At 36.2% G+C, this 72,089-nt stretch overlaps 2 protein-coding genes across 6 annotated transcripts; both read right to left on the bottom strand.

Moving 5' to 3' along the window:
* Window positions 1-8,672: 8,672 nt before the first annotated feature.
* Window positions 8,673-33,536, bottom strand: LOC120599668 (interstitial collagenase). Of its 5 annotated transcripts, none has more exons than XM_039858754.1 (11): window positions 17,618-17,894; window positions 16,611-16,855; window positions 16,368-16,516; window positions 16,105-16,230; window positions 14,448-14,612; window positions 14,123-14,261; window positions 13,430-13,563; window positions 11,055-11,211; window positions 10,275-10,378; window positions 9,051-9,144; window positions 8,673-8,914 (listed from the first exon to the last, which is right to left on the bottom strand). In XM_039858754.1, the coding sequence occupies exons 1-11, from the start codon at window positions 17,723-17,725 to the stop codon at window positions 8,899-8,901; spliced, it is 1,437 nt and encodes a 478-aa protein (XP_039714688.1). In that variant the 5' UTR covers window positions 17,726-17,894; the 3' UTR covers window positions 8,673-8,898. The 5 variants fall into 5 exon arrangements, with proteins under 5 accessions (XP_039714688.1, XP_039714689.1, XP_039714692.1 ...); XM_039858755.1 differs by having other exon boundaries at window positions 9,047-9,144; XM_039858757.1 differs by lacking the exons at window positions 10,275-10,378; window positions 11,055-11,211; window positions 13,430-13,563; ... (4 more) ...; window positions 16,611-16,855; window positions 17,618-17,894 and adding exons at window positions 26,379-26,482; window positions 27,634-27,796; window positions 28,759-28,892; ... (4 more) ...; window positions 32,722-32,966; window positions 33,375-33,536 and having other exon boundaries at window positions 8,727-8,914.
* An 18,818-nt stretch (window positions 33,537-52,354) lies between these two features.
* On the bottom strand, window positions 52,355-60,317 carry LOC120599686 (stromelysin-1-like). The gene is made up of 10 exons (XM_039858778.1): window positions 60,037-60,317; window positions 59,016-59,260; window positions 58,773-58,921; window positions 58,510-58,635; window positions 56,854-57,018; window positions 56,529-56,667; window positions 55,499-55,632; window positions 54,936-55,095; window positions 53,705-53,808; window positions 52,355-52,667 (listed from the first exon to the last, which is right to left on the bottom strand). The coding sequence occupies exons 1-10, from the start codon at window positions 60,133-60,135 to the stop codon at window positions 52,567-52,569; spliced, it is 1,422 nt and encodes a 473-aa protein (XP_039714712.1). The 5' UTR covers window positions 60,136-60,317; the 3' UTR covers window positions 52,355-52,566.
* Between the last annotated feature and the right edge of the window lie 11,772 nt (window positions 60,318-72,089).

Consider the following 72,089-nt stretch of genomic DNA (forward strand, 5'->3'; position numbering starts at 1 on the left):
TGGGATATCACATGAGTGCAAGCTGAAAAAGAGAAGTGAATTAATTTCTCAGGAAAAACAAAATCCCCCTTTTCACACAGGATCCCTGATACCTACAGAGTCATGAGACATCAGGAAAGGAGGTATTTTCTAGGACAGGTGGAATACAGGCCACGATTTCCCAGCCCAGGAGCTCTCTTCTCACTAAGGAGTACACTCCCTGGCAAGGGAGGTGGCTGTCACCCGGTTCTGGTGCTTCCAGCCAGGGATCTCCAGCCTCACTCAGCAGCCGCAGTGGTAAGAAAGGAAACCCCTGGTGAACTCAGGAAACCATGATTGTTGTTTAATAAAGAGATCTAGGGGCTATGCAGTGTAGTGCTTGGCAATGACTATTTTATGCTGCTCAATACTTTACTCAAACAGCTTCCCTGGTGATTGTTGCAGCTAGAATTGTTTGAAATAACTGGGGCAAAACCCAAGTTAAGTACCAAAACATTTGAACCCAAGGAATCACGGTGATCTCTCAGTAAAATTACAATTCTCAGATGTTATAAAATATATGGACAAAATAATGTTGGTTAATAGAGACTTCGAATTTTTGTTTGTATAAACAAAGTAAGTAAACATAGACTTTCCTCACTAATTTAATAAAACATGTTTATGAAGGGTCTATCATATGAGAAACATTACGCTATGTGCTGGGGTTCCAAAAATAATCAAACTCTGATTGTATCCACAAAAGATGTAGTATATCACATGAAATGATTGCAATCAAAGGTGTGTTACCACGGTCCTTAAAATTCTATAGAAGGTTTGAGTATGATTTTTGTATGCTATAAGGGAAATAGTTTCTAGAAAGCTACAAATTACTACAATTTTTATAGAGGAATTAGGTTTTAGGTGGGCACACACACCAAAATTATTTATAGGACATAGAAAAAGAAATATTCAACATATAACAGTGCTTTCCAGGCAATTTCCCTGGTGTGTTAATTAGCTATTGCTGCATAACAAATTGCCACAGACTTAGTTGCTTGAAATAATACCATTTGAGGTATCCAGTAATGACTTTGGGTCTGAGGAGAGTTGTGTATGTGTGAGGAATGAAGCGGTTCCTTTATCTCATCTGTTTAGAAAACCAACACTCCCTCTGTGCTTCTCCTTTACACTCACACTACTACCTCACTCACAACACTTCTGTCACCAGATGTGTAGGGTTTTTTTCCACACCAAGCAATCTTTGGTGACACCACCTGGGTGTTCTACAATTTAACTCAATTCTGACACAACCTATTCAGGGGAAGAGAACATAATGTATATATTTTCTATTAATCATACCATCCAAGCAGTATGTGAAAAAGCACAGGATTAGTTAGAGGACCTGTGTTTGATTTCTAGCTTTAACATTTATAAACTCTGTAAATATGGAGAAGTTTCTTAACCTACATGATACTCAGTTGTTAAAAAAGAAGAAACAATATTTAGACCATCTAATAATTATAAATATGCTGTTATAGACATGTGTTTTGTACATCATACTAATACAATAGTGACTAATATTATTTCTATGACATTAAAAATTTTCCCTGTAGTCAGGTGTTATATGGTAATAAAAGGTAAACAGATATTCATGGAAATGTAGCTCCTTTTCTTGATTCATGGTTAATATCTTCTTGCTCTAAAGAAGGAACATAAACAAAGTTACTAAAAATATGTCTACACGACACAACCCCTAAGTGATTGACACTCCAAATTGCTTCATGTAGATGCTGAATAGCTTCATAATCGTGGGCTCATAGGATGTTGAATGAGAGGCAGCATTTTAGTTAAGATTTTGGGATGAGGCAGATAGAGATTTGAAATCTGACTTTACTCCTTACTAGGTGTCTAGACTCAGTTCGGTCCCTTGACTAGAAAATTGGAATAACAACAATAATAGCACCCTGAAGTGGTTATCAGGAGAATTAAGCAAAATAATGTATATTATATACATGTACTTCAATATTTGTTACATAGTGTTTCATGAGTGCAGATTCTTTTTAGAGTTAAGATACCTTAAAAAATACCTAATTAAACCCTCTTACATTGGAAATGAGGAAACTGAGACCTTTAAATGTTGTTGTTTTATTTCTTAGTAAAACAATTGTGACTGATTCAAAGGACAAAGTTAAATCATTTTAAGAGGAAATTGCCAAAGGAAATGAGTCTTGAGAAAATTATTGCTGTGCAATGAGAAAGCAAATAAACACCAAATATTTTCTGCTGAATCCCCATAATAAACAAGCTGAATCATCTCCTTTAAAGATTTGGAGGCATTGCCTCATGGTGTGTTCAATACACAGTTTGGTGGGTGCAAGCCTCTTGCCCGCACCCAATGATATGCACATCCTGGTGCAGAGGTTCAATACCTTTGAAGGTTGCCTGTCTACTGTGGAGAGGGGTAGCTCAAATGTCCTGTTCTCTGCCAGTCATTCCGGTGGATGGTGAAAAGGGGAATCAGCAGCTCCTGTGCCTAGCTTGCACTTGCACCTCCAAATTGCTGGAAAGGAGCCCCAGGGAGAATCTGCACTTGCCTCCCAATTACCGTTGTGCACAAAAGAGTGTGACCTTAAATAGTAAATTTATTTACTTACTTATTTATTTATTTTGAGTTTTTAATTTTTTAATTTTATTTTTTAAATTTATTACTTTTTTATGATGACATTGGATAATGAAATCCAGTAAGTTTCAGGTATACAATTTAACAGTAAGGCATATATATATATATATTGCATTGTGTGTTCACTTCTCATAGATTTCTTTCTGTCACCGCATATTTGACCCCCTTTAATCTCGAATACCTCCCTCTTTCCCCCTCCCTTCACCCTCTGGTAACCACTAGTCTATTGTCCATGTCCAAAAGTCTCTGCTTGTCCTGTTTATTTGTTGCTTTTAGGTTCATATCCCACATATAAGTGATATCATGTGGTTTTCAACTTTTTCTGCCTGGCTTATTTCGCTTAGCTTGATTATCTCAAGATCCATTCATGTTGTCGTAAATGGCAGTATTTCATCTCTTCTTATGGCTGAGTAATGGTCCATTGTATACATGTACCATAGCTTCTTTAGCCAATCATCTATCATAAGACACTTTGGTTGCTTCCATGTCCTGGCCACTGTGAATAATGCTGCTATGAACTTCGGTGTGCAAATATCTTTTTGGACATGAGTTTTCAAATCTTTGTGGATAAATACCCAGTAAAGGGATTGCTGGATCATATGGTAGATCAATTCTTAGTTTTCCACAGTGGCTGTACCAATTTGCAGTCCTACCAACAGTGTATGAGGGGTCCTTTTAAATTTCAAAAGCTTTGGAGGCATTAGGCTAAATGTAATAAATCAGACAGAGAAAGACAAATACTGTATGATCTCTTATATGTAAAATCTAAAACAAATAAACAACCCCCCACCAAACAAAAAAACAAGCTCATAGATAGAACAGATTGGTAGTTGCCAAAGGTGGGGGTAGAGAGTGTGAAAAATAGGTGAATTGTTTTTTGTTTGTTTGTTTATTTGTTTGTTTTTAGTTTAAATAAGATAAATAAAGGCATTATTGGAACAATTGATAAAATCTGAATCAGGTATATAGATTAAGTCATAGAATTTTATTAATGTCGATTTCCTAATTTTGATCATTATTCTATGGATAGGTAAAAGAATCTCCTTGTTTTAGGAAATACACGCTGAAGTATTTAGGAGTAAAAAGGGCATAAACAAACACACAAAGAAAACATATGGCAGGATGAGAGAGTGCATGAGAAAGGAGCTGCACTTTTCCCTGCTTTTGAACAGAGCTCTGCAGTTGCACTTGGCATTGGGCAATGCACATCATGTTGCTAGTCCTATTGCTAGATCACTGTTGGGAATGGAGGAAATGGTTGACTTTTGATTTCCACTAAATCTCCTTTTAATAGTCTAGTGTAACCAATATTTAGGGTAGATAGCTCATGGAGGTACATGATAAATGATCACAGATTAAACCAGGTGGTTCCACAAATTGTTGCAGCAGTATCTGGAAGACTGATAGTAAAGCTTGTCCAGTAAGTGCAATGGCCAATGGGACCACTATACTTTTATAGATTTGGCTAAACCCTTCCTTTTTTTTTTTAATCCCAATTTCAGAGTACAGCCAAGCAGAAATTTTTACTCTCCTGGAATGAAAACCAAGGATATTTGCCTTTACCAGTATATTATCATAATCTAGTGAGGTGAGACTAGGATTTGATAATCATAAAAACAAGTTATTGAAGTACATTAATGATATCACGATACCTATGATATCATGATGATATCATAGACATCTCAGAGGAAAAAGCTCAGAAGGAATTAAGGATCATATATTCACTTGTATGACAAACAGAGGTTGACTGATAAACAGAACAAAAATTCATGGTTCATTCCAATGTATAATTTGTTGGGATTACGTGAGTTTGAACAACTGGAGACAAACCCCAAACTCAAAATTGTATTATCTCTCATAGATCTTGCCAAAAAGCAGGAAGCTCAGAGGCTGGCAGAGTCATTGAGATTTTGGCAATATCATGTTCCTCAGCTAGGATTCCTGAGGCCCTTATTTATAGAGCCAGCAGAAAGAAATTTAAAATTGAGTGTGGTGCTGGGTAGAAACAAACATTAAAATGCTTGCAGAGCACAGTAGCATAGACCTATGTCTGCATAATAGAGCTTGGAATCTATCCAGAATGTTTGTTAATAAGAATGTCTGAAGTACTAGACTCGTAACTCTAAAATCAAGCATAGACTCAGAACTGTTTGTAAACAACCCAACATGTGTTGAGAATAGTTGGAAAGTCCAAACTATTTACTGAACAAACTTTTATACCACAAACTATGAGGATGCAGAATAGGTGATGGCAGCAGTCTCCAGTTTTCCTCACCGAGGAACTGGAGATAAGCCTCCAGTAATGCAGCTGAGAAAAGAGTCTCTGCTCTGTCCTTCTTAGGCCCACTGCCATGTGTTCGCCCTGACTCCCACCCTACACCACCTTGTTCTGCATTAAAAAGTCGTCTTCTTCATTCAAAGCCCTTATTACCACAGCAGGTTTTCTTGCTCTGCTTTCTAAGTGTCAGAACAAGCTTAGCAATGTTTGTGTCTGCTTTTTCTGGTCAAGTTCTCTTGTGGGATCAGCACTTTTCTGAGTCCTAAGTTTTTAGGAGAGGAGTGTTAAAGCTCTCTTGGCAGGATTTCTACTAAAAATTGATTCCCCTTCATGTTGTCCTGTGACCCCTTGAACAACCTTGACGCCTCCAGCCAGCACTGCAGCAATAGCTCTGATGTTACCCTTTGACCACACAGTGAGAGCCCAGGCTCATGTAGGTTCCCATACAGTGTATGTGTATTATTTCATTTGACCATCTCAGAGGTGAACTGACTTCCCCAGGAGTAGCAACTGACAAAACCATCACTTGAATGCAGTTTGTCACCTCCTTCAGGAAGCCACCTTTGATTTCCTTTCCCTAAAACATTCTCTACCTCTCCCAAAGCTGCATTCATTCTCTTCCCTCTTGCTGTAATTATAATTGCCAATCCACTATTGAAATGATCTGTTTTTCTGATTGTTTCCCAACTGAAATCACCATCGATATTGTCCATGCTTAGTAAAGAACTTAACCATGGTAATAATAAGAAGAAGAACATTTATTGCTCCACTACAGCTGGTTGTTCTCCAAATTAAATTTGCTGCAACAGAGTTTGTGAAAAGTAGGGGAGTCTTTCATTTTAAGAAGAGCTGAATAGAAAGTGAGAAAGTGGAAAATTTTTCTCATACTCTTCAGTTTGAAATATATAGAGTTGATTGTTCTACCTTGAGGAAAGAATGAAAAGAGGGAATATATAAAATCGAGTCATTTTAACCAAGCTGCTAAAATCATGAACATTATGAAGCTTGAGGCATGAGGAAAGACTCCATTCTTGTTCAGATTAGCCTGAGAACTTAAACTTTTTTGAACTTTTCAGTCCTGCATTAATGCCTGGATAACCATCTGGATCTCCAGGTAGCCATCTAATTATCCCCTGGACTCATGAATTCAGGCCACCTGATTACCTCAGAAGGACGCACATGTACATCCTTTACCCAGATCACTAAGACATGACCGGACCTCCCACATCCATCATCTCAACTGTCTGAAATCTGACTGATAACCATCCTGGACCAATCTAGGGCTAAAAATGCAGGTCTGATAATTCTCAAGAATGTACTTTTTACTACAAGAACTTTTAACTTTCTTTCTCCTTTGGAATACTTCTGGGTTTTCCTTAGCTGTGTTCCCAGTTTGCAAACTCCAAGACCTTTGAATAAATCTCCATTATTTATTTCTAGCAAAGCCTCTAGACTCTTCTTGATTTCCTTCAACAACCTCTATTTTGTATATTTGATGACTTTCTCTAGTGAAGATCACAGTTTCTCCTGAGCTGCCGTCTCTTGTAACTACAGCTCTAACTACTGCTAAAGCTGTTTAGTGCCAGTTCCCTCTCCTTGCTGCTTCAGGCCTTATGGTGCTAGTTCCTCCATGCTTCTTCATCGTGATTTGTTGGTTTTCTCTAACCCAGCCCAGACTTTTATAGATTGTCTTTTCCTGAAATCCTCCTCACTTACCCATGGGCGTGCCATGTTTCCTGCCAGAACCTTGATTCTTGTAAGGATTCTTATAAAAGAGTTTCGATATAGTTTTATACCTTTTTTATACCTTTCATGTGAAATCCAGAGAAAGATAATATTGTTAGCTCCTGAACCTTACTCATTCTAAATCAGAGCCCTTATTCCAATCCATCCCTTTCCCCTTATTTTTAGCTTAAAAAGATCTCAGGAAACTGTTCTATTTGGCTCGTCCTTGTCATATAACCCCAACGATTAGCTGTGACCAAGTGCCGGAGTACCATGGTAGGTAGACTGCCCTAGAACGATGTGGCTGCAGTGGGGAGAGGAGAGGTTCCCTAAATGAAGCAGGTACTTTTCCTAGCAGGAACTGCTAGAGCCAACTGTGCACTTCAGTGTATTGGGGAACTCCAGAAAGATATCCCACTTTATTGTCCTCTTTGTTGCTGCCTGATTTTCTGCCATTCCAATAATAACTTTGCCAGCACAAAGTGTAAACTAGAAAGATTTATCAGTTTTTTATTTACACCTGATTATGAATAAGTTAAACTTATTAATGCAACAATGTGGAGGTCCTGAGACCACTTAGTAGGTAAGAGGAGGGATTTGACAAGGGCTGAGCATTCTCAAAAGGGGGTGAGAATACTGATGAAGTCAGTTTTTACTGGGGGTATTTTGCAAGCTTGTTCCCTTAAGAATGACTAGAGTGGAATGTCTCCCCTACCACTGGTTTTCAGAGTGTGTGGAATGAGCGAGCCTTCAGAGAGTCTCTGGAAGTAGAGTAATGCCGCCCAGTGAGTCTGTCTTGCCCAAGTCTGCCTGTCTCAGCCCAGGAAGATTGGCCAAGGGGCTCACACGTCTTTCTAATCTCCTGAGTTGATAATAGTTGGCCCACTCAACACCTCACTACCTCAAAGACAACCAGCTAAGCCTGATGGTCAGGAACACTTCAGAAGGTTTCATGGACTTTGTTCATCTGAATGAGTCTGAATCATCAGCAAGAATCTTGACAGATGCTCATAAAACTATGAGATGTGATGGCTCCCTCCTGCAGGGTCTAAGGCATGGTTCAAAATAAAAATAAGTGATATAAATTCAATAGCCTGGGTTCCCCCTCAATCCATGTGACATACATTCCTTTGAACTTCTTATATATCTTTTTATCTTCCCACATAATTGCTTTGTAAATTTGCCTGTTTCATTTTAAACTGGAGGTATACTCTTTGAAAATGTGGCTGTTATAATAAAGCATAATATTGTTATAATAAAGCATGGCAGTTGGTACAATCACTTTGGAAAAGTGTCCGGTAGTATCTATTAAAGCTGAACATGTGCATACCCTAAGATCCAGCATTTCCTTTACAGAAATGACTAAAGTTGTTCAAAAACCATTCAAAAACCAATGTCCATGGGAGCTCTGTACACAATGGACTCCAACTGGAAACAACCTAAATGCCCTTCAAGAGTGGATTGAATAAATAAAATTTCGTATATTCACCCCATGGAAAACTATACAAAGTGAGAATAAACAAAAAATTATATACAAATGTAGATTAAACTCACAACCTTGAGTGTCCCCTCAGCCTGGAGGATTTTACTTTGCTTTCTAGCTTGATGGCAACATATGTAGGAAGTCAAGATCCCAGGGGACATCTGTGGTATGATAAGGGAGGCCAGTCCCTCACCTGCAAGAGAGTACCGTTTGGTCTCTTTGGCAGGTGAGGAAAAATAGGGACTTATCCTCCCTAGGGTAAAATGGGGATGACACAGATGAGAATTAAGCCCAGCATGAACTGATGATTTGCCAGGCTCCTAAGCTCCAATATTCTAGAATTCTATTTTCCAATTTTATCCAGAACCAGTCCTACAGAACAACTGTTGACTAAGTTGTTTCTTTCTTAGATGTGTAAGAAACATTTACAATATCTGAGAGGTAAAAATAAAGATCTTGTTGGTTAATAGAAGAGGAGAAGGTATATGACAGCCTTGTGTCCCATCCATGGAGTATGTGTTCTTACTACACTTACTAACAGAACATCTGTTAAATGCTCAGTCTACAGCATGGTCATTGTATTAAAATAAATTATTCTAAAAAGTAAGAAACAGGCCCCAAATGAAAATCTTTATTAAATGGTAAATGAGACACCCTTGGAGACAGTCTCTACCTATTGCACGTGGCTATTTCCTATTTCTACTCAATGTAATCCAACAACATTTGAAGCAGTCCAGATAAATGCTGCATGACATGTAAAGATGTCTGCAAGGGTCATCTTCTTTGGCCACTGGACATGAGGAAAAAATCATTTTGTAATATTATTATATAAAATTAATATATAAAATAATAATAATAATTTTGTAATAATCATGTAATTATTAGATTCATTTAAAAGGGATCTTTCTTCTCCATATCTCACCTACCATAGCCAGTAGTTACTCTTCAATATACGTGTCACCATCCTGACATTAGGGTCAAACTCAAACTTTGATGATCCACTGAAGAAATAGAAAAATCCTGTAAATATAGATGAGGAAGACAATGAAGCATTCTTCAAGAAAATCAATTTTGCAACATGCATAACTCAGAATAAGAGTAAATTAATAATGAATAGCAATTATTAAGTGGTGACTTTGTGCCAAGCACTGTGCTAAGTTCTTTACACGTTTTATTTCATCTATGCTTACAAAAAAGCATATGGTGTTACTAATGAGGGAAAACCTGAAAATTAGGGTGATATTGCAATTTTTCCAAGGTACTATGTCTAACAAAAGATGGAGGATACACTCCATCTCATTTGTCTGACTCCAAAGCCAGTGCTCTAAAACATTAAATTGTTTTAGATTTATAAAATCTAATTGATAAAATTCTATGATGTTTTAAAACCTTAATGTATTCTTAACTTTCTTCTCAATTCATTCTTCTCCCAGTAGATCCTAAATACCAGCTTGGGAGGAAATTGAATCCAAGAGAATTAGGCCGATGATAAAATGCACTAAAGGCCACTTCCTGCTTTGCATACATTAAGGTCAAATTATTTTAGTCATAAGATCATCGTCTCATGAGCATTTATGATTCCCAAGCCCTGGCAGTTCTCTCCAACATTCATTCAGAACAAGAACACGTTTTACTTTCCTATCTGGAAATTCACTACCAGGAATCAAATTCTGTCTATTTTGAGCATATAGGAGGACTGCTGTTTATTTACAAATGAATTATGTAATACAGACAATTGCAGATTGCAACAGAAGACCAGACAAAGTCTCTTTGGATGGGAAAGGAGAGAATGGACAACAGGATAGAGGAAATATAGAGACAGAGGAAAATGACAACCAGCCATTAAACCAGTAAACCTGGCTCATACTTGGTTGTATTTTATGCTAACGTAGTGACCTGAAAGTTAATGGCTATGGTGTGAGGAAGTATCCTTTGATTTCATGTGTAGGTGTGAAACAGAGACTTGGAAATAATTTAAGAAAAACAATATTTAAACCAAATTTGCATAAATTAGAAAGTTAAAAATTTCAGGAATTTGGAGTTAAAAGGATATAAGATCGAAAGCCTTGAACATTGTATTGATTTTCCACACCATTTTGATGTAAAATCCCCCAAAGTGTCCCCATTGCAATGAAATGAGTGTCGTTTACCAAATGCCTGTAATACAGCATTAGCCTTCGGTTCAACTCCTGGAAAGTCATCAGTTATCAGTCTGGGGAAGCCTTGCTCCATGGATTGGCTATTTTCATCAAATCTGTACCAAGTGAAAGAAATACAACTCAATGTTGTGCAGAGGCCCCATTACATGCAATGGTACATGTCATGTTTATGTTGTGGAATCCTGGACAATTCTCAAGTGATAGGGAAAGTGTTAAACAGTTTTTTGACTAAGAAATATGTGACTTTCCTGGACTTTAAGCTCAGCATATGAAATTATTTTCTCTAGAAAAAAGGACATCACACTGTTTTACAGAGGTCCAATGTAGATGTCTGAAGTCAATTTTCTAAATCTAGACACATAGAGCCCAAATGCCTTTCTGCCACAAATGCATGAAGACTGCATACACATGAGATGCAAAGTGATTTAAATCATTTGGCTAAAAATATACTTTTGGTTCTCTATCACACTTGCCTTGCAGCCCTTGTCTTTATAGCCTGACACAGCTAGGCTTCATATGGTGGCCATTGTATGGACATCTCACTCAGTCTCTCCTAATGCCTTTTGGTGTCTGGATGTATGACCCAGCAATCAGCCATTCTGAGAGTGGTTTATTATATATGGGAAGTTGAATAACTATAAGTTGTCTCTGTCATAATCAGAAAGTTTAAAGTTAAAGGAAGTTAGAGGATGGGAGTGGAGGATTTGCTTAAAGAAAAAAATAATTTTCCTAATTTAAGCTCCATACAAAGTCATTCCAATCGCATAGTACCTCCAGTATTTGTCCTCTACAAAGAAGTATGTTTTCTTTTCCTCATCAGAAACAGCTGCATCAATTTTCCTTATGATTGAAGGAAAACCCAGGGTGTGGATATCTCTTGGATAACCTGCTTGCACCTCAGTTCCTCTGATGGCCCAGAACTTATTTCCTATTGAAAAAAAAACCCAAAAAATTTTCAGTGAAGCCTGTTGGTTTTAGAAATAATTTTAGTGCATCGTTGTGAAAAAAGAGGAAGTCTTGGTTTTAATTCTGACTACTAACTCAATGCCCAATTCATAGCTGGTATTTAATAAACATTCCCTGAATGAGTGAACAAATAAATGAGTGAATGAATAAATAATTGAACAAATAAATGAGTAGATAACTCTGGTCCACTGCCCTTTCTGAGTCTTATATTTATTATCTATAAATTACAATGACTAGTACTAGTTATTTCTTATAATTTCTGGTGACTCCTTAACCTAAAATTTTAACTTAGAACTCTTAAGCTTCACAACAATAAGTCAATTACTTATTGAATACTTCCTTTGGGCATCTCATGGTCACCTTGTCCAATCTGTGCTGCTTCTAAATACCTTAAGAATCCACACAAATTTGAGTGAATTAGCACAATGCAATCCTATCAGTCTCTCTGCTTTTACTTTGTTACATCACCCCTCCTGTGCCAATCCTGAGTCCCTTCCTCACATCACTGCCAGGTTAACTAATTTAAAATGCTAATTAATCTATTGGGTATCTCTCTTGCTTCACCTGAACTGAATGACTTGTACCTGAGAAGTTTTATATACACTTTTACTTTTGTATAAATAGTTCCTTCTTCTTAAAGATCTTTCCATTCTTTACATACCCAGCTCCTTTCCACACAGCAAATTCTTCTCCTTTAACACTCATCCTAAACATCACTTCCTTTCAGAGATCTTTGCAGAACCCTGGGTCTGGGTCAAGTGCGCTTCCCTGGGATTCCCACAGCACCCTGGCTTCCCTTAATCCCAGCACTTATCATACAGTATTTTGATGACTCATTTCTGCTACTATCTCTCAAATATGAGCATTTTTTTAGTTTTGACTTCCACTAACAAGCACAGTGCCTGGCACATTGCAAGCGATAAATAAATGTTAAATAAATTAACAAATAGTAACAATATTTTAGAGGTGTATAACCTTTTACAATTTCCAATGTAATTGTACATTATTCCATTTAATCTTCATAAAAATGAAATTACTGAAAATACATTTTTTAAAATTCTCTTACAGTTTGACATCTAAAAATACTCCCAAATAACTTATGAGTCAAGGCAAAAAAAATTTTAAATGAAGAAAATGAAAATACTACATATCAAAACTTGTGGGATGAAGCAAAAGCTGGGAAGAAAGGGATATTTACAGGCATAAATGCTTATATTAAAAAAAAAGAAAGGCTACGAATTAAAAAGGTAAGTATCAAACTTCAGTTATTAAAAACAGTAACAGAATAAATTCAAAGAAAACAAAAATGAAGGAAATAAGGATATGGACAGAAAATAATTAAATAGCAAATCAAAATACAATAGGATGATTAACAAAGCCAAAAGTTAGTTTGAGACTATTAAAATTGTCAAATATCCTATTATCCTATGAGATTGATAAAGAGAGAAAAGCATGAAGATTCAATATTAGGAATGAAAAAGGGAACAAAACTTCAACAATAATTGAAATGACAACAAACTAATACTCTGAAAATACACTAGTTGATTTGAAAAAGGATGAAATCAACAAATTCTTAGAAAAATATGTAACAAAACTCAAGAAGTAATAGAAGCTCAAATAGCATATTACCAATAGAATAAATTAAAACAATAGTTTAAAACTCTAGCAAAGGAGCCAACAAGCCTGGATAGTTCCATTAGTTACTTTCTATCTCTGCACTGATAGTGCATTATCTTATCTATTAAGGCCTTATAACGCAGGACATTTCCACTCATCTTATTTTTCAGCGGGAATATCTTGGCTATTCATGGCCTTTGAGTGTCCATATGGAACTAAAATGTCAAGATCCACGAAAAATATTTTGGCACTTGAACTAAAAATTCCTCGTGTCTATAGATAAATTGGCATTCTTACTATATTGATTTTTTTCTATGTGAGTATGAGATATCATCTATTTGAATATTTGAATTGAATATTTTAAAATAAAGCTTTTAATGTTCTTTGTACATGTCTTATTTAAGCATTAGCACTAGTCTTGCAATAATAAACCATCCAAAATTTATTATAATGGAGAAAATTCAAACTATCCAAAATTTAATAAAATGGAGAAAATTCATGTCTTGATGAAATTATTGCAATAAGATTTTTTTCAAGTCAACAATTTTTATATTGTGCTTAACCTTTAAAAATAAAAATGGTATCCTTGCTAGGAACTTCATATGCAGCATCCAAGTGTGATGGAAGAGAGGGCCAAAATGTAGAAATCAAATGAAGTTCAGGTTCGGGTCTCCAGAGGGATCTGCGCCAAAAATATCTGTAATGAAAAATTAATTACAGTTGTTATTCTCCTTTACATATTTTTTAAAGGAACATATTCTTTTCTTTCTTTCAGCCTATGGTAATTCACAAGTCCATATTACAACATTCTCCTTATCTCAGAGTAATAAAATATGTGGAAAGAGATGTGTTGATGAAGTACTAATTATTTAATATAGTATGCATTCCAACAGTCTGTAAAACAATGTGTATATTATGTGTCCATTTTGAAAAAGTAGCATTTATTCATATATTTAACATATTCATTGCATGTGCCAGACCTATTCTAGTATCAAGTTATAAAAGTTAAAAGTTAAAAAAACAGATAAAAACCACTGCCTTCATCAGCCTTACTTTCTAATGACCAAGAATCATCCTTGTAAGTCTGTATAAATGATCTGGATAATTTTTAAAAAATGGTAAAATGCAACAAAAACCAGATCTGAATGATTTTAAAATGTAGTGTAAATATTTTATTTAAAATCTGTGTCAGATTTCCTTTCTAAGCATTATATATCAAAAAGAATAGATAGAAAAATATAATTTTCTGGTCTGACCTGTCTTTAAAGAACAGAATTTCTCCCCTCAGAGTGCTGACTGCATCAAAGGACAAAGTAGGATCACACATGGCTGGTGTCTCAGGAGGCACAGATTCTGTGGGCACCACAGGGTCATCAGGGGAAGCAGGGGGAGGTCCTAAAGGGAACAGATATGAGGATGCAAACATTAGGAGAAACGTGATGCTTCTGCCAATGCATATGCTTTCCGAACGTTCTCAGAATACTCTGAGTTGACTCGCAAATGTTTTCTGCAGCATTTTAAAGCTTTCCTGAAGATCACCACTGCAAAGCTACAAGGCCTAATTTTTCCAGCATCACTCACCATACAGGGACTGAATGCCATTCACATCATCCTGAGAAAGGCGGAACCGGGCCAGGTCTGTGAATGGGTTGTAGAGTGGGTACATCAAAGCTTCAGAGTTGGCCGAGTGATAGAGACCCAGGGAATGGCCAAGTTCATGAGCAGCAACAAGGAATAAATTGGTCCCTATTTAAGAAATCGTAAATAAGAGTTTATTCCTTCAATATATGTACATTGCAGATGTCAGCTGTGTATTGTATTTGTTTACTTCCTGGAAGCACACAGGGCTTTTTCGGCCTTGAATTTCGTTAATTGATCCATCGATTGATCGATCACACACTTAATGGAAAGCCAAGTGTATTTCAAAGCTCATTATCGACATCAATCTTTGAGACAGTGTCCAACCATATCCAAATTCCCTCTCCAGCCTCAGAAGCCTATTCACTTCCTGAGAAGCAGGTCTCTTTTCTTGTATTCTGGAGTGGAATGAACCTACTGGTTTAACACATCAATAAATGTTTCTCTTCATTTGTCAATGAAAAGCTAAACACAGTTTCGATGTATTGACATTGGCTGGTTACAGTCTCAGTTAAATGAATCATACCTAGTTTATTCTCGTGAACTCTGAAATCCTTAAACAATCTTTGTGCTGTCATTTGCCATTGGAATATTGCCTGCATAATTTTTCAGCCTCATGATATTTATTCAGTACATATTGGGTTAAAATAATTAATCAAGATAAATGTCATAGGATCTGTAAGATTGATTTAAAAACAAACATGCCAAATCATGTCTAGCATTTGTCTCAAAAGAGATTTTGGCCACACAAACACTAGTCGTGTTCAGATTTTTTTCTTCATATTATAAAAAAAATCAGAATGCTGAAATTGGAAGGCATTGGGTAATTATGATTGACATACCAAGAAAGTCAATTTCACTTTTAAAGTTCTCATCTCAGACTCTGAGGAAATGTTTCTTTGACAAAAAGAAGTTGTTAATCTAATCAAAACAAAGAATTTTATTCAGCGCTAACCTCACATCTATACTCCCTACAGAGATAATGTTTGCATTTTGATTATAAATGGCAATTAAGTTTCAGAAGTAGTGTTATTTGTTTTAGCTAATTGAGAACTTTGGAAGCCATTCCTCAAAGTATACAGTTATGAACTGAGAAAATTTCTTCTACCTAAGAAAAGTTCAGACATTTTATTTGGGGGTAAGGTTTTTCCTTCAGAAGGAGTCTATGAAAACCCCTCTTACCCTAGAGAGAGTAAAATGATACTCTAACCAGAAAAACCTAAACTAGAAACTAAGTTTCTGGAAGGAAATTAATTCTCCTTTAAGAATAAATAAGTAAGCAGAGGAAATTTTCCCCATTTGGATATAAGTAATATCTAGAGCACATGTTGGTGTAGATTCAATACAATACATTATCCCTTGGATATCTGCAATTCGATATAATGAGAAATTGTCCTTAAAGACAGTTCTAAGATCACACAGTAACCATGGTAATCAAAGAAATAATGATGCTTCCTATATTGTGCTTATATTAAGACAGAGAACATAATTTTTAGACATCGAACATGTTTTCAATAACCGTTAAAACAGCAATATATTCTGCCGGTCCTTTCCCAACTGTAAAACAAACCAAAATCATTCTGAGGGATGTATAACTAACCTGATGTATCCTTTGTCCATTTTTCGTCATCATCAAAGTGAGCATCTCCATTAATTCCTGGCCCCGGTGAAAAAGCATGAGCCAAAACCATTCCCGGCCCATCAAAAGGGATAAAGTCTCCATGTTCTAATAGAGAAAAATGTTTTTTATTAGAAAGATAGGTAATGAGAATCTCTTTGCAAACTTTTCCAATAAAACAACACCAGGTAAATGGATGCATCTCAAAATATTTTTGTTGTTAATGTTTGTGTTTGTTTTTTTACCTCTAGCTGCAAAAGTGATCAGTATGTCAGCCTCTCCTTCATAAATCCTGGAGAATGTAAGTGGAGTCACCTCCTCCCAGACTTTCAGAGCTTTTTCGATGGCAGAATCAACAGCATCTCTTGGCAAATCCAGTGTATAATTCACAATCCTGTATAAGAACATTTGAAGAATTTAATATTTTCTCCGGAGAGAATCAATTGTGAAATCTCAGTATCATGTGAAAGCCTCTTGGGATCCATCACCTGTAAGTAAGGCGAGTTTTCCTCCACTTTGGCATGCTGGGAAAAGTACCGAAGTCGCCAACGTCGGGAACTCCGCACCTGGGCATGCGCATCACCTCCAGCGTTTCTGAGTCCAGCTTCCCCGTTACCTCCAACCCCAGGAACTTCTGCATTTCTTGGATTTTTTTAACAACAGGACCACTGTCCTTTCTTCTAACAAACTGTTTCACGTCCTTTGCAAGGTTGTAGTAGTTTTCCAGGTAGTGCTAATGGGATCATAAATACAGTTTTAAGGACTTCTTAAAATTTTTTTAGCCATTTATCCATTATTTCATGATCTATTTTAGTTAATACCTAGTTTATTGAAATAGAAGTATTATCACGCTTAATCTGATATTTTATTAAGACTCATTTTTTTATCTTCATACTAAAATGTAAATTTATTGCAATTTAATTTGTCAACCAAGTAAACAATTTAGATTTAAAAATTCAGGTTCAGCATATTTAAAGAAAAGGAAATCCTCCTTGCCATAATTGTGTGGAGAGTTTAGGTGAATATATATTTTTTTCCACTTTGCTAATATAGACTAGTTTCAAGACAATAAAGTGGAATAAATGTTTTTAAAACATGACTAATAACATATAAACATTATTATCTGATATTATTTGGAGATCAAAATCAGTAATTCTTTCTCCTTAATTATTTTAACTAAAGAAATTCTAAAGCAAGAGTTGTTTTATGCATTTTCCTTCCATTGGTTATTTTTGTTTAGCACCTGAAGTGCTGCTACTATTTTATTGTATAGCTTTGATTAATTCTATCCCCTTTCTGTGCCTTTCTTTCCTTCTCTGTGAAAATGAAGGGACTTTCCACCTCCAGCACTTTAATATTGTCTAATTCTAAATTATAGCGACACAGTAACCTTCAATCAAATCATTCTGCTCTGTGTTGCAAAACTAACAGGCACATTTGTTTTCTTGCTTGGGCTGGCCAATGGCTGGAATCGTAGCCACTATTAAGTAAGTACCTGAAGGAGATCCAGGTTTGGGTCCTCTTCCTTCTTCGCTCCTCCATTCAGGGGATAAGTGGAGCAGACTGGCAGACATAACAGCAGAAGGATGGTGAAATGCTTCATTCTCACTGTTTTTACCTGAGGAAAACACCTTTGCCTGTTGGTTTCTGTTACCCTCCAACAGCTACTGTTTTATAGGGTCACACGATTCATGCATGTTTTCTTATTCTAAATGATACCAGGAATGTTTACAAAAATTCAGTGTAAAGATGATATAGCCTATACCAGTAATTTCCCCCAACCTTCTAAACTTGAATTATGAAAGAAAGATTAATCTCCAGGAAGTGGTATTCTGTGTTGGTAAAGAGGAAAAAGAAATGTCCAGATAATTGATGTTTGTGTGTTTACTGAGAGCTAGCTGACAAGCCTGGTGAAATGTCACATGTTTTGACATTTAAAAAACTGCAATTTTCTTTTAAAAAGACTATATTTTAATCTCAAATATTAGTGTGTTAGGAATAAGTAAATGAATGGAAAGAAATTTTAAATACAATTATGGTCTAAATGTGGGAATTGCTGTCTAGGAAGATATTAGAAGAGATATTTTATTTCTCGTGTTCTTGTTTAAAACAGCTATTAGTAACTATCAGATGTATTTACTGTCCCTGGAGGAGCAATGTGAAAAGGAAGCCAGTGATGGAAAGGAGGTTCTGTAGAGAAAAGTAGGAGTATACTGGCTCTTCTCTGGTATTCAGTCATTCTGAATGGATATTATGGGTTTCAGAATTGATATTTTTATAGCAACTACTTCATGAAAACTTGTTAAATGAAAATAAATCAAATTGCATATTTGAATGAAATATTCCTCTTACCTTCTTCATTTTTCCTTTAAAAAATCTTTTCATCCTCTTTTCTTCCTCCCTAACTACAAAGAAAGAGATGGATTGAGATTTGTAATGGGGAATGATTTCAAATCCTCCGTACCTAACCATTCATCTCTCTGTCTTCCTCTCTCTCTCTCTCTCTCTCTCTCTCAATCTCTCTCTCTCTCATCTCTTTTTTCTCAGCCAACTGTAGTGCTTTTTACTTAGTAAGTCTACAATAACAATTTTATCAAATTAACCTATTACTATAGAACACCCTAAAATTCTTGTAGTATAGAATTATATTTTTCTCTCACTAAAGATAAATTAACTCTACTATACCTGAATTATGTAATTTCAAGGTGATGGAACACTAAATTAATGAGTGTGCAGGAATGGTCCTCTGGGTACCACCCACCACCTCTACTTTACTTGAGATAGACTAGACAGGATGAGATTTTGGGAACTGGAGGCTCCTAGATATCCAAGCTATGCACTGAGCCAGCTAAGTCAACCTGTGGCTTAATTCAGCCAATGAGTTTGGTCTACGATGTGATGGGGTGAAATGAACTTCGGCTTGAAAATCAGAGGGAGGGGATGGGTGGTGGCGCTTTACAACCAGACCCAGAGAAAGTCATCTGGACTTTGAGCAAGTATATAATTTCTGTGAGCCATTGTTTTTCTATCTATAAAAATGGGGTGAGTGTAACCTCATTCACAGGGTTATCATGTATGCTTTATGCTGGGAACAAGTCCTCTCTCATTCACTCCAATATCTTTACTAGGCAAAGCTTATTAGCTGGAAAAATTTGTGGCAATGCTCTCTTTAGGCACTTATTTGGCAAGCTCTGAGATTTCTCATCTTTGTCTGAGTCATAATTTTATTGGTGTTGACATATCCTGTTGATGGATCTTATGTGGTAATAATACAATAAAAGTTAATGTTATAGTAAGAGATGTGATTATAATTGGCTAATCACCATGCACGTGTCTCATGGGAATGATGTTGATGTGTAAGCTTAGCCTACATTAAACCATCACATCTGGAAAATATTAATGATTTGCGGCAGATAAAGCCCTACAGTTAGTTGTCTTATACAGTTAAGTAATTCATTACTTATGAAACTTACTGGAGTATGTATGTGGTCAGATGAGTAAAGAATGATGAAATCTAGGTATACAGCTGCTACTGTATGCCAGGCTCTAATTGTGTGTTACTTATAATCTTTAGAACAACTCAACAAGGTAGAGATTAGAATCAGAAAAATTAGGTAATAAACTTAAGGTCAGCCAGCTAATAAGTGGTAAGAGATTACTCAAAATCCTAATCATTAAAATTTATATTCATCAAAAACCTCTTGTCTTCAACCTTGACTCTCATTTTTTTCTCTCTTATGTTTTGCCACTCAACTTGTTTATTTTACCCATTTTTTGAAATTTACCCCTGAACTTGCCTTCAATTTACCTCCTTAGCCTACATTCTTTTCTCTCAACTTGATCAGCCTTTTCTTTTCATCTGTGTCTACCTACTTTGTCACCTGCAGCTTTTGGCTTGGGCTGCACAGATGTTATCCAGATAGAACATATGTCTACACTCATTACATCCTGTAATTAAGACTGAGAAATGTATAACAGTTTCTCATTTATAGGTGGTCCAATTCTTGGGAAAACTGGTTAGCTATTAATTTTCAATTTCCAACAACTCCTGATTCTAAGATTACAGATATGCACACACGATCTTGGATCAGCTGTGGCATGATACTAACTATAATATTTTGTAACTTCTTTTTTTTTGGAGAATTTGGGCCTTAGAAGGATGTGAGGAGGAAAAGGCAATTGTCATTTATTCAATATTTTGTATGTGGCAGGCTCTATGCAAGTAGATTTAGCCTTGTCTCTCTTATGACAATCCTAGGAGTTAGTATTATTTTCCTTTTATCAGAGATAGGGAACTGAAATTCAGAAAGGCCAAATCACTTGCTTATTATCACAGAGAGAAGAATGGCAAAGCAGATTTTCTGGCTTGCACTACAATTCACTGGCTAGAATGCTGCCTTTTCAAGACACATGGGACAGATCTAGAAAAAAGCTATTGCTTTCTCTTTTAGTAGTGTTAGGGACTAAATTCTCCAAAAGACCTCTAACTAGAAAAGCTAGAGTTTGGGTTAAAAACAAACAAAAAAATGCAAATAAGCAAATATGCTACTCTTCAGTGCATCTGGGCTCGTAGATAGGAAGAGAAATCTTCAAACACTCCTCTCAAATCACTCCACAACAATTTTCTGAGGCTGCATTGGTTTGTTCCAGTAAAGAACTCATGTCTGACACAGTAGCTGCAAAGGGAGCTACCTGCTAGGTAAGTTTACAGAAGCCCACTGTCATCCATCATGATGCATTTGGTTTCTGCAAGGGCTAGAATGATAAATTGAATTAGGTTATAATAGGGACCATCTTTCCTGTTGTTTTTAAATTTTTGATGCAGTTTGTGAAATGCTTCTGGGATGTGATATTGTTTTTTGTTGTTTCTGACTTCCTATCTTGGCCAGAGAGTTTAAGAAGGAGCCATTTCAGGGACTTCCAGTTGGACTTTCCTACCATAAAATTCTTACTCCACAAGTCAGGGAACCAAGAGGAGAGGTTGATCAAGAACATAGCCACAGAATGGGACCATGGACCCATTGGACCCACTGTGAGGTGATCTTGAGTCAGAAATGTATTTATCACTTAACTTCATAAGCTGCCTTTCTAAACTAGAAGAACAAGATGCCATTTCAAGACCTCTTCTGGTGTCAGTTCAGATCTAGTATCAATCTGTCCTTGAAAAACCTGTATACTCTTCTTTTCCCAGAACATAGCTAAATCTCTGTTATGGGGCTGAATTGTGTCTCCTCCAAAATTTGTATGTTGAAGTCCTAACCCTAGTATCTCGAAATAGGACTATTTTTGGAAGTAGGGCCTTTAAAGAGGCAATTAAGTTAAAATGAAGTTATTAGAGTGGCCATAATGCAAAATAACTGGTGGCCTTATAAGAAGAGGGGATTAGGACAGCAACATATATAGAGAGAAGGCCAAGTGAAGACACAGGGAGAAGATAGCCCTCTACAGGCCAAGGAGAGCTTAAGATAAAACCAATCTTGTTAACACCTTGATATTGGACTTTCAGCCTCCAAAACTATGAGAAAATAAATTTCTGCTGTTTAAGCCACCCAGGCTGTGATGTTTGCTATAGCAGCCCTGGAAAACTAATACAGTCCCTTGAAGAAGGATCTTGTGTGTGTGTGTTTGTGTGTGTGTGTGTGTGCGCGCGCGTGCGCGTGCATGCGTGTGTGTGTGTGTGTATTATTTATCTTCTCTCTATCTATCATCTATCTATCATCTATTTATTTATCTATATCTATCCTTCTTCAAAGAGACCCAGCCTCCTCTTCAAGAAATGGTCTTTGAGTCTGTGAATCATTTTAGATCTGACAATGAAGTGAGAAATAAAGATTTTTCTATTTCAGTAGCTGTTATCAGCTTCCTGCTTGTCAGTTCTCCATTTCTTAAAATATAAGTTTAGTTGTACCTTAATTGACCATTCATCTACTCATCACTAGAAACACATGACCTATGAATAGTACAGATCAAGGCCATCTGCTAGCCATTCAAGCCTCTCTATCCATTAGAGTTGCTTTCATTCCCTTTTCCTCTGATGGTTAAGGGCTGCCACCTGCCCTTTACCATTCTGAAATTCCATCATACCTAATGACACTAGAGAGCCCAATTTCAAGCAACACCTCTTTCTGTCACCCCCACAGAGAACAACCACCATTATGTATCTCTGAGATATCAGTGTGTCCCCTCACTAGTGTTTTCCTTATAGGCTCAGTGAAGGAAGTGCTTTCTGGGCCTCCTCAGGGAGAAAGTCCAGTGATGGGTTCTCTAATCTCAAGTAATAAATCCATTCTATGGTTTCCATCTTCCTATGCCCTCTAACTCCTTCCTTACTATCATGCCACAGAAGTTTGGCGTCTCAATCCCGTACCATAAGGCATCATTGTGCCTAAGATCTGAGAATCCATGTCAGCAGAATATCAGACAAACTCTTGGTTTGCTTGCCAGAATATTGACGCTCATGAATGAGTGCAACAGGTTAATAAATTCTTCCCTGTCCAGCCTTAAATTCCCCCTGCCTAGTGCAATGACTTTAAGATACACTCCTACACATGCTCCCCTGATTTCTGATGATGCTTAAGGGCCAGATCCTCTAATTCCTTTGGTTTGTGATTTCCTGTTAAGCTAGCATTTGAACTGTGCTGAGACTTGATCTTAGTTATTTGCCTGAGAACAATGAGGAGTGAGGGAAACAATTTGGGAAGAGGACAAGCATTACCTTGTGAGGTATTGACCCAGAAAAGGTCTTTGTTGATTCTCTGTGAGAGGAGAGGTTGCATTCCTCTGGCAAAAAGGAGATACTACTTCTACCTATAGAGAGCTTTCAGGGAAATGTAGGTGTTCAAGATTTTCAGGTTTATCCACACATTATTTCAGCTAGAATGTGTTCAACTTTGCAATTAGATCTGTGACTGATTTTCAGCACATTCTACATTAGATACAGTATTTCCTTAAATGTTACTAGTAATGTCTGTTGGCTTTCACAGTGTTGTGTCTTGAGTTGATATTTGGCTCCCCTGAGTCTATTACTTTCTTCTATCAAATTCATAGTGTAGTTAACCAGCCATCTCCTTACTTGTAATTACCTTTCCTCTCATACTATTGAAATGTCACAGCCACCCATTACCCAATACCTCACTATTCACCTTTATCTCTTCATGATCAACCACAGGTAAGATTCTTAGTAACTGTGATGTCACTACAGACCAAAGGTTATCCCACTTCCGGCACAAATAAACTTAATCTGGTATTCCTAGAAAACAAAGCCAAGACAAAAGTTTAAGCGTAAGTACATATTGAGGCATGTGATCCAGAGGGCTGGATTGAGGACCATGAAGAGCAAAGCAGGAAGTGTAGGAGAGACAATATAAACATGAATGTCAACTGGATAGAGATATGAGAAATATGCTCAGTATGGGACTGAGGACCCACTTGAAATGCATCTTAGGGACTCCTTCTGAAGAAAGAAAGGGAGATGCATTTGTTCACTCATTTCTCTCACATTGGTAATATATTTGCTCCACCAATGATTATTCTTGTCAGTTCTGGATTGTATGTGCATTTGTTCTGAGTGAGTCCCACAGCAGAGCTTGATGCTGCATCAACAGAAAAGGCAGAAAATCCTAGAGCAGGAAGCAAGGAACTCACCACACAGCCCCAATGAGAACAGCTGTCAGTTTAGAGGCTGGTTTAGAATCTGCACAGAACTAGTCACCACTGTTCTGGCTGGACTAAAAGATAGATGAGACTGAGGAAGCCTCTGAAGAAATATCATAATCTCTATAACTCAGTAATTGCACTTTTAGGTTAGTAATCAACAGAAATGCCTATATATGTGCAGCATTATTTATAAAAGCCTTAAAATGGTAACAACCCAAAGCCCATCACAAGTGAATGAAGTGCAGAAGCATAATGTCAAATATAATAAAGCAGACCCAAGAGAATATATACTTGATTCAATTTAGTTCAAAAGTAGGCAAATTTAATCTAAGATGTTAGAACTTAGTGGTTACCTTTGGGAAATACATCTTGTGGACGCCGGGAGTCATCTTGCCTGGGAGCTATGCCCCTTTCCTCAAAACCAGACCTCAACTGATGACTAATTGACACAGGGGTACAAAAGGCTAGGCACCTCCCCTCAAAGCAAACAAACTGTGATTCAATTTTTGCTCCAGAGCTCCCTGTTTATGACATCAGAGCAATCTCTGTCTTAGACCAATTTCTTTAGCATTCTTTAGCTTTTTCCTGCTCTAAAATGGTTCCTCTACTCCTCTTCCCCTGGAAGCACTCCTCCTCCAATGACCACATGGAAGAATTTCTGTTTCAGGCTCTGATTCTAGTGAACTAAGCTAAGACAAAAGTGAGCATTGATGACAGGGACTGAATGGAGCCTGCTTTGGTACTGGTGACGATCTATTTCTCGAGCTGGGTGAGAGTTACCTGGGGTTGTTAACTTTATAATAACTCATTGATATGAACATTTACGATATGTGTATTTTTCTGCATTTATGTTATACTTCATTATAAAAATACTTATGAGAGAGAGAGAGAGAGAGAGTTGGCCAAAGGAGAGGTAACCCTGCTCTCCAAACTCTTGATTTGAAAACTGCCTGCCTCAGAATCATGAGTACTTCAAAACAGTCTTGACTCTCGACTTAGAAAGTCTGCAAACACCATGAGCACTCTCTGAACTGCTCATAACATTCATGGGGCTTGGAAGCTACCTGCAAGTCTTCTACCTATATTAATATCCTCCCAAATTAGGCACGATAGACTGGATAGTGCTTATCTAGAAAACGTAGATTATGCAACAAAATCTAAAATCTTTGTGGAAAAAAATAAATAATAAATAAAATCTTCGTGGTTTAGCACAATAAAAGTTTATTGTTAAACAAAAATCTATTGAAGTTTTGGGTAATTGGAGTGGTGGCCCAGCGATTCAGACTTATTTGATATTGTGGACACTCTCTCAAGATGTGCTTCTACAATCAGCACTGCAGAGCGGTGCTAGAGAAATTGTACCAGCAATCAAATGTTTTCATCTGTAAATGATATTGGTCACTACTGAGTACAATCCACTGGCCAGGACTAGTCAGATGCCCCTGACCATCACACTCCTCCTACTCTCTGCCAGATGCCCGCAACTTAAGGGAGTTGGACTATGAGAGAATATAACCCTCTCATGTGCCCAGAAAAAGAGAAAAAAATGTGCCCTCAGAAAACTCTACCATGCTGTCACTGCTTTTACCTAAAATCAATTTTAGAATTCTTATATTGGATGTGGGAAATAGACTTTTTTCCACTTCTATATGATGTAAATTCCACAAGAATAGAGAATATTTGAACTTTTTGTGTTTCTTAATTTCTCACATGAATATTTTGTGTAATTGCTCACTTTCCATTTCAAATTTGAAAATTAATCCCTGTAAGTGTGGCTTTATAATCAGGAAATAACAATATCAAAACAAATATATTAGAAAATTTATAAAATAGTTGGGAAACAAATGGCTTTATTCCAAACATAAACACTTTATTTTCTGTAACAAAAGTTGTTCGTTGCATTTTGGGATGATGCTAACTTGTGTCTGTTCATATGTTCTTGAATGGATTTTCTTCTGGTGAAGGCTTGTCTTTTTCTCTCTTGAGAGGACATGTCCATCACAGGGGCTGCTCTCCAGGATCAATGTCAGAGTCTTATACTTTGGAAAAGAGCTTCTCTCTTTGAAAAACTGGCCCATATGAATCAATAAGCCGTGAACTTGACCTTCCTTAGCCCTCATTTGTGAAACTAAGTTATAATAGTACATAAAACGTTACATTCTAAATTATAAAAAATATGCAGAATAGGGGTAAGTAAGATAATACTTAATAGTTCTGTATTTTATTTAAAAATAAGGCTCTTTAAGAAAATGCCTTCTTTGGGCTGTTGAAATATATTTTTCTGTTTAACTTTTGAACAGAAACAGTTGATCACTTTTGTCTGCAGTTGAACCAGCTATTAGCTTTCTGGAGAGTCAGAATTCTCTTCGTTTTAGGATCAAATTTGTATTGTCTTGTTCCATGGAAGAAATGGAAAAATCCTAGAAATAAAACAAAAGAGACTTACTACATAATACAAATATTTCTAGGTTTAACTTCAATTCTTGAAAAACCCAACTAATTTGTGAGAATAAATATTTTTGGCATTTCTTGTTGCAAATAACAATACTGATGCTATTCTATGACAAAGAAATAGAAGAAATACATATATATTCACTTACCATCTTTCTGGAAAACAGCATCGACTTTGTTGCCAATTCCAGGAAAGTCAGCTGCTATCATTTTGGGATAACCTGCATCCATGGATCGTTTATATTCATCATATCTGGTCAAAAATAATAAAAAAATGTCAGAATCATTTGTTAAACATGTAGCTTTCTCAAAATCATTATAGGGAATTCACAACGGAAACATAGTAAGAACTTTTAATTTCATAGATCACTCGTAAAATGAAGGGTGGGATGAGGTGAGGTAGGATGTTGGGTGAATTAGATTTATAAGGTCCCTCTGAACTCCAGCATCTAATTATAATTCTCTAGTTGGTGCCATATGATGTCCTATTAAGGTAAAACATGACTAAACATAAGTTCCTGTTGGCTGAAGTAGCTCTACGAAGATGAATGCCCTCTTCTTCTTTTTCAAATTCAGCCCGAAATGCTCCCTGGATTCCTGAGACATTGAATGATGATTATTGATCAAGAGAAGCGGATGCTGAACTGGCTACAGCCATTCATAGAAAAGGTGTTAGGTAGCTAGTCAGACATGAGCAAAAGGGGTACAAAGGAATAGGGGCTCAGCCTAGAGACTACTCAAAGAACACCCTATTAGTAGTTAGAGAATCCTTTCTGCATCCCCAGAGACAAAGGACAGGATGGCCATAATCTTAGCTGGTTTAATCCGGCCACAGACACCTGCGCAGAATGTTCTATCCTAATTTGCCCACAATCTAATGCTCATTATATTGTCATTATAATACTATGTTAATGCCTGGAAGTTCATGAATCTAATTACAACAAACTGAATTCTGGGTAAGCACATGTGCACTAGGCAAAGTGTTATATAGTAGCCAAGTGTCAATCGAAATGACCTCACTTGCCAATCACCTAAGAATGTCTTTGGGACCACCCATCATGGCCAAAATATAAGGCAGAGATTCCCACTTCGGGATTGTTACAGCTCTCTTTGCTAAAACCATGTGTCTCCTTGGAGCATGCCTTGTCTTTCTAAAATATACTTTTAATAAATCTTTTCTAAATCTCACTGACCTGTGATTCTTCACTACATCAATGAGGAAGAACCGAGATAAAATGCTAATTACACTTCTGTGCTGTTAGGCCCCATCCCCACTGTTCAAATCGCCCACAATGATAACGAAGGCAAAGAAACATGAGACTCATTTTTAAATGGTTCAATCTAGAACTTTCTTTCTATGTAGAGAGAACTGGTGCCCTAACATTTTCTGCACTCAATCTTTACCTCCAGTACTTGTTAGCAACAAAGAAGTACGTTTTCCCAGTATGTTCTTCAAAAACAGCAGCATCAATATTCTTCACAGTTGCAGGGAAGCCAAAGGATCTGTAAATGTCCTTGGGGTATCCAGGTAGCACTTCCTGTCCCTGAACAGCCCAGTACTTATGACCTGCCAATCAAGAAACAGTGATGAAAATATTTGTTCAGGGCATTAGTAGACAGTGAGTAGATTTCCAGCTAAGTTCTTAGTCTCACATGCTGCAGCAGTGTCCTGGCTGCACATTAGAATGATTTAGGGAGATTTTTTTTTTTTAAATGCTGATGCTGGAATCCTACCCCAGACCAATTAAATCAGTATATATTTTAAAAGTTTCCTGGTGATTCTAATCTGCAGCAGCTTTGAGGATGAATGGTTTATGGGGTTGGGGGCTTCCTTCCAAAGCCAAATGTTCAAGTGACTAAAGAACTCATGATGCTACCTTAGTGATAGTCAATTCGTGGTAATTCAGGATTTCTCATACTTTAATGTACATATTAATTGCCTGGGTATCTTGTTAAAATTCAAGGTCTGGAATGGGACCTGACAACATGGATGGAATTTAAGAGCATTAAGTTAAGTGAGATTCTCTATATCTAACAAACTTCTCACTTGATGTCAACATTGCTGATCTGAGGACCACACTTTGAGAGCAAGCCTGCAGCATCCCCATCTGGCTGACCAGTGGGGACCTCCACCTCTCAGAGGGGAGTCATTTGTATTAATATAGCTCTAGGAAATAGCACAATTTAAATGTTCCTGTTCCATCCCCTCTACAGTACTGATCCAATTGTCTTAATTTTATTTCTCAGTATCCCCGGGGATGTAGAGACTGTTTAAAATGCATAAATAGTTTTCATAGAAAACACTTTCCTAAGTCCAGCTTTATAAACAGGCCAAAAGATTTCTATCTCCAGTCATAAGCTTTTTATTTAAAATGACTCAGAAATATACTTTCCAAAAATGATGATGGATTCCCAATGATTTGTTGAGACTTAGATTTGTTAAATTCCATGGAGAGAGCTAGTACTCTCTTATATCTTAGCCAATAAAAAATTAATTCATAAAAACCGAAAAATAATTGGAAGCATTACCTTTGAAAAACCGGACCTCATCTCTATCAGCAACCTCATAAGCAGCTTGAAGTCCACTTGGCAGATTTGGCCAAAAAACAGTAATGAAATTGAGCTCAGCTTCTGGGTAGAAAGAATTTATGCGCATGTAGAACCTGGTTTGGAAAAAGAATAAAGGTTTTGATCTAATCTATAGCAAGCTCTGGGTAACATCCTTCTTATTACTGGCACTGGTGGTGTGCTGATAAATGTTCGCCCTCTGGCTCTCCAATGCGGAGGTGGGGGAGGAGTGCTGGTTTGTAGCATGTGCTCATTTCCACAGTGGAAATCCTTCCACCACGGCAGATTTCAAGAGATTTGCGGTAGTGCACCATGTGTAGGACTTCTACCACACAAATACACTAGGCATAACAACCTCAAGAACATAAATGACTACTAAAATGTAGCAAAGTAATTACAAAGGAGTGAGTTTTGATTATTTTATTACCTTTGGTTTAAATATAATTGTAAATTGATATAATTTAACTTTTAACAATGGCTGTGTTTAACAACCAGCTTGCAAAATGTTCAAAATTTAAAAATTGGCTTTGGCAAACCATTAGGATCCCCCTGCAGCACCCTACTGGCTGGAATATAACACTAATATCCTACATTCATTAGAGAACACTTCCAACACACAGGCCTTTTACTTATGTCACACTCTACCCCATGAAAACCCTGCAAGAGAATATTAATCTCATTTTACAGATGAGAAATGAAGGTCAAGGATGTGGAAAGAGGTGTCTAAGGCCTCACAGTTGATAAGAGGCAAAGATTAATTTTAAACTCAGATCTGGCAGCCACTCCCCTTGTCTTGCTTTGGTTGGTGGTTAACAAAGTTGATTCTATGGCCAATAGGGACTGCGGAAACAGCATGTGGGCTGACAGAAGAGTTTCCAGATTCCAGGACACAGTGAAGATGTGATTTCTAGATCCAGTCGTGCTCTGCCTGACTGAGACCTTAGGTAAGTCAGCTACTGTTACTGTTTCTAGCTTTTCATGTCTCCATGACTTGGTGATGTTAAATGATCTGTGTCCTTTCAATTCCTGAAAATTCTAGACTTGGTCCTGTTCCTTGGAGTCATCCCTCAAATATTTGTTTGGATATGTCTGTACTGCTATATTGGGAGCTTTCCTTAAAGATCATGTAGTTCCTTAGCACTCCCCAACATGGAACCATACCCTGGATGGTTTACATTCATTCAGCTTTATCGTCTACACTCAAAAATCATTAAGAGAAGGATGAAAAGCATTAGCAGCCAATACTCTGCATTCTGGGGTAGATATGACCACAAAGTGTTGAAACAGCATGGACAACACTTCAAAAAGAGAGACTGAGGAGAAGCAAGCCTTTCCGAGCACCCCTACTTTCTATGTGCTTTGGACTGCATCATTCAGAAAAAGACTATGTAATTATTTTCTCTGGTCCTTTAGGAATCAGTATGGTGTGCATGACAGGCCTCTTCCTCCAGTGTGAGGGGACCCTAGTCTTTTTGTGGCCACACAGTGCGAAGGAAGATCTAGGGTTCTCCTCTAAGGAGGGAAGTACGTCGTGATTGCTCACATCTGCCTAAGAGAGGGGCTTTGTGAACTCATGGATTTTCCTTCACAATGGCTCCTACCCTTCTCTAGGTCTCTGGGGTGACAGAGTCCTATCATTGTCACAGGCTTTGGGAGGGCCTTCTCTTCCAGGATAAAAGGGGTGATACATAAAGGAGATCAGCATGGTGGCGCTATGAAAAAGACTGATATTTCTTAATAAAGTAATAATATACTGATCATCATAAAGAGTTCAGTCAATGAAAAGAGCCCTGGAGTAGGGGTCAGAAGACCAATTATTGCTCTGTCACCAATGTTCTCTATGCTCTCAAAGGGTCTCCTTCCTTTTCTCTGCCTTAATTTACTGATCCGTGAAATGGGATTATATTTACAGGTCTTCTGCTTCAATGGTATTTTTTTCTGAGAATCAAATGACAGAATACTTTTGGGAAAATGAAGCTGTTATAAGTTCATTAGGTTATGCAAATGAAAGCAAGCGCTATTATTATATAATCACGTATGTAAATAAATTTAAGATAAATAATGTGGAAGCATAGTAGTGGCCCACAGGGATCCATAGCAGTGAGTGTTGTTATTACAAATACAAAATAAGAAGGCCTGACATCTTACTTGTCTTTGAAGAACATCACTTCTCCCCGAATTGTAGTTATAGCATCAAAGGTTAGCTTACTGTCGCACACTTGTGGGGTTTTGGGGCCTATTGGCTGGATGGGATTTTTGGAAGGTCCTAAAGAAAAAAGATCTGGAGTTAGTGCTGCCTGGTATTGGAAGACTACATAAACAATGAAAAACAGCTTCTTAAAAGATACAACTAATGGATGTTTGAATGGCACCTTTGTCTATGATGTTTTTCTTTATACTTACCATATATGGTGTGGATACCATCGATGTCATCCTGCGAGAGCTGAACGTCACCGGTGAATATGTAGTTGGGGTACATCAAAGCTCCAATATCAGCAGAATGAGAGAGTCCGAGGGAATGGCCCAATTCATGAGCAGCAACACGATACAAATTGTAATCTAAAAGGGCAGATAAACTTATTTGCAATTGCTTGAAATGTTTTCAGTTTTGAGATATTTAATTAAGTAGTAATCTACAACTCTATAAGGACTAATGCTCATATTTTCTTCATATCTTTTAAAAATATATATATATATATAAAACTTTTTTCCTAAGATGAGAAAGGTGCATTTATGAATAGTGAAGAGATAGGTTAAAGCCTAGACTCTATGATTACACTGATATGATTAAAAGACAAACTCAGTAGACTGAGTCTAGCACAGATTCAATAATCTTGACAATGATTAGATGACACATATTATTTCACAGAGAGGCAATAGAATTCTATTAACACAAACTTTTTTCCTATTTACAAAACTGACACATGCTTAATTAATGCCGGAAATTTTGGAAAACACATATAACCTCTCCTCCCTTAATTGCCACATGATCTTACTACCACTATTAAATTATGGTGTGTCCTTCTAGTAAAAAAAAAAAATTCTATGTAGATGCCCACAAATAATACATTAGGATTTTTAATATTTTCTTAATAGAAATTTTAGAGTGACCTATTTGTAGCCAATAAGATGCTGTTACTAATATGTCAAAAATATCTTTTTCTTACAATTTTATAAATGTAGTATGAATTTTCTAAGTGGTAGTAGTTCCATTGATGCATTCTTTTAGTTAAATCAACCAATTATTGCAATGAACTATGAAGGGGTAGGGGAACTGAGAAAGGCAAGACTAGTTGACTTACTTCTGAAATTGTTAGTCCACCATTCATCTTCATCAAAATGGACATCCCCTCCGATACCTGGGCCTGGTTGAAAAGCATGAGCAAGGTTTCCTCCAGGTCCATCAAAGGGAGAATTGTCACGATGATCTGCAGACAAAGCAAAACAAAACAGAATTCAACAAATGTCCCCCTTGGGTCTTATTTAGGCTAACACAGAAGGGCAAGCATTTGCTTTGTTAAGAAGTCAAAAGGCTTCAATCAAATGTGTTATAGTTTCTCTCCTTAAGCTCACAAAATTAATATTCCTCTTAAACAAGAAATTCTAGCTGCAAAGCTGAAGAGATTAGGGAGCCAGGTAAAGTTAAGGTGAGAATACTTTCATGCTACAAGAATAGCTTACCTCCCCTGACAAAGGATATCATTATGTCTGCTTGACCCTCAAAGACCTGGGTGAAGGTCAGGGGTGAGACATTACTCCAGAGTTGAAAGGCTTTCTCAATGGCATAGTTCACATCTGCTCTTGGCAAATCTGGTGTGTAATTTTCTATCCTTAAAAATGAAATAAAATAGAGACAGATAAGACCTCATTTTCTACAGCTCTAATGGGAAATAGTGTTCTCATTCTGGTGCTCAGTCTGGTTACCTGTAGGTTAGGTGTGTACGCTCCCACCGAGGGTTCCCCTCAGTGAGGACAAACTGAGCCACATCAGGCACCCCGCATCTGGCCTGCTTCATCACATTTAGGGTTTTGGCATCTGGCTTCCCAGTCACTTTCAGCCCAAAGAATTCTTGCATCTGCTTCAGTTTTTCAACCACTAGGCCACTCTTTCTCTGCCTTTCAATTGGATTCCAATCACTCTTCAGGTTGTAGTAGTTTTCCAGGTATTTCTGGCGAAAGATAAAATTATTGAGACACTGGATAGGAAATCTTTCTTTTTTCTAAAGATTGATAGTATGAAGTTTTAACTAAAACAGAGAACTACTTGTAAAGATTGTGTTTAGATTTCATGGTTCTTATTATCTTTATTATTGGTGAAAACTGCAATTTCAGAGGAGAAATCTCCCTACTGTTAGTTACTATGAAGTCAGAATTACAATTTGTAGAGTCAAATTTGCATATTGTTTCTTTAGTTCCCTTCCACAGTCAACTAGAAAAAAGGAGTCTGCATGGCTAGATGCATTTTGGGGGAGAGCGAGCTTTTTTATACTACTACTACTACTACTACTCCTCTGTTATACCGTGGGAAAATGCAAATAAAGGCTTTTACATTTCTGGCATTGAAATTCAGCATTTACCTGGACCGTCTCCAATTCTTGCTCTTGTGTTTCTTCCAAAGTTGCTACTGGGAAGCTGTGAGACCCTGTGCTCCAGAGCAGCAGCAACAGCAGAGGAAGGCTGTGCATACTGGCCTCTGTCTTCCTTCTTAGGTAAACAAATCTGATAGCTCCTCACCTGCCTCTTACTCCAATATCTTAACTAGGAAGTTCCCTCTTTATATAAAAAGTCCTTGCACTTCCAGAAAGCCGGAAGAGGTCTGACTCACATTTCATAACATCCTTTCGATTAGCAGTGAATAGCTTGAGCAATCAGAAATGATGACTCCAAACAGATTATTTGGGTTTGCTTTGTGTTGCAATCTCGTGATTAATATCAAACAGGACGTGCGTGAAGAGAACACACTCCACCATGTAAACAGTTGTTTTCTCCGATGTATTTCTACCTATTTGAGAAAGGCCTTATTATATGGGATGCAGATCACAGAGTCCTCCATGAACTATTTTTAAAAATAGGCTTTTGTTACTTGATTCTGCTGGTTGTAAAGTGCTACGTGTTGTACACACACCTTGCTCCCAGGTCAGAGGACAGAACTGCTGACACCATATGCTCTATGATTGTTCAATACCTATACTAATTGAAGCTTATTTAGCTCCACAGGCATTTACTTTGGGGTGGCTTTCCTGGGTTCATTGGGGTTCCCTTCTGTGTTTGCTAAGCTGCTTGGTACACTAATTGTGTAGCACCATGGTTTTCTTTAATCTTTATTCAGTTACAGGATCTAAGAACCTTGGCTGAGAAGACCCTAGTCCATAGGTGGGGTATGAAATAACTCCCTACCCTGTGTAGACCCTGCCCATTAGCATCATGGGAAAAATAGAATCCTTTTCTGAAACCTGTCAGAATATACCAGGTGAGGCAGGGGCCAGCAAAAGATCAAGTGTGAATCTGGGGTCATATTTTTAATCATTCTTTTTTCCCCGGTTGTGAGCACATCTTTGCTCCTTGAAGCTAAGCAGCAATTATTTATTCTTTCATGTATATATCCATTCATGTATTTATGCATTCATCCATTCAAAGATCTCATTTACCATCTTCTGTGCATCAGTTAAAAGACCTTATTTAGTATCTTTTGTGCACCAGTTACTATGGGAGGGAGTTAATTAGCAAACAGACATCTTATGGGACAACTGAAGATAACTTTGACATGTCTGTATAAAGTCACACAGCTTAGTTTTACCAAAAAGTGCTGAGATCGGAGTGACTCTGGAGCTTGTCCAGCCCTGGGTTCCTGACCTTTATCAATCCTCCTACTTCCACCATAATTTTTGCAAATCTTTGCCAATATTAGTGCCACCTCAAGCATTATTTTTGTGTTTTTCTTTGAATTTACTTTACAAGTTTTGCCTCATTATAAGTTTTCATGTCTATAAAATCATAATTTAATGTTTTGTGTCACATTAATATAAATACATGTATGTGTATATAAGTACATGAAAAATGTATATTCGTGTATTCATGTTCCACATCAAATATCTACGGTATCCATTCTACTCTTGGAGAGAAAAGTTGGTCTAAATCTGTAGCTTCCTCTACTCATGTCTCATCCTCTTTCCTTGAAAGTGTTTAAATGAGACAGAAAGTTGAGAAACACTTGCCCACCCTCTTCCACTGGCTCCATACAGCGTTTTCCACTTTTCCCACAGCTTCAGGTTTGCTGTCACAGGACTTCAAGACTTTTCTTACCTTATTGATTTCTCTCCACTCTAAGAACAACACCGTATGAATATATGTTGTGTCAACACATGTTGGATTGGTATGAAAGAGCTTATTTCCTCCCTAATCATTTAACCGCAACTTCCTTATCTAAGTGGAATAATATTCAAGTTCAAAAGGGTAAGAGGAATTGGAAGGAGCTCTCACAAAAATGAAATCCTCTCCTCACGGTCATCAGATAGAGAAGGTGGGCAGTAACCAAAGAACACTAGCAACTGTGGCTGAACACAGACTGTTTTCAAAGTCAAGGGGTGGCAGATACACCCTGACTCTTGGGGAATCTGGCAAATGTGACGTTGTTGCCCCCAGCTCTGGGCCTTGGAAACTCAAGAGAACAGCATTGTGACCATCTGAGACTGGGTAAGAAGTTCCCTAAGATATTCTAGAAGAGTCTCATAAAATTTCAGTCTGGCAAGAGCTTATCTATCCTACAGTTGAGAAGTTTTCCAACATTTGTAAACTATTATGTCCTTTAAACAAAATCTCTTTGGGAAAACCAATTTGTAAACCAGATGAAAGCAGTGCTCTGATGGAAGTGGGAAATGGGACCTGGGAGTCCTCCCTACATCACTCCCACTTTGTCCCCCATCCTCCTTCCTCTAACAAAGTTCTCAATTTCTATGGAACAATGAGGATTCGGTGGAGTGAAGCTCAAAAACCATGGATCTAGTCCAGCACCTTAATTTTCCTGAAGAAATTAGAACAGAGAAGTTGTCTACAGGCCTGGGGTTATACCTCTTCATGAACAAGAGGACCTGGACCTTCGTGGAAAGGAAGAGCAGATAGAGTTTGGACAAACACCATTTTCTCCTGGTCTGAGTCCAGAGCTTTTGACCTAAAAGCTCTGAGTGTTTTGTTATAACTTCAGGGATGTTGACATGGATTGGAAACTGGTTACTTAAAACAGCTTTTTGTTAAATTTCTTTCACAAATAACAAAGCATTTTCAATTAAGTTTTGGTTAAGCAGCAAGCTTCAAAGTTTTACTTGGTCCTGAATTTTAAAATTTTGTTAGAACACAGGTAACTCCTGGGCTAGTCCTGGTGCTTGAGAGTGAAAAAGAAACATAAAAATCTAGAACAAAAAGCTGAGGAGTTAAATCTTACCCAATTCCTAGCAATGCCTGGACTTGGCATAGTTTCCAAGAAGCTCAAAACTTGTTAAAATTTTACTGTTCTTCACATTTGGATTTTTTTTTTTTAATCTGGGAGCTCTTCTTTCCCCATAATCCACTTTTGGATGTAGTTTTGTGGAAATTCCTCTACTCTTTATCCCTAGGAGAATGACAGGCTTAAGAAGCTCTCGTGAGTGTGGTCATGTCAATTAACTACTGATGATTTCCAAATAGACTAATTATTCCATGGCTTTCTCAATCCCTTCATGCTGACTGCTCTGGAAAGGACTCAAAAATCTTTGTATTTTTCCAATTGTATTAAATTCAATCTTGGAATTTCAGTTTTGCTTTGTATTTTTTTATGCTTGGACAGTCTACATTTTCAATTTTATAATTCAATTTGAGTGTCAGATATATTTTTTTTATTTCTTTGCTCTTACAAGTCTTGAAATGGTCTTTAGCCAGAAACTTTAAATATTTAATGCTGTTTTGTTTTGGAAGTAGCATGAGGGAACGATGTGTCCCACCCCATGTTTCTCCCTACTTATGGCCATGTGGTAGCTTCATGGATAACTACTGCGTGCTAGACACTTAACAGATACTTTGTACCTAATAGTTACCTCAGTACTCATGGTTACCCTCCAGGTAAAAATGATTGATACATCACCCTGAGTCACTTTTTGACAGGTGTCTCTTTTACAACAACTCACCTTCTGGCAGTCTTCACAGTACCCCTGCCACCAGATATGAGACACATATTCTGGGTATAAAATTTTTGTCTTCTAAAAGAGAGAAAATGTTGTGAGACACTAGGCAAGTTACATTAATTCTGTCATGTCTACAATGTCTCCATGTTACCACTCTGTCCCTTAGGCCTGAAAGAATCTTCTTCAAGCTACCATTCAATCACCCTTATTTTCTTTACTAAAATTCATGAAATTGCAGTTTACGGTTACTACCTCAACTCGGTAGGTATTTACAAGTGATTGTTGAATGAACTAATGAATGAATAAAACAATGAATAAATAGATACTAAGTGACATAAATAAAAGGGCCATTTCTCATTAGGCTCAGTTGCCTGCAAAAAAGTCTTATGCCCATGGTTAGATTTTTATTTCTTTTACTTACTCAACTAAGATTAAAATTATTTAAAATATCATGGGAGAAAATTTGGAGATATATATATATTGAGTAGAGATTTTGAATTAAGCACTAAACATTTACTTTTGGCTATTTGCCTGCCATGCTGTAACTAGTCTCTGATTATTTTGAGCATTTTATTGATTTGTTTGCCGATAATATTGCCTTATCTGGATAATTTATTAGACATGCTGGAAAATGCTTAGGGAACACATCCTTGAGAACAGCCCACAAACTTTTGCATCTGTAGCTCTCCTTTAAGGAAGTTTAAACCAAGGCCTTTGTGGAGATAATGCCTCTTGTACCACGGTTCACCTCAGGTATCTTGGAACCCTTCTCTTCCAGACCTCATGTCTATGCAAATGGATTTGAGACATGTGAGAAAGCTCAAGACATCCCTATGAGATTTTGATAATGCAGCAATGCCCAGACTATGACTTGCTTGTTTGGGAGTTTCTAATGTATGAACCCGTGTTAACTTCAGAACTTTTTCTGTGATTCAGGTCTGAAATTATGTTCTATTGCTGCAGAATTTTTCTGTGTTTTTGACAAAGTGAAATGCTTGCTAAGTTCACTGGCCTTTATCCAGTTTTTAAAAATTCCTCTCAAATACTCCTGCTCCAGCTATAATTCATTGCGATGAAAGCTGGGCTAGTAAGCTGATTTTCCAAGTCAGTCAACGTTTATGAAATCTGGCTAAAAGAAATAGCATTTAACATTTACTAGGTCCTTGACAACTTTAACATGCATGGCTATTTTGTCCTCACAATAATCCTGTGGAATTGTTTGGGCAGATACTATTATTTCTATTCATAGATGAGGAAGCTGTGACAAATTTTCATGATTAAGTATTTTGTTCAAGTTGTCCCACTTCCAAGTGGTAGAGCTAAAAATTTGAAATTAGGTCTTTGGTTACAAAATCAGGTGACTCAGCTCTTAATAAAAAACATAAAACATGCAGACATTTTTGTGTACTTGACGTTGGGATGCATTTTTTAGTTCTAGTAGGAAATCTTTGTTGAAACAGTCGATGAAACAGCACAGTCTCTTTTTGCTTAAGCTAATGTCTCTCCTGTGATTTCAACCTTCTTCTCTTCCATGTAAGTGTTTCATATCTGGTATAGATCTTTTCCTTCATCCTGTGAACACATCTGCCTGTGAAATAGATTGATGACCACAATGATAATTATTATTTCTACTGCTATTCCTCAAGCATCTTTCATCTTTATCATCAATCTTACTACTTAAGCTTAACATTGACTTTAACCCCTTGCACTGCACTCTCAGTGGTTACTACTAACTCCTACCACCAAGTCAAATTACCATAAAGTCAAATGTTTTATTCTCAGTGTACATTCTCATTGATTCTTTTTGGCATTTGATGCTCAGTCTTAGAAATCCTGCCACTTTTTTTTTTTTTCCTAGGGCAGTGTCATCTACTTCTATAATTTCAGCCAACATCTTCACAAAAATTCTTCCCTACACTCTGTTTTTCCCTAAACTCCTACCTGAGTTTCACCTGCCCCTGGATGCACTTGATATCATTTCCTTTTAAACCAGAATGCCTATTCCTCACTTTCTTACTTATCTAGCACAGAACTTCCTAAACACTTTGGTTCAAATACCAGCTCTGCCAATTACTAGCTAAATGACCTATTACTCAATCTTTTATGTCTTGGCTTTCTCATGTAAAAAATGGAAATAATAGCATGTGTCTTAGATGGGTTTCATGAGGCCGAAATAAGATAATACATTTACAATGTACATGGAACACAGTGAGCACACAAAATATAATTATTTTTATAACTAAAATCCTCTAGTGGTTTCTGTTACTTATCAAAGCAATTGTAAACTAATTATAGCACTGAAGACCCTCCATGCTCCGGTCTAAAAATGCCTCCCTAGTCCCACTTCTCACTCTGCCAACCAAACTGAATGATATTATTTCCCACATGTGTCTTGCGCCTTGTTTTCCTGCCTTGTCATAGTTTTTATATCCTTCTATTTCTACTTAATACAATTTTATCTATTCTTCGAGGTCCCGTTTAAATGTTATTTCATGCACATGTTTTCTCTTTTCTCCCTCTGTGAGAAAGTTCTGCTCTAAATTTTAATAGAACATTAAACTTTCTTAAGGCATTTTTCATGTTTTTTTTTTTTTTACTTTTTCACTCTTCTAATGGAAGATAATCTGTTGAAAGGAAGATGCTGTCTTAATTGCATTTGTATCCTGCCCATTTTCCGGGGCTGACCAGCTTTTTGTAGAGGTGTGATATATAAGGCATGGGGCTATATGCTAGAAACTGCAAAGATAATCAGATGCCAGTCTTGTTTTCAGAAGTTAATATTCTCATGAAATGGATGCAGCCTGAATATTATATAAATTATCATTTTCTCAAGTAGCTGTTAAAATCTTAGGTGTAACTTATATAAATGGATATTTACATAAGCATAAATCTCTAAAATTATTATGAAAGATAACAGGAAAAATAAGATTCATAAGTATGTACTTTCCAGTTAATTTATCCAGAAATCTATTAATAGCTAAAAAAATTTAATCAAAGTCCTTTTTTGGTAGTTGTATAAGCATGCTTTTTTTAGTTCTAGTACTTCCTACTATTGATAATAGATCTTGTCATATTGGCATAAGTAACTTCAATTGGGTATTTTTAGAGAAGTAAGTGGAGAGAGACTTAAAGGAGCCATGTGGACAATCTTTCAATAAGCTCTCCTTGGAGGGTCTTCTGTTGAGTCCTGGGGAGCTGATGAAAGAGAAGGGCTCTCAAGCCATTCTATACACCAAAACATGAGTAAGTGTTAGGATTTGATGTAGGGGTAAGGACATGTAATTAGTCAATTGCAGAATCACATATGACATTGGGAGAATTTTGGAGATTTATTCCATTACAGAAAGGGGGCTAAGTTACTGAGTCTTTGAATTGCCTGATGAAATAATTTAATCTTAGAGATCAATTGAAAAGGAAACCAACTTTTGCTTCCTTATTTCATATTAGTGGTCTCTGAAGGAGGGAACATAATATTATTATTTTCCAAATAAATCACATGCAGTTAGAAGAGTTTCTGGCACAGAATAACAGAATAAGTGCTAAAGAAGAGTTAGCTTTATTATTGTTATTGTTATTTGTTCTCTACCAACTAAATTCAATGTGATGTGAGAGGTAGCCATAGCTATCACTTCCAACCAGATTCTGTGGAGGTCTTGGGCTGGCATGAGTTCTATACAGAAGCTTACAAAAGACAGTGCTGACCCCTTAGTCATAAGCCTGGTACTCCTCTATGGTCTGGGAAAATGAAGCTAGGTTCCCAGGTTACATATCTTTCAGATGGAGAATGCTTACACTGGAGCATAATGGTTTTTAAAGAAATCTTTTCCAAGGAATGGAGCCAGAACCACTCAGAAGGCTCTATCTTGAAAGCTGCACAACTAGACCATAGGGCTATTCTCTTTGTTGGCCTTGCAGCTCAGCCCAAGGTCATGGAGCTCCCTCAAATCCCCCAGAGTCCTAGTTCTCATTTCTCCCAGGACCCTGCTGTCAAGATTGTGAGAGCAAATCCACATAATACAGGGATGAAAAGGACCAATATAAAATAGATCTGTATAAAAAAGGACCAGTGTGGATCACATATTTTACACATATATGTATACGTATAAAACATATACATATATACACACATACATATATGTTAATATGTATGTTTATGTATAAATATGTATTTATGTACATACATACATACATACATACATACATACATACGGGTCTTTATGACTCCATATCTGTAAATATACACATCTATATAACTATACATACATAAATATACTTAACAGAATGCTTGCAAAAATTTATACATATCATTCTATGTCACAGGATTATATATTGAGATGTAAAATTGTATTTTTTGTTCCACGATTTCCCCTACCTTGCCAAAAACTTCACATTCCCCAGTCTCAGAGGTATCTTCAGGACTACAGTTAAAAGCTACTTGATTGATAGTAAATCTCTTTGCAACTTTTGAGAAAGCTTGAGATCATCCGAGGAGGTGATGCCAAGTGTCTTCAACCAAGAGAGGCAAGGAATGATTTGAGGGAAGCATGAGGAAGAGAAGCAATTTTCTTAAACTGGAAAGGGGAACATTAAGGTAGTTCCCCACCAGGCATATAGACCCATGTTCTACTTCTAGCTCCCTGGAAGCTTCTGGGGGTGGTTTTGAGGTGGGTCTATGAAGGCTGGATCCCAGAGAGCTGGATCCTTCCACTGCACAGGTGAGGAAAAATTCAATTCAGTCATTACCTACTCCAAGGCATCAGTAGGTGGCAGAATGGAGATTTAAGTCCAGGGCTGTCTGTTGTCAATCAATGTACATTTCAATATCAGTGCTTTGAGCACAAAACAGTGGCTTTCTCATGGTAGCGTGCACAGTTACCTTGTGCATGGGGAGGGGATGTGTAGGAGAATCCTCTTTCAAGTACCTCCACAGGGTGTGGTAGAAAAAGCCCATAATTTTGAATCAAATGGCATAGGTTTGAATCACGGCTGAGCAATCTTGCATGTTATCATCTGCAAAAGGAAATAATAAAGCCTAGCCCATATATTTATGATATAAGTGAACTGACAGGTGCTTTGTAAATTGAATGACTACATATTGTAATCATCATTACTTTCTGACCTTTGAGACTGTCCTCATGATCAGGTACTATATAGTAATACAGGATGAATGGGGATTCACAGACATGAAATCTATTTTTTGTCTATAGTTAGGAATTTTTGAAATAAAAAGATAAATTTGTCCCTTGAATAATAACCAAAATACTATACATGCATTACAAATTCAATATACTTTCATTGATACTCCAGGCAGCTTGACTGCAGATGTAGGGTTATTACATATTCGCAGAACAGAATAGAGAACCAGAAATAACATTCTGATGTGAAAGAAAATGAATTTTTGTGTAAGGTAGATTTTGTGTCAAATCTTGATTTTGAAGCTTTTCAGACCTGTAACCTTAGGCATGTTAACCTCTTTGATATTTCATTTTTTCGTGTACAAAATAGAAACAATAGCATTAAGGTCTGCCAAGACATTTTGGAGGATAGTTAAATCCCCAAATGCAACATACATCATGCTTGTCATGTAATAGCCACTCGATGAGCATTGACTCCTCTTAGACTGGAAAGACATGCAAAATCACCTACTTTAACTCTCTTACATTGGAGATGAGAAAATCGAGCCCCTAAATTTTCATTTATTTTCTTTAATTTAAAGCAAAACTGTTGGAACTATAGTTCAAGTCTTGATGAGACTGTATCAATACACTAAATATTGATAGTAAATAATTACCTATAATATAAGTTAAATGATTCTTGAGGAAATGCTTATCACGGAGTTAAGTCGATGAGAATATAATTTTTTGCTATATGATCGTCATAAACCAACACGTTAAGTTACCTTTTTATTAATTTTGGGACTTCACCCAAGAAGCAGCCATTTATAAAGTGTCATCATCACCTTCATTGCACGAACTAAATGTGATTCTAAGAATAAATGTCAAGGTGGCAATTATTTTTGTTGCATAAATCATGGCTAGGAAGTCATGTATCATACATACTCACCTTTAATTTTATCTTAGGAAAGTGAAACACATTTTCCTCTTAATCATGCCGAGGAGATTTTATTGATAAATGTAGATATGTTAAGAATCAACTATGTTTCTGTGGCCTGTCACTTACCAGGACCACTGCCTGGGGTGAAATTCTCCCTGAAAGCAGTTTTTTTCTATGCTTAATCCTACAGGGATCAATGACTGATGTGGAGTCTCAAGCTTCTCTCTTCTTTAAACCCTTGGAAGGCCAGGGTGCTTATCCCCTTATATTCTTTCTCCCTCTCTGAAGCACTTTTGATCTACTTCAGATATGCTTAAGAAATTTACTTGGAGTGCAGGTGGTATTTGTAGTACTTGTTAGCTGAGTAAGTTAATAGTTTAATTTATTGTTTATAGCCTGACTACTTCTAAAATGGATTTACTGCCGAATTATTCATGGACTGATTAATTAATTAATATCCTTTAGGGAGCAGTTTCTCTGTTGTTACAATTATTAAATAAAATTTAATGTTCTTAATTATATAATTATCAAGTTGACTACTTAATATTCTTCCTTCTATAATATAGCTCAGAAAAAACTCAAACTTTTCTTCACTATAGCCAAAACCAACTCTGTGCTTCCCCAAATATGGTATGTTCTCTCACAGCTTCGTGACATTGCACATGTTGATCTTTTCCTCCTCACGCTTGGCCTGGTTGTTCATATCTAAGATCAGGCATTGCTTCCTTCTCAAATTTGTCATTCATTCATTCATTTATTCATTCAATAAAAAATTAATAAACGGTAAGTCACAGGCACAGTGTGAGGCAGTGGGGACAGTCCAGTGTGGGACATATCTGAGAGGAAAATTACAGCATGCTGTGCATTAATGGGGGCACATAAGAAGAAGATTGAACAAAATCTGGGGTAAGACAGGGAGGTCAATAAATATGTCTTTGAGAAGGTAACCCCTGAGCTGGGTCTTCAAGAGCACCTGAGTTGAGAGAATGGCTTTTTTATTTTCATCAGGATTCATTCAATTAGAAAGAATGACAAACTGAATTAAAGGGAGATTTATTTTAAAGAATCAGAGGAATCTTGTGGAATCCAATATTGAGAAGTGGTTTGAAGGGATGGGTTGGGCAGGTAGAGTTATATCCCTCCAACCCCTCCACTAGCTTTTCTCAATGGTCCCTAACCCATTTCCTGCCACTCAGAATGCTATCATTCTTGTTAGCACCCAGTAGGCCAGCACGTTCAACTGTTGCAGTTCAGCCAGATGCATGATTGATTTCTGGGCACATATTCTTTGTCTGAGTTTGAATAATAGGCTTCTGTCAAGTTATTTACTGTTTTTACTTGTTTTTAGTAAGAATACCTGGACTGTTGTGTGTCCCTTTCCTTGTAGAATTGAAATGACAAGAAATAACCAACAAATTCATTAAACACTTTTACTTTTCATTCCAAGATCCTAAAACTTTACTCTCGGAAAGTCCATGGCTTGAGTTTCAGGAGACAGTTTAACAAAGATGGCAGTTGAACCAGCTGCTTTTTCTCCTCTCCTTGCTTACTGCTGGCATCACCTCGACGTGGCATTTTCCTCTGCCCTGCTGGGATCCCACAGCCAATTCCACATATTCCCTGAAGTTCTGTGACTTGCCAACACAATCCCTCTTTATGTCTAAGCCAAGAATCATTTTGTTGGGAGGTAAATTACAATGGATTTATAATAACGAACTTAGGGAATCTCTTGGAATCCAATCTTAAGACTGTCTTCTTGAGAAATGGCAAGATCACAGGCTCTCCTTGTCTCTGTTTCTGTTTGTTTCTCCTTTTCAGTCTCTGAATGTGCTGCCCTCATGTTCTTAGCCTTACCCTGAATATTTGCTGTTTTTTTCTCTTTTTCTAGACCAGCTTTACTTCAAGGTGGATGCTCCCCTCTAGAAACAGCCTGTGCAGAACTTTGACATGCTCTGGTCCTAACTCTGGTCCCAGTCCTGGGTGATTTTATAGCTCCTGTCCCCACCAAGGTCTAACCACGTGTTCTGAGCCTGTTGTTTTTAATACAGTGAAAGAACACCCATTTTTCTCTATTTTATTCTTGTGCCCCTCTCTAATCCAATTACCTGTGGGCACAACTATGGAATTGCTGGTATAAATACAATTGCTTAGGCCCACTATATCCACTGGGACTTTGGGAGAATATGTCTAGAGAAGGAAAAATGAACTGGGAAGAAGTACCAAATATGCCTTCCTTGTGTATATAAGTTATAAGAAGGCAAAAAAAGATGTGATTTGAATCTGATTAAAGCTCTTAGCAGTGTGCTTGGAATATAATAAGTGCTTAGTAAATATTGCCCAAAGAGTGAATAAATGAAGAAACAAATAAATATCTTTTACCCTGTCTGACTTTATGTTTATCTCCATATCAGTGATATCCCCAAATCGTGAGCTCCAGAGAGGTAGGAAGCATCTCTGTCTTTTCTTAGCAGAGTAGAATTTTAACTCTAATCCTGCAAACTGTAGTCTCGAGGTTGTGACTGTTCTCATAAGCTTATCACTCACTCACAAGGATATGATTTAAATTTGATTAATCACAAGACTGATGTGGGCTGAAAGCATTGAGAAAAAGACTTGCTTGCTTCAGAGTCAAATGTAATATATTAGAACTTTGTAGGAAGAAAAATTCAAAACAAATTAATATACAGAAAAATTTAAGGATTGAATTGTCATTTTCTGATGTAGAACTTGTCAAGAATATTGATCTGATGTTTTGTAACAGACCTATAAAATATTTTTAATGCTTTTAAAAATCTATTGTGGTCTTACATGTCACATGTTGTCCTAGGAGTGTGTTCACAATGTTCTCTTATGAATCACCCATGGTCTTTGCTGGGTATCAGATTTCGCAGTGATTTCTTAATGGATTAATCCCAATGGACAAACCATCAAATATTCTCAAATTATGAAATGGTTACTTTTTAAATTAATAACAGACCATATTCCTATACATTTAGATGTACGTGAAATATTTTATTACATGACTTGACATTCTTTATCTAAATGGTAAAATAATATTTAGTAGCCTTACAGGAACTTCTCCAGTTCCATCAACTTTTGAATGTCTGTATCATATACACACTCCTAGGTCACTTCGGCCAATCCCTTTTGACTCAACCTGCTACAAAGAGCCAACCACTTCCTCTATCTCTTTTCTGACTCTTACTCTATTACCTTTGTTAGTCTTTTCTTTACTCATCCCTTTTGCTGTTAATCACATTTATAAATCAATTCATGTCAAGACCAAGAGCACGGAAGCAGCAGAGTGGATCAAACATAAGCGTGGTGTCAGACAGGATAGATTAGATCCTTCACTCTGCTACTTATTTTCTGCATGACCTTGAGGATATGGCTTAATATTTATGAGCAGCAGCAACTTATATTTGTAAAATAAAAGGATTTAATAATGTCTACTTCATAAATGAGAATTAAATGAGATAGCGTATATAAAGTATGTGTCCTATTTGCATTAAAATAAGACTAGTAATAAATATGTCTTTCAGTTAGATTTGTTAATATCTGAAGGCAGCTTTTTTGCATGCCTATTAATACAATTTTACTTGTATTATATCTAATATTCAATTTATTAAAGACAAATCTTTAAGTTTTTTAAGATTTTAAATTCAAATTTCTAATCTTGTTATTATGTTTATTAATGTGGCAAAGGTGTATAAAAATATTAAATTACTTTCACTGGCTCTTTGAATAATATTTAATTGAATCACATGATTAAAATATTGAATTATCCCTAAACATTTAACACTATTTACATTTACAAATAACATTTTAAATAACACTTTAAATTACACTGGTGATTTAATATAGCTAATTGTTTCAAAGAATCCAAAACTATTATGCAGACTTCAAATCCAATAAGCAAGGAATTTCTAAGTATTTAGGTATCTCTTATTAATATAATAAAGCAAAAAATTGAATTTATTAAGTAATATTTTTATATACTTTTCAAACACCTTAAAAACAGAAAAAAAGACATATCCCAAAACAGGAGGATGATTACAAAGCATATTGCAGCAAAATACATTACAAAAATAAAAGTCTCAATATTATGTTCATTATTATCATGTCTCTCTATATTTAGATACCTTCTTTCCAGAAGTGGCTAATTTACTCCCCAACTAAGGGGATGATAATTACTATTTCAAGTCTATTATAGCAACTAAAACTATACATACTAATTATTATTAATGATTTCAAATCAAGGCAAAAGACTTTTGTACTGCTTCAAGGATAATTCTACCCAAATTCCAGATTAGCAAAGAAAGAAAACTACTTTTACAAACTATTCCTGCAGAATTTGAGTAGATTTAACATGCCCTTCCCACTGTCTCTCTTCACAATGGGATCACAACGAATATCCATGTTGCTTGATTTTTGGTAATGGGCTTCTTAAATGCTTTTGAGATCATAGCCTATCTGTTCACTGACTGGTGAGATTCTGTACCTTCTTCATTTAAAAAATTTTTCTCGTCAGTGTTAAATGCACCATTCTATTGGTTCATTGCCAAGTTCCAACCTGATTCCCGGCTTCTGCTTTCCTTTCCCCTCTCCACAATCTAGTGTTACTGAACCACTTTCTATAAATACAAATGTTCTCCAAATTTCCAAGGCAAGAAGAATTAAGTAGATTCTTTAACATTATTCTGTATTCAGCATCATATCACCATTAGGGCTGGACTTGTCCTGACATGGGCCATAAGTCTGGTCTCTGATCTTGGCCTCTTTTTGGTGCTGGGAAGCACAGATGATTGGCTTATCATCACACAAACACACTCCAGTCCTTCTGGAACAAGACAGCTTGGAGAAATTTACAGGGGTGGACAGTAGCAGGTGTGAGGTTCCTCATTGTCTGTTATAACTTGAGATAGCACAGGAAAACTTAGAGAAGACAATGTCTGATGCAGATAGAAGAACCTTGTCCCTTGGGCTGTGGGGATTTCAAATTGCAGGAGTGAAGAAGAATCAGCCCTCATCCTTTGTGGTCATGCAGTATGATACAGCAGAACGTCTAGTTCAGAACAGAATCAAAGCTAAGTAAGATAAAGCTATCCAGGCTGATTTATTGTCTGTTATCCTAGACAAAAGAAGAATATAATCTTTGAGGCCAGGAAGATATAAATTAGATCCTGCGTGTGCTACTTACTACGTGACCACAGCAAAGTTACTGAATCACGCTAAACTTGTATTTCTGCACTGTTGAGACAAACCACCTACTCATTAGTCATTATGAGGACTAAATGAACAGTACATATCAAGCCCTTAGTACAGTGCCTGGCAAAAAACAGGTATTCAGTAAGTAAAAAGTTGTCTAGTTCCTTTTCCCAACCAAGCAAAGACACGTTTAGAAGAACTATGAATCAGGTCTGGCAATACAAAGAAAATAGGTTTTGCTTCCTTCCCAGCCCGACTTTTACTAAAGATTATCTGTAGCTGTTACTTACGCTTTCTTACCTCCCAAATTCTGTTTGTGGTGGATGGACAGAGATTGCTGCCTCAATAGCTCTTCCCTGACTGTGCTGTATAACAGCAACATGGCTGGGTAAAATCAACCCATCCTCTTTGCCTCACCATTTGTTCTAAGATGACCACATGATTAGACAAGATCCAACAGAGGAAGGCTCAGAAGTGTGTTTTGACGGTTGGGGTTAGTGCTTTACGCAGGTATGATGCCTGGAAATATTCCAGGTGTTATGCCGCCACGAGGAAAGCCAGCCTGAAGATAAAACTGACACAGAAGACAGAGTCAAGACAGGAGTAGAATGGAAGATTATATTGAAACTGAAACCTGCCTGATTGCTGTGCTTTTAAGTATTGTGAATCAAAAACTTTTTTATTTTTATTTTTTTACTTTTTGAAAACATTTTCCCAGCTTTATTGAGGTATAATTTACAAATAAAAATTGTATATATTTAAGATGTATAATATGTTTTAATATACCTCTACATTGCACAATGATTATACCAACCAAGCTAATTCACACATCCATCACTTCACATAGTTACTGTGTGTTTGTGTGTTTGTGTGTGTGTTGAGAACACATTCAGCAAATTTCAAGTATACAGTACAGAACGTGAATTATGGCCACTATGCTGTAATAGAACGTCATCCTACCTTACTGAAACTTTGTACTCATTAACCCAAACCTCCTTATTCCTTCTACCCTCTGGGGCCCAGCAACCACCATTCAACTGCATTTATGAGTCTGACATTTTTCAATTTCAAATATAAGTGAGATCATGCAATAATTTTCTGTCTGGCTTATTTCACTTAGTATAATGCCCTCAAGTTTCATCCATGTTGTCAGAAAAGGTAGAATTTTTAATTTTTTAAGGCTTAATCACATTCTGATGTGTGTATATATAAATGTATATGTGTATATATATGTATATATATGCATATATATGTATATATATGACATTTTCTTTATCCATACATCTATAGGCTATCACTTAGGTTGTTTGTATGTATTGGCTACTGTGAATAATGCTGCAGTGAACGTGGGAGTACACATAACTCTTTGAGATACTGATTTTATTCCTTTAGATATATACCCAGAAATGGTATTTCTGGATCATACAATAGCTTGTAAATTTTTTGAGGAAATTCCATACTATTTTTTATAATGGGTGCACAAATTTACATTCCCACCAAGTGTTCCCTTTTCTACACATTCCCATCAACACTTACCTTTTGTCTTTTTGATAAACGTTTTTATTTTTAAACCAGCTGGCATTTTCTTTTTTTTGCTACCTGTAACCAAAAGCATTTTAACTTACCAATATTTTTACCCACTTTAATCAGAATTCAACTCTCACTCCACCAATACTGTTGTAAAGAGTATCAAATGGCCCACATGGTAGAGAATCCTGCAGATAGTTTTCTTGCTCTTCCATCTTAATCAGCTTTTGAAAGTTAAATTTTTCTTCATATATGCAAGTGTGCTCAAGGATACTTAATGCAGCATTGAGAATAATAGTGAGATGTTGAAAATAACCTACTGATATACCGAATACTGAAAATAATCTACTGATGCACACAATTTCATTTGATTTATTTTTATTATTTTTATTTTAAATATCTTATGTATTTTTCAAATGTATACTTTATGTATTATTAAATTATTTTCTTTATATAATATTTATATTTATTTCAAATATATTTATTTTATAACTTAATTTTAATTTTTAAATTTTGTTTATCTGATGTATGCATTTATTTAATTACTAATTTAGTCACCAATGTGGGACTGAATAAATAAATTATGTGTATTTTTCATAGAATGCAGCCAATGAAAAAGCGAAACAATTCTATATGTTTGCCAAGATATATTAAGTAAAAATAGCAAAGAGCAAAGCAGTGTGAAATTGCATGCTACCATTTTAATTTAAAAAGATGATATTAATTCTTGTGTATGTATAAAATAGCTCTGAAAGGATTCATAATAATGTATTTGGTTGCCTCTGAGAAAAAGAACTAGATGGTGGTGACAGGGGTGTGAGATAAATTACTTTCATTGCATAATGTTTTTTACCTTTTGAATTTATGTTGTGGTTACATAGTAGTTATCATAAATAAATAAATAAACAAATTTAGATAATTTTAAAAATAGAGAAATGTTCAATTCCTGCCAAAATATTGCTATTTACTAGAATTTCATCTTAAAATCTCCCATACGGTCTCTTTTCTACTCATGGTTTTCAAACAATATAAGTCCTAAAAAATCGCACACATCTATATCTTCTTTTTTAAATAGAGGTATAATTGATATATAACATTGTATTAGTTGTACAATACAATGATTTGAGATATCACTTTGCAATATATATATATATATATATATATATATAAAATACAATGTATACTAATACATTGTATTAGTTGTACAATACAATGATTTGAGAATCACTTTGCAATATATATATATATATATATTGCAAAGTGATTATCATAGTAAGTTTAGTTAACGTCCACCAGCACACTTAGTTACTGTCTCTTCTCTTTTGAGTTCCAGACTCTTACTTCATGGCCTACCTGGATATCTCATAGACACTTCAAAAATTGGCAAAACTAAGCAATTCTTCTTAACACTTGTCTTCTCTTTACAAAACTGCTTCTCTCCAAATCTTCCCCCATCTCAGTAAATGCCATCACAATTAACCTTCACTCTCGAGGAAGCTGAGAATTATTCTGCGTACTTCCCTCTCTTAAACTCCATTTCTAATCAATCGCAGATTTCTGTGGTCTACAGCATATGTATATTTCCTATTCTTGTGTCCTACTCTCTAGTGTGACCACTTTAATCCAAGTCATCATCTTTTCACCTAGTTTCCCTCTACCCCTCAAAACCTTCTCCAATGCCATGTCCTCAAAAGTTTTTTTAAAACCACCTGCTTCAAAGTAGACCCTTCTATTATTCTATAAAAAAGTCATTTTTTGTCATAACTTATTAAATTTAAAATTGCATATATGTGTTTGATGTTATTTATATATACTTTCTTGCTGGATTATAAACTCAATGAGGACAGGGGCTGTGTCCATTTTCTCAGGTTCCTATGCTTACAGCCTAGCACAATAACTGGCATGTGGAATATGATTAATAAATTATTCTCAAATAAATGAATAAGTTAAAGAGTGAATGAGCTCTAACCGTGTAGCAGATGTACCAGACGTGGTACTAAGGGGCGATAAGCCTGTCAGGATAAGCATTTTCTAGCATGGACAGATATAAAATGAGTACAAGAGGATGTTTTTATGTATATATAGGGTAGATATGAGCAAATTTATTTGCCAGGGCAGAAAAGAGGCTCCATTGAGGAAATATAGCAATAAATGGAAAAATAAAGAACAGGTTTAATTTTGCCACCTGAAAAATGAGGTGTGTGAATTAGGTGATTTGCTGTAATTATAGGATTCTGCTTCACAAATTTTCCCCAGATTCTGCCCTACAAGGTGAAAACTGCCCTAGATCTTTCTTCTAGAGTATGTCAGGAACACATGTGACATGTGGGTGGTAGATATAAGCATCCTGTCTGTAGGGAACCCGGCGAGGGCAAGTAGTAAATTGTCTTCAGTTCTGGATAAGCCCACTGTGAAGCCACAGCCATGGCAACCCTATCCTGCCACCTCCAGTGTCCGAGCGTCTCAGGCTGTCTACTGCTCAGTCCATAATGTGTTCAAGATTGTTTTTGAAACAAAGGAAACAATAAAATAGAATAACTAACAAACCTTCTTTATTAAATAACAAGGAAACAATCTATATACAATCCCTTTGTCTCTTGCACGTGAGTGCTTCATCCTTCTCCTGTAGAAGGTTACTTCATGTGACCAAAGTGCAAGCACAGCAGCTGGTGTGAATGCACTACAATATGTGACGCTGCCTGACAAAACATGCAGTTCACACTTGCATTCTCAGTCACTGCACATGCAGAGAAAATGCACCATTTCAATTTACAAAGATGTAGGTGAAGAATTACTAGCTTCATTTCAAATGCCCATGTTGTGCCTCCTAACAATTAAACCAGCTGTTACTCTTCAAAATATGTGTCACTTTCTTTGCATTTGGGTCAAACTCCAACTGCGAAGATCCACTGAAGAAATAGAAAAACCCTGCAAATATAGACAAGGAAAATAGATGTTTTTTTCAAATAAATAAATTTAGGAATATACAAAACTCAGAAAAATAGATAACTAGAAATGGAAAGTGTTTATAGAATTGCGCCAAGAACTGTGTTATTTTACATAATTTTTCATTTATTTCTACAATGATCCTGTGAGGTAAGTATATCTAACTCCATCTTACAGATGAGTAAGTTGAGGTTCAGACAGATTTAGATGCTTGTCCCAAGTCACTCAACGAAAAAAAGGATGGAGACAGCACTCCATTCCAGCTCTGTCTGATAGCAAAATCATCTTTGGGTTATTAGGTTATTCTGCTTCCAATCAGATAAAATCCTCTGCTTCTTGGGAAACTACGATCTCTTTTATTTCCTAATACTTCTCCTCCCATTTTCCCACTTTGTAGCTTGAGGGGCATTTCTGGCCTTAGAGAAACGCACAGGACCTGCTATAGCTCTGCTGTCATGGTACTCTGGTTACCTTTCAATAAAGATCATCAGCCTCCACCTATCTATACTTGAGTAGGGAAAAAAAAGTCTTTTTTAAACTTTGGATACATGGACAGGTAAGTATCTGCAATTGTGGGCCAATGTAGGGGATGACTGACTACTCAGAGAAGGTAGAAAAAAAATCTCCCTGGTAATTAGTAGTAGCAAGAGTATGGAATGAAGAGAAAGCCAGCCAACTAGTATTAAACTTGGCCAAACCACTTGAGGGGATTTTTATACTGATATGATAATTTGAAAAGTAATAGCTCTAGGTGTAAGGAAGTGACACTTGAGAACTTTGGTTTTATCTGGATGTATAAAGCAGAGAGATTTGTGTTAATTATCTTTATGATTCAAAACAGCTTATTATATGAAGTAGTTGTATGATTGGTACAAAATTGGCCAGCCGAAATTTGGGGGAGTGAGGAGAGAACTGGTTAAAGAAAATCTGTTATTAAAAATTATTTCCATTCTTCCTTTTCTCTAATGCCATAGAATGTTTCAATTGCCCTATTGCCAACAAAATAAGTATCTTCTTACCAAATGCTTCAAAAACAGCATTAACCTTCGGTTCAACTCCTGGAAAGTCTTCCACTATTGTCCTGGGAAAGCCTGGATCCATGGACTGTTTCTTCTCATCGAATCTGCACCAAATAAAGGAATACAGCTCAGCATTGCATAGAGGCCATGTTACCAAAATTCATAAATCATGTTAGGTTTAATGTGGAATTCTAGTAAACTTTCCAAGCACTGCAAATAAATGTCAAATCTGTCTAGCACTACAAAAATATGTGAATTTAGTGGTACTGGAAACTTAACTCAAACTATATCTTCACCAGGAATAGAGGCACACATTCTGATCTAGAAGATGCTGCTTGTTATTATAGTTCATAAGACTGGGCAGAATCTTAGTCATCTTTCTATCACAGAGACATGAAGATATGAACAAATACATAAAGCGCATTGAGTCATTTTTCTCAAATACGAATTTCAAGTTCTCCACCATGCTTGGCTTATGTGTGCCCTCTCTACCCTGCACATCTGGATTTCCTATGTTTCCTAGAAAAAGGGATTAGAATGAGAAGCAAAGCACAGTAAATGTATTTTGGACTTGTTGGCTGGACCTTGGTGGGTCTGCCCAGATGTCTCAGAGTCTGTGCAGATGGCCAGGAATTAGCTTCTATATGAGTCTTGGGTTCAATCCATGAAACTGGACTGCTCCTGCTCATTGTCCTCTTAAACAGGCAAGGTAATGAGTGAGTGAGGTTAAAAGAAGCCCTTGAGAATCACAGAATAAAGCTGAGAAGGCTGAGAAGATGAGACAAACACCCAACAAGGCCTTTAAGAACGTGGGCAAGGATGTGAAATTGTGGCCTGGATTCTCAGGGCTTCGTTCAAAAAAGAGAAGTCCAGCCGGGTTTGGAGTGCAGCAGGAAAAGCTTCACGGAGGTGGCGGGACTTAAGCCAGGACTTGGGGGTGGATAAGGTTAGGGTAGGTAGAAGGGAGAAGAGGGCGCTCCTGGTAGGTGTGGCAACAGCACAAAGGAAAGCTTCCTCCCAGGGCACATGGCACTCAAAACAGAAGAGCTTAAGAAATGTCTGCTGCCAGGCACCGCTGTAGTTAGTAATCACTTCCTCTACAGTTGTCTAAAGCTCCATCCTTCCTACTGAGCGGGAAGCAGAGCTAAGAGCAAGGCAAGGAATTTCCTTAGAAAAAGGAAGTAAGTTCTCTAGTTCAGTTCCATACAAAGTCATTCCAATCGCATATTACCTCCAGTATTTGTCCTCTACAAAGAAGTATGTTTTCTTCTTTTCCTTATCAAAAACGGCTGCATCTATTTTCTTTACTGTTGAAGGAAAACCCAGTGTTTGGATGCCTCTAGGGTAACCTGCTTGTACCTCATTTCCTCTGATGGCCCAGAACCGATTTCCTGTTTAAAAAAAAAATAATTCAGAATCACATTGAATTTATAACCATTAAGCTTTGCGGTTTTAGAAATATCGTTTAGCACTTTTGATTTTAGAGTAAAAAGAAAGCCAGAATTTTAGGTTTAGTCACCAGCTCAAAGTGAGCATTTAACAAAAATTTGCCTATTGAATGAATGAACATAGATCAAATGAGGGAATATAAAGAAGGCCAATTTATATTCCTGTGTTCATTTTTATCATCTGTAAAATATAAATAAAACAATACCAGTTCCAGGTATTTTTTCATTATCTTAGAGTAATAAAGTAGACAATTTTTGTCATAGTAGAGAAAATTAAAGTCCTATTCAATTTTCCTGTGAGAGGATTTATTTCAACAAATTGAAGAAATTATTATGTAATAATTACCTTTAAAAATGAAAACAATATCCCTGATAGTAACTTCATATGCAGCATCCACTCCTGAAGGAAGAGATGGCCAAAATGAAGAAATCAAATAAAATCCAGGTTCAGGAATCCTTACAGATTTGCGCCAAAAATGTCTGAAACATATGTAAAAAGAAATCAAAATTGAGAAATAGTCTTTCATCTTTAGCATTATTTTCCTCATTGCCCTGCCTCACTCATCTTCCTGCCATTCCCTTATCCTCTAGGCTTGGCGACAGACAGAAATCAAGTTTGCCACTGGAAAAGTATTTTTCTTTTTTCTTCAGAAGACTGCATTGGACTTTCTGCCATAAGATTCCAGAGTAACGACTTTTATAAAACATAAGTTATCCTACAATGCAAGTTAAATGCCTGAGTGTAAGCTTTAAATACCTACAACTCATGCAAAAACAGTGTATATGTTATACCATCTTTCACATTTTTCAAAAGATAGGCAAATGTGTGTATATGTACATGGACTATGTAAGCCTATTTTTATATGTGCATGGAACAATTCTGGAAGGATATACATGGATCTGGGACTGTAGATGAATGTGGGGAGAAATGGGGAACTAAGAGTCAATGAAGTGAGAGAAACTTGCTTTTAACGTTCTTCCTATTAATGAAGTTTAAATATTTTATCATGTGCATATTTATCCAGCAGTGAGTAAATTAATTTATTAAATGTAATGCTATACTGGTGTCATTGTTAAACGGGAAAAAGAAAAAAATTCTGATATAAAGTTCTATTTGTGCCTTTTGAAGAGCAACCATGACTTATAATATTTGGGAACAATTAAAGGACGAGTATCGAATCATTCTAAGTCTTCAAAAATGAACTTGACAATTTTAGGAAAATGTAACAATTAGAACATTAGGTCTGAATAAATTCAGTTCAGAAGAATAATTTTTGTTTTAAATGTTTAAAAGCCTCTATCAAATTTCTGTTTGTTTTCATTTGTAAGCACTGCAGATCAAACAAAAATAGAAAAATATAATTTTCTGGTCTGACCTGTCTTTAAAGAACAGAATTTCTCCCCTCAGAGTGCTGACTGCATCAAAGGACAAAGTAGGATCACACATGGCTGGTGTCTCAGGAGGCACAGATTCTGTGGGCACCACAGGGTCATCAGGGGAAGCAGGGGGAGGTCCTAAAGGGAACAGATATGAGGATGCAAACATTAGGAGAAACGTGATGCTTCTGCCAATGCATATGCTTTCCGAACGTTCTCAGAATACTCTGAGTTGACTCGCAAATGTTTTCTGCAGCATTTTAAAGCTTTCCTGAAGATCACCACTGCAAAGCTACAAGGCCTAATTTTTCCAGCATCACTCACCATACAGGGACTGAATGCCATTCACATCATCCTGAGAAAGGCGGAACCGGGCCAGGTCTGTGAATGGGTTGTAGAGTGGGTACATCAAAGCTTCAGAGTTGGCCGAGTGATAGAGACCCAGGGAATGGCCAAGTTCATGAGCAGCAACAAGGAATAAATTGGTCCCTATTTAAGAAATCGTAAATAAGAGTTTATTCCTTCAATATATGTACATTGCAGATGTCAGCTGTGTATTGTATTTGTTTACTTCCTGGAAGCACACAGGGCTTTTTCGGCCTTGAATTTCGTTAATTGATCCATCGATTGATCGATCACACACTTAATGGAAAGCCAAGTGTATTTCAAAGCTCATTATCGACATCAATCTTTGAGACAGTGTCCAACCATATCCAAATTCCCTCTCCAGCCTCAGAAGCCTATTCACTTCCTGAGAAGCAGGTCTCTTTTCTTGTATTCTGGAGTGGAATGAACCTACTGGTTTAACACATCAATAAATGTTTCTCTTCATTTGTCAATGAAAAGCTAAACACAGTTTCGATGTATTGACATTGGCTGGTTACAGTCTCAGTTAAATGAATCATACCTAGTTTATTCTCGTGAACTCTGAAATCCTTAAACAATCTTTGTGCTGTCATTTGCCATTGGAATATTGCCTGCATAATTTTTCAGCCTCATGATATTTATTCAGTACATATTGGGTTAAAATAATTAATCAAGATAAATGTCATAGGATCTGTAAGATTGATTTAAAAACAAACATGCCAAATCATGTCTAGCATTTGTCTCAAAAGAGATTTTGGCCACACAAACACTAGTCGTGTTCAGATTTTTTTCTTCATATTATAAAAAAAATCAGAATGCTGAAATTGGAAGGCATTGGGTAATTATGATTGACATACCAAGAAAGTCAATTTCACTTTTAAAGTTCTCATCTCAGACTCTGAGGAAATGTTTCTTTGACAAAAAGAAGTTGTTAATCTAATCAAAACAAGAATTTTATTCAGCGCTAACCTCACATCTATACTCCCTACAGAGATAATGTTTGCATTTTGATTATAAATGGCAATTAAGTTTCAGAAGTAGTGTTATTTGTTTTAGCTAATTGAGAACTTTGGAAGCCATTCCTCAAAGTATACAGTTATGAACTGAGAAAATTTCTTCTACCTAAGAAAAGTTCAGACATTTTATTTGGGGGTAAGGTTTTTCCTTCAGAAGGAGTCTATGAAAACCCCTCTTACCCTAGAGAGAGTAAAATGATATTCTAACCAGAAAAACCTAAACTAGAAACTAAGTTTCTGGAAGGAAATTAATTCTCCTTTAAGAATAAATAAGTAAGCAGAGGAAATTTTCCCCACTTGGATATAAGTAATATCTAGAGCACATGTTGGTGTAGATTCAATACAATACATTATCCCTTGGATATCTGCAATTCGATATAATGAGAAATTGTCCTTAAAGACAGTTCTAAGATCACACAGTAACCATGGTAATCAAAGAAATAATGATGCTTCCTATATTGTGCTTATATTAAGACAGAGAACATAATTTTTAGACATCGAACACGTTTTCAATAACCGTTAAAACAGCAATATATTCTGCCGGTCCTTTCCCAACTATAAAACAAACCAATATCATTCTGAGGGATGTATAACTAACCTGATGTATCCTTTGTCCATTTTTCGTCATCATCAAAGTGAGCATCTCCATTAATTCCTGGCCCCGGTGAAAAAGCATGAGCCAAAACCATTCCCGGCCCATCAAAAGGGATAAAGTCTCCATGTTCTAATAGAGAAAAATGTTTTTTATTAGAAAGATAGGTAATGAGAATCTCTTTGCAAACTTTTCCAATAAAACAACACCAGGTAAATGGATGCATCTCAAAATATTTTTGTTGTTAATGTTTGTGTTTGCTTTTTTACCTCTAGCTGCAAAAGTGATCAGTATGTCAGCCTCTCCTTCATAAATCCTGGAGAATGTAAGTGGAGTCACCTCCTCCCAGACTTTCAGAGCTTTTTCGATGGCAGAATCAACAGCATCTCTTGGCAAATCCAGTGTATAATTCACAATCCTGTATGAGAACATGTGAAGAATTTAATATTTTCTCCGGAGAGAATCAATTGTGAAATCTCAGTATCATGTGAAAGCCTCTTGGGATCCATCACCTGTAAGTAAGGCGAGTTTTCCTCCACTTTGGCATGCCGGGAAAAGTACTGAAGTCGCCAACGTCGGGAACTCCGCACCTGGGCATGCGCATCACCTCCAGCGTTTCTGAGTCCAGCTTCCCTGTTACCTCCAACCCCAGGAACTTCTGCATTTCTTGGATTTTTTTAACAACAGGACCACTGTCCTTTCTTCTAACAAACTGTTTCACGTCTTTTGCAAGGTTGTAGTAGTTTTCCAGGTAGTGCTAATGGAATAATAAGTATAGTGTTTAGGTCATTCTTATGTTTTTTTATCCCATATAGTCCTTTTGTGCAGTTGCTCACTTAATCTATTGAAAGTATTCCTTCTGATTGCAGAAATTAAAATAAGCGTCATGTTCTGTTCAATTCTTCAGTTATAGACTCCTCTTCACTTTTGTTTTATCTTTGTAACTAAATAATTCCCACAGCTTAGTTTATTAACAGAACAATGAAAATAAAATGGAAAATCTAGTGAACTTAAAGGAGAAAAACAAAATGAACAGACTTCTTTGGGCATAATTGTATATTTCAGGTACATTTATTCAATTTCCTCAATTTTCCACTTTATGTGTCTCACGAGGACCTGGCTTAAGAAAAAAATGGACAAAACTCTGTGTCTAAACATGACACTAGTAATAGAAAAATCTAGCTAATCTTGCATTGTATCAAAATACCTAGAAGTTCCAAAGCACAATAAATGTCGTACAGCCTCCCCTTGTGATTCATGTTATCTCAAGCCCCAGTGCTGCTGCTGCTATGGTATCTGTGGTCTTAGGAAAATATCTAACACATCTCACTTTTGTTTCTCTGTATACAAAAAGAGGAGCCCAAATCGTGTGATACCGAGAACTTTTTCACACCCAACACTTTATAACTCTATACTTTAAACATTCCTGCACAGTAATTCAAACCACTCTGCATAAGTTTTATAAATGGAAAGCAGAGATGGTTGCCCCACTTGGCCCTGTGAAGGAATGTGAGGGCTGTCTTCCTTAATTACCTGAACAAGGTCCATGCTGTCGTCCCTTGCAGGTCCATTCAGTGGATAAGCTGAGCAAACCACCACCCACAGCAATAGTAGCATTGGAAGATTCTTCATTTCCACTGGCTTTACTCAGCTCTGTGTTGTCTTAATGTCTTGCTCTTTGCCTCTCTTCTTCTAGGTCCACACTCTGGAGCTCAACTTTTATAGAGTGACAGTGTTTGTTTAGATCACCCACAGCTTGACTCATGATTGCTGTCATCCGAATAGCAGCAGGACCATTTCCAAAAATTCCAATACCAAAGTAGTATGATACAAGCTACTTTACTAATTTCTCTCAACCTTTCCAATTTTGCAAGTCAAAATAGTGATTAATCTCCAGGAAATGCTTCCTGTATTGGCAAGGAGAAAACTGGGCTTTTTTTTTTTTCTTTTTACTCTGGAAAAAAAGCAACTGCAATTCACTAGACAATTTATGTTTGTGTGTTTGAAAGAAGCAGGCTGACTTGGTAAAAAGTCAGAATTGTGCGGAACTTTTAAATGTGGTTTTAAGGACATTTAAAATCAAATGTTATAAGATGTAAGTTAATGAAAAGCTATATATATATATATATATATACATATATATATATATATAGCATAATCTATTAGATTCTCTAAAAACAAAAGAAATAACATCTAGAATAAAATTGGACGATAGTGTTCATTTTTTGTGTCTTTGATTTGAAATACCTACTACTGCTTTCTGACTAGGTTTGTTAGTCCTTGATGAGTAAAAACATATAGGTAGGATAGAAAAAAAGATTGTGAAGAAGAAAGTGTATCTATTCTCTTTTGGTTGATCTTAATTCTGTACCCGGTATATTAATGGGCAACAAATTTGTAATATCTGCTCCATAAATACTAGTAAAGTTGAAATAAATTATATTGCTCACTGGACCGAAATACTCCTTTGTCTTTACCACTACAGTTATAAAAAAAAGTTCTCTTTTAATCTCTTTTTCTTCTCCCTAAATCCAAATTAGTAGATACTTTGAAGTTAAAAAAAACAAAAAATTCTAAATTCTATCTTCGTGCTGCTCATCTTTTTTCTGTCTTCTTCCCTCCTCTTTTTTCCGTCTTTTCTGTCTCTTCCCTTTCCTTCCTTTTCTCTGTCAAATAGAGTACTGTTCGTATCAATCGTGTATAAATGCCTGTAGAAAAGACCCTAAACATTCTCAGAAGAAACTTTGTTAAACTTTATTTACAGCCCTCTCACCACCTGCCACACACCTATCTCTCCCATCAATCTCACTTCCCTTACTCTTGCAAAAACAAAAACAAAAACAAAAACAAAAACAAAAACGGAAATATAAAAAGAATGCAAATCGGAGGGAGCAGCAAAATTTACACTTATTAAACATTCAATAAATGTACAACACTTTTGTTCATCACCACACCTTTTTTCTTTGCTTCTTTGCTTGTTTGTTTACTAAAAAGAAAAACATCCTAGGAATGTGTAGTAAGTAAAATGATGAATAAGAATGTGCACTTAGTGGACATTTAATAAGTTTTGCTCCCTCCCACTTGTGTCCTTTTTGCATTTTCTTTTTTTGCTTTATTTTTGAATGTTTCTTAATAAACACTAGAGAGATTTCATCCAATATGTGTAAATAATGGAATAGGATTTCATATGATAATAACATCCCTGTAGCAGGAGGTGCCCAGATGCCTGAGATCACTTGGCAGGGGCTACGCATCAAATTTAAGCATCCATTTTTAGACTAGATTCTGTCTAAAGGCAATTCAGAACTAGTGTTCTACATTTCTTTTGGGGAAAAAGCCTGTGTCCTTTCTTGATTGAAATAAAGAAAAAATATTTGTTCACACTGATGTCAGGATAGCTAAGAGCAGTGGAGTGGTAGCAGGGCCTGTACCAAAATGAATTCCAGGAAGAAATAATAAAGTCAGACGGAAAAGGAAGTAAGAGATTAAAAGCAGAAGAGCTGTGGCAGCCACAATAGTCAATTCCTTCTACATTAAGGCTTTTTTTTTAAATAAAATTTCTCTAGCGTCATAACTTAAAAATGTTTTTTTTTAATTTAAAGGGAAGCATGACAGATATTTTATTTTTCAACTGCTTCAATGTAATTGGCAAAATGGGCCATGTTGTTCCTGAAATAAATACAGAAGTCTGACAAATGCAGAACTTTGTCATCTTTTCAAGCAGCTTCAGAGACTTCTCTGCGAGTTTGTCCTCAAGCCCCAGGAAGAAGTCATTATTTATTTCTTGATGGTATCATGGACCTGCCTCTGTTGCTGATTTTTCACACTGAATTACTGTATATTGGTTTATTTATATGCCTCCCTTATACTACTCTATGTTCTTGACAGTAGGGACTGTGTCTCATTTATTTCTGTACTCCGGATACTTAGCATGGTGACTCGCATATGGCAGGTACCCAAAAAGTGCTTAGAGAATTAATTAATATATTAATGATGAATGAAAGGCTCACAGCACATTCATACAGGTGAATGAAAAGCTAAAAAATTTACAAATCATGCATATGTCTCTAAATTCCCAGATTTTACATGTCATATTTACCAAATACCCTAATAACTGAATTTTAAAGAAGTTTCAGTTTCTCAGAAAATGATTAAAGTTGCAAATGCATTAATGAGAAGGAAGGGGTTAATTATAAAGAGCGACTGAGTGGAAGAAAGAAGAGAGGGGAGGGGCAGATAGGAAGGGAGGGAGGTACTGGGGAGGAAGAGAGAGAAGGGGAAAAGAAAGAAAGAAAGAAGAGAGAGAATACGTACACTAGATGTAGAGCGTACCTGTGAACATCAGAAAAAAAGGGCTTTTCAACACAGAAAAGAAAACCACTTCTACAGAACAATCATTTGTTATATGACTACTGTCATAGATCTAACTTCTGGGAATCAGAGACCTGGAAGTAAACTTAAAGTCCAAGTAATATTTTACCTGATAACTTTTCACATTTGTCACCCTATTTATCATGCTTCTCCATGACTAATCAGATAATACATGATCCTTGCTGCCTCCAGCTGATATTATTCTTTCAGCTATACATTCATTTATCAAGAGTTTGAATCTTAAATTCTTCAGAATACCCAAACTGAGAGTGTAAATTTGGAGATAATATTTAAAAAGGAAATTTAGAGAAAAAGTGACCAAATTAGTTATTTAAAAATAGAAGAGAAGGAAAGATGAAATGAAGGAACGAAGGAAGGAAGGATATAATCTAATAGAGATGACTCCTGCATAATTAATTCTATAAGGCATAAAGAAAGAAGCTGTACAAGAATTATGTTTCTACAAAACATTTTAATTAAAATGTTTTTAAAACGTTTCTATAAAACATTTCAATGAAAGTTTTTTATGTTTCAATAGAATTTTATATTTTTATTATAAAATTCAGAATATGGAAAAAAGTAGAAAGAAAAGAAATCATTTATAGTTATGCCGTAAGAAACAAAAAAACACTACTAACACGTCACTGTACTTTCTCTTAATTTTTAAATACCTGTATATTCTTTTGTACATCATGATTGTCATGAGAAATTTATGAAATTTTATCTATTCGGAATCTCAGAATTTTAAATCAGACCATATATGCTAATTTCATGCCTGTTTAATTTAATGCCACAGAAACTTTTAAACCTTTTTAGTTGGAAGGTGAACTAGAATAGAAAAAGAGAATTAGGAACAGAGAACACCTGCACATGGATAGCTAAGTCTTTTTCATTTATAAATGCTTAATGACTCACATCACTCAACATAAATGGTAAAAAATGATGAAATCCTTCATTCAAATTCCTTAGCAATGACAATGGCCTGTATATGGCTCTAGGCAGCTTTGATTTTACCAAACGAAGGAGAGCATTTTGTAATATTCTTGGCACAAATATTCCAATTGTGCAAACAGAATAACACTAACTGAAATTGTTAGTGGTACTCCAACAGGCAAGTACATTCCCATTTGACTGTAGGGTTGAAACTGTTGCAGGAGAAACACTTCTTCACACATGAGGATGAGGGTAGAAGCTGAAGGGGAATGGGTGTGAGAAATAGAGTGGACCAAACATAACCCCAGACTGCCTAATCTACCAGACAAGCTATCTTTTAATTAAAAAACTGACTTTATCGAACAAACTGAGGAAAGGCAGCTCTAATTAAGCCTTTTATAGTCTGACCTATGGATTCTGAAATTGTTCATTTTGAGTCAGTTGGCAGTTGTATGTCTTCATGTAATTTTTTTCCAGGGTGGTTCAGAAGAAATGTACTGATTCTGGCATGTCTGAGCATCTCTTTATTTATCCACTTTTAGGGGAGAGATCTTGGATGGGTATAAAATTCTAGGGTCACAATTTCTCTTTTCTCTTTCAAAATCAACACCTATCTAATAGAGAGACACAGCTTCAGTGTTTTCAGTTCATAGAAAAATAAATGTCCTGGTTGCTGAGAAAATATGTGAGAAGCAAAATATTTTCCTAATTTTTTCAGATGACCAGAAATTATTGAGGTTTTATAAGACAAACATAGATAGACCCCCAAATCTTTTTTTTTCCACTGCAGTGTTACTGTTCTTATAAGCAGTAAAAAGCTCATTCTAAAATAAGCAACTTTGTTTCCAATGTTATAGTATTTTTTTTCTTTTCATTTTAAGTTCTATAGTAAAAGTTCAAGAAAGGTTTCTTCAGTGGCTCTAGCCAGTGTCTTTTGTTTTAAAAAAAAGTTATATCTATATATAATATGAATAAGTATGCTCATATTATATATAGTTTTGTGTTTTACATTTAGGTCTGAGATACATTTTAAGTTAATTTTGTGAATCATAGAAAGTCTATCTCAATTCATTTTTTAAAATTTTTAAATTTTTTAATTACTGTCGCTATTCAATATTGTCTTAGTTTCAGATGTACAGTATAGTAGTTAGACACTTATATTACTTACAAAGTGATCCCCCTGGTAAGTCTAGTACCCACCTGGCACCCTACAAAGTTATTACACTATTATTGATTATATTCCCTATACATTCTTGTGACTATTTTGTAACTGCCAATTTGAAGAAAGGAGATGATACAGACAGAAGAAGAATAGACAGGACCAAAATAAATAAATAAATAAATAAATAAATAAATAAATAAATAAATAAATAAATAAGAAAAGGTGTAGCATGACATTGAGTATTGTAAACTGAAGAATTAAAACTAGCTAGTCTGAAGTTAAGGTTGAGTTCCTTTCATTGTGACTTGGCAGATCTTTGCCTAGTATGGAAATAAACAAAGACCAACCAAATGGGAACAAGTAACTGTAATTTATTCAGAGCTTGCTATAGCATCACTTGTGTTTTGGCAGAAACTCAACATCAGGCAAAGGAGTGGGAAACTTTACAATGGAAAAAATGGAAGACCTCATGTATATCCTGATTGGAGGCTGTCAGCATAGGAAAGCTGTAGGTAGGATAACTAGAAGTGGGGCATTCTATGCTATTGGTTAGGGGTACATATTTGACTCTTTTTGATTGATCCTCTATTGGAAACAAAGACAAAAATTAGAGAAACTGTCAGCTATTAATCAAGTCTTGGCCATTTTGGACTGATTGTCATAGAGGTTATTATTTAGCTTCCTGGATTGTCACTAAAGATAGCAATCTGGCTTCCTGAAAGCCTGACTTACAACAGCTAACTTCCTAGGTTGTTTACTGTAGATAAGGGGGTTGCTTTCTTAAGCAGTTTACTACAGGTTAAGTGTCAAAGTTTTATTTTAATATGTGTTCTGGCCATTGTTCGTTTGTATATTTAGTATTTCACTAGAAAAGCTGTCTCTAATCTATGGCTTATGCACTTCTACAATAGATCAAAAGCTGTCTCTAATCTATGGCTTATGCACTCCTACAAATTAGGGAATTTATCCTTGGCTGAATGACCTCTTCTTTTGCTACCCACATATTCTTTGCTTAAATTCTGAAATTCATAAATACTTTATTCTTGGGGTTAGGTTAAATACCTGTAACTAGTAATGTTTATTGCCCTGGTGAATTTGTGGTAATAGTCTTAGGTACTGCTTTGCCATGGCTCTGACACCTCATCTTCTTTTGAGTCATGATTTGTTAATGTTGACACATTTTTGAATGGATCACACTATGCAAGAATGACAGAATGAAATTTCGTGTTGTAGCAATAGCAAAATCAGGGTTGGATGTATACCAAGGCAGAGCTAACTCACAAATCCACAGAGCTGGAATTGGTTGCCAGTTTACTCTCCATTAAAATTATATTGTGAGAAGAATAAAATTGGGGGTCTGAACTTTTATTCTGAACTTTCATTATTTTGTAAGGTTTTGGGTAATTAATGTCTCTGAATCTTCTCAGAGTGTGTAATGTGGTCAGATATATTTTCAGAACTATTCTTTAAGAAAGGAAAAAACCACTATATACTGATCATCTAGTATGTGCCAAACACGTTACATGCATTATACCTAATCTTTACACTTACATTGCAAGGTAAAGATCAGTATTCTCATTTCACAGATAAAAAATTGGAGCTCAGAAAAGTTAAAACATTTGTTTGAGTCCACATACACCGTGAGTAGCAGAGATGCTGCGAGTGTTTTCCATCAAAACCAAAACAGAAACAAGAGTTTGCAGTGTCTGCAAATTAACTCCAATCCCTGTATCTCATCTGTTTATGACACCCACTTAGTCTGGACTTAACCCTTCCCACAAATTTCCTCTCTCAAATTTTCAAATTCTTGAAAACTGAATCCTGGACATGTCTCTTAATCCAATATCTGTCTGACAATTAGTTCTCAGTTTTGAGGGCTCTCATCGATTTCTGACCTTTTGACTTTCCTCTCCCTTTCTTAAGCCCAGTCTTTCCTAGCCATTATCCTTTCCTCGTGCTCCCCAGATGTGACCCAGTTAGGATACATGTCTATGAGCAGTTACTACGTGTCACTAAGATTCAAAAATCCACAAAGCCTCCTCATTCATCAAGATTGGTCACTGTTTCAATTCCAGAAAAAACATCAGCAAAATCTTGCAACCATGAATTCCTAAGTGTTTGTGAAAAAGGCCAAAACTAAAGTTCTGAGCATAAACACACAGTTCGGTACCTTTGTGGCCTGAAACATATTTCACAACCCTTGTTTCTTTTGAAAGTCGTATTTTATTCAATTACAATATAAGAACATGCAGTTCCAGGTCATGAGTTTGGAGCATGAGTGGAAAAACCTCTCCTTAAACCTCACTTATATTTACATCTCCCTTAAGAGATTTTATTGTTGATGTGATTGCTCCAAAAAAGTACATAATAGAAGATCTTTGTTGTCGTTGATAATTTATTCATCATTTTATTTTGTCTAATTGGACCACACAGTATCAGATATTGCCTCTTGTTAGTTAAGATTATTAGCCAAGAGAATCAAAGTGGCATAGTAGAAAGAGCATAAGTTTGGGGTTAAACAGCCCTCAGAATCTTAGTCTGCACTTACTAGTTCTGTGATACAAAACTGCTTATCTTCTCCATGCCCTTTTTTCTTCATTCTTAAAATGGCATTAAAAATGTCCATTCTACAAATTTGATATATAAAACAGGAAAAATATATAAATTTCTTGCCACATAATAAACATTATTATTCATAACAATTTAATATCTAGAGCGGTGGCAAAAAATTAGGTGATTGTATTTCTAACTTTGGATGGTCTTTAGTAGTTGGGAAAAAGGGAAATATGGAGAAAATGGAAGAGGGTCTACATGGGCTCTCTACCTGCCTTGTAGGTCAGAGTGGTTATTGGGGTGTGACTATACCTCTTGGGGAGGAAAGCAGCAAAACTGAGCATTTCTGAGTTAAGAGGAAGTTGAGATGGGAAGAAAAAAAATTCAGCTGAGTAGCTAGTAAGTGCCAGGGCTTCACCTGTGTTAATCCTCAGAGCAAACCCTGAGATTTGAAAAGGTAAACTAACTTTCCTAAAATCACCCAGTGAGTCACAGTGCAAATTTTCTGACTTAACAATGGGCTTTGTACAATCAGTCACTGCCCACAACTCTGCCTTCCAAGATATTTGCAACAGGTCAAGAGATAAGCCATACCTTCACTTCCTGCAGTACAGCATATGATGTATTCTGAAGGTTTCTTTCACTGTACAACAACTTCAGGCTTAATAAAACCCACTTTTTAATGCTTTCCTGGACTTGTAGGAGATAATGGAAGTCTCCAGGGTTTCCCTAGTGCCCCTATACACAGACACACATAGACACAGACACACATAGACACAGACACATATAGACACAGACACAGACAGACTCACGCACACACACATGCGCATGCACACGCACACACACACACACTGAGCTGAAGCTAGATTAAGGATGAGTGAGAAGGTAGCAAAGAACAAATGGGAACAAAAAGTAAATTCTCTAATGTCCAAACAAATGACTATGGTAGAAGGACTTCCATGAGGATACTAAATCTTGAACAATCTGTGAGGTGAAGGATCTGTATCTAAAGTTCCTGCCACAGATCCTAGAAAGAGACCAAAATAGCTCTAGATGAAAAAAATCCCGTTGCTTTCTAATAGAAGCAATAACCAATATTCTTAAGAAAAATGCACACCTTCTTTAGACTCTAGATTGCTGCAAATTAAAACTAAAATTGAGCTCACAGTCAAAGTTCATCTAACACACAAAGATACCAACTCTAGGACTGAAAGTCAATAACAATAACTGGAATTCAGCAAATAGCAGACTTAGACCGACAAGGTATTTGGATATTTAAATGATCAAATCCAGACTATATAACAATAAAGAATTTAAGGTACAAAGAAGTAAATAATGGAATCACAAAAATGAACAAGCAACAAGGGACTAAGAAATGACCAAATCTGAAAATGAATCAAATGGAAATTCACATTTTTCATTTGCTACTTTTAAATATTTTTCATCTCTATGTTATGTCTGTTTTCCATTAAATCCTTGAAAAATACTTATAACTGATTTTAAAGTCCTTTTTCGGAAACTTTATACACTGCTGGTGGGACTACAAATTGGTACAGCCACTATGAAAAACAATATGGAGGTTCCTCAAAAAACTAAGAATTGATCTACCATATGATCCATCAATCCCTCTACTGGGTATTTACCCGCAAAGACTTGAAAACTCATGTCCAGAAAGATATTTGCACACTGATGTTCATAGCAGCATTATTCACAGTGGCCAGGACATGGAAGCAACTGAAGGGTCCTATGGATAGATAATTGGCTAAAGAAGCTGTGGTACATATATACAATGGAATATTACTCAGCCATAAGAAGAGATGAAATACTGCCATCTGTGACAATATGGATGGACCTCAAGATAATCATGCTAAGTGAAATAAGCCAGACAGAAAAAGTTGAAAATCACATGATATAACTTATATGTGGGATATAAACCTAAAAGCAACAAATGAACAGGACAAACAAACAGAGACTCATGGACATGGACTATAGGATAGTGGTTACCAGAGGACTAGTGGTTGTTAAGTAGGGTGGAGAAGGAGGCGGGAGGTAGACGGGGTAAAGGGGGTCAAATATCGGGTTTAGGGGAGGATGAAGTTGGTAAAGGGGATCAAATATACGGTAGCTGAAGGAAACTGGATGTTGGGTGGTAAACACACAATAGAATATGCAGATGTCAAATGATAATGTACACCTGAAAATTATATAATCGTATTAACCAATGTTACCCCCAATAAACTTAACTAACTAACTAAATAAATGAAAATAAATAAATTTCTTTTTTTGCTAATTTCATCATTTTGTCACTTCTGTGTCTGTTTTTGTTGGTTAATTGTTCTTATTATGGGTCGCATTTTTCTACTTCTTTGCATGTTCAATAAATTTGTATTGGATGCTAGACATTGTGAATGTTATACTGCTAGGTGTTTAGCTTTTTATTTTTTTAAAGGTGTTCAATTTAGTTTTGGCAGGCAGCTATGTAATTTGCAAATCCCCTCAATCTTTTCAGAATTTTATTTTAAGCTTTTTTAGTGTGGATCTAGCCTTTCAATTAAGAGAAGTTCACTGAATGCCCCAAGTGCTCAGTATCTTGCCACTCTTGCTGGATGGAACTCAAGTCTCTTCCAGGCCTCTGTAATCTCTGGGAATTGTTCAGTCTACTGCTTCTTGATGGTGCATATGCTGCTCATCAGCATATTCAAGTGGACGCCTCTACCAATTCTGGGGGCTTTCTTTGTATGGGTCCTTCCTCTTCTATACTCTTCTCTGCAAATTATAGCCACTTCCACCTCCCTGAACTTTAATATCAGTCTCCTCAACTCAGTGAGACCACTGTGTTCTGCTGGGTTTACTTCCCCTGTGCTGTGTCTTGGAAAACACCTAACGACAGAAAGCAGGGAAGATTTGAGAGCCTGCGTCATTTGTTTCTCTAGACTGCATAGTGTCCAATGAATAGAATCAACTGTTTCTACATTTTTGCCCAGTTCTCTAGTTGATCATAGCGGGAAGGAAAATTCAGTACTAGTTATTTCAATATGACCAGAAACAAAAGTAATCCTCGGAAGTTGTATTTACATACTAAAACATAATAAAACAAAAATCTTAGATTTTAATCTCCATGAGCTGGGAGTTTTCTTGCAGAAGTAAGCACAATCCTTTTTTATTTGATACATTATAACCTTCTTAAAATATTTAGATATTTGAATAACAAAACTATGCTCTAGAAAGTCACTCCTAGAAATGATGTATACTATAAAGACTATTACTTATGCTTCTGCTGGGATATCCCATTAACTTCTAAATTGGTATTTTCCATCTATCCACTGAAGAATCCAACATTTAAATTTCTGGACCAAACCACTTTTCTGGACCTCGATTCCATTTCATTACCTACTGGACATCCCTGCCTGAATTTCTCAAGGCTCCCCAGACTCAAAATGGGAGGATGGACAAAATAGGTGAAGAGGATTAAGCAGTAAAAACTTTTAGTTTTAAAATAAATAGATCACAGGGATTTAACAAGCAGCATAGAGAATATACTGTAATAACTTTTTATGGTGACAGAAGGTAACTGGCCTTAGGGTAGTAATTACTTCATAACATATATAAATATTGAATCACTATGTTGTACTCTTAAAAGTAATATAATATTTTAAGTCAATTATACTTCACAAAAAAAGGCTCCCAGACTAAACAAATTCAATTATTTTGATTCCATCTAGCAGACTACCACCTCCTCAATAATCTGCTTTTCCTTCTCTAGTCCCTATTCAAGGTCATTTCTCAAACCAGATCCTTAAATATCATTCTATATTATTCCTTTTCAGTCATACCCCACATGCAAAACACTAAACGAATTCTATTAATTTTCCCTTCTAGCTGTTGTAATGTCACCTCTGTCCTCCCCATGGCTATAATTCAGGTTTTCAGTATTTTTTGCATAGAGTAGTAGAATAGTATAATAGTTGTTCTCCTCTGTATCTAGCCTTAATTCCTTATGATTTATCTTCATAGTTCCAACAAAAAATCTTCTAAAATGCAATTTAGTCATTTCTACCCATCTTAAATTTAAAAAGTCATGTCACTTATGAAATAAAAATCAAACTCATGACAGTAAAGGTCTTTTGTGATTTAGTGTCTTATCTCTTGCTGTTTCTTCTTTTATTTTTTTATGCTCCAAATTAATAAAAATTAGTCTTTGTGTATAATGGGTCTTCTGCCTGGAATACATTTAGCCCACTTTTCCACTTAAAAATTCCTCTCATGTTTTAAAACAGATCTCAAATATTGTTTTCCACACTATTCTGTGTTCCCTGAATCCTGTAGAGATTGACTCACTCTTATATTTTGTACATGCTTTTATTAGTGTATCTACTTTGTTGCTTAATAACTTGTTTTCATGTCTCTCTTTTAGTTTACCATAGTTTGTGCCTTTCAAGGCAGAAAGTTTCTTAGTCATCTTTGAATCCCTCATGCCTATCACAGGATCTAGAATCTAGCGGATTCTCAATAAATATTTTTGAATGAATGAACAAAATAAAAAAGTGAACCTCAGAAATTGTATGTC

This window comes from Pteropus medius, unplaced genomic scaffold, assembly GCF_902729225.1.
Source record: "Pteropus medius unplaced genomic scaffold, Ma_sr-lr_union100, whole genome shotgun sequence".
Taxonomy (NCBI): Eukaryota; Metazoa; Chordata; class Mammalia; order Chiroptera; family Pteropodidae; genus Pteropus; species Pteropus medius.

Excerpts from the sequence above, each read along its gene's own strand:
- LOC120599668 (XM_039858754.1), bottom strand. The coding sequence starts at position 17,725 with ATGAAGCATTTCACCATCCTTCTGCTGTTATGTCTGCCAGTCTGCTCC. Across the intron at positions 14,262-14,447 it reads TGGCATTCAGTCCCTGTATG|GACCTCCCCCTGCTTCCCCT; the intron begins GTGAGTGATGCT and ends TGTTCCCTTTAG. Across the intron at positions 10,379-11,054 it reads GTAGAGGACAAATACTGGAG|ATTTGATGAAAATAGCCAAT; the intron begins GTACTATGCGAT and ends CACTTGGTACAG.
- LOC120599686 (XM_039858778.1), bottom strand. The coding sequence starts at position 60,135 with ATGAAGAATCTTCCAATGCTACTATTGCTGTGGGTGGTGGTTTGCTCA. Across the intron at positions 58,922-59,015 it reads AAAACTCGCCTTACTTACAG|GATTGTGAATTATACACTGG; the intron begins GTGATGGATCCC and ends GTTCTCATACAG. Across the intron at positions 56,668-56,853 it reads TGGCATTCAGTCCCTGTATG|GACCTCCCCCTGCTTCCCCT; the intron begins GTGAGTGATGCT and ends TGTTCCCTTTAG.